The sequence below is a fragment of the Tamandua tetradactyla genome, chromosome 1 (assembly GCF_023851605.1).
Source record: "Tamandua tetradactyla isolate mTamTet1 chromosome 1, mTamTet1.pri, whole genome shotgun sequence".
Classification (NCBI taxonomy): Eukaryota; Metazoa; Chordata; class Mammalia; order Pilosa; family Myrmecophagidae; genus Tamandua; species Tamandua tetradactyla.
Genome location: NC_135327.1, coordinates 117,955,272 through 118,027,360, shown reverse-complemented (window position 1 = coordinate 118,027,360; position 72,089 = coordinate 117,955,272). Strand labels below are relative to the sequence as shown.

Below are 72,089 nucleotides of genomic sequence, written 5' to 3'. Positions count from 1 at the left end.
AAGGAGCTGGCTAGTCAGCTTTCCATAATGGTAGCACTCAAAATTAACTTTACAATGAAATGTCAATGCAGAATTGAATGAACTCCTTTGATTCTCAGTCCTGCCCTCTCATCAGAAACAGCACGTGGGCAGCTTCATAAACCATCCTCACCCTTGATCCCTAACCAAGTAAATCTGCTTCTATGGGTCTTTGAGAGCCCTAGATGGTTGATCACATCTTTCAAAAGCCCCTTTGAGGATTCTGATGACCAGCCAAGGCTGAGCATCACTGACTTATTCTGTTTTCAAATTACTCAAAATTATGCAGAGCATCTGATGCAGAACTGAATACAGACTTGCACTAAGGAGGTTGTGCCCTCTGCTGTTCTCAAGCTTTGTTCTGCTCCACCTTTTGTTCTCCTTGTGTGGATATATTCAAGAAGACTAACATTACCTCATCCCTGTGGGGGCTGCACAGAGCTTCAAAGGGGTGGAGCCTCTGCTGCGCTAGTCAGAATCTACATCAGACCAGAAGCTGGAGGGAAAGGTAGGAGCTGTGGGGAGGAGAGAACCAAAGGAGTAGAGCTCTATCTATGGGCCTGGCAGTCAGGAAAGAAATGTGACTGAAAAACAGAAGCATTTCCCCAGAGAACAGAGTCCTACACTGGCTTCAGAGTTTGCCTGCTTTGCTGCACTGTAAATAATGAGTTTCTGCTTTTATGTCTCTTTCAGAGGAAATTTTTACAAAGAATTGTTTTTATTTTCCTCTGCACTTTATTCCTTATCCCTGCTCTGTGACTATACATTATTTGGAATATTATTTCTCCTCTTATTCTCAGATCCAGTAGAACAGGGTACCTGGCACAAACTTGTTGCTCCACAGATTTGTATTGAATTAATGAATGGTGCGATGGTAGACTGCTTTCCACACCCAAAGTAACACAGACCTCAGAAAGCTTTTCCATTTTGTTCCCAGGAAGAACGCATCCCTCCTTCCTCTGTAAGCAGTGCTTGGAACTTGACTTGTGTCAATCTAACCAGTCTGTGAGTGCCTCAGGTAAAGGGGTTGTTTTATCCACCAGCCCCTGGCACAGCTCTAGTAATAAGGAGGCTCTCAAATATTTGCTACATCCAAGCCAATTTTTTATCTCAATATTACTTAAATGGTGTCTGGTTTCTTCACCACTTGGAATGAAATCAACATTAGAAAGGGAAAAGTTATAAGGCAGGGCCCAGGTTAAACAATTCCTTGATGATGTAACTACAGATAACTCAGGAGAATTGAATCCAGGTCTCCAGCATGGCAGGCAGGAACTCTGCCTTCTGAGCCATCGTGGCCCACCCTCTAGGGGTTTCTATAGCTGCCGGCCAAGTGGACAAAATCAGCTCAAAGGATGCTTCAAATCACAGAGATTGAAGCATAAGTATATATGAGGCATTTGGGAGCATGGCACTGAGGAAAAGCAAGGGACCTGTGCAAATTCCCTCCAGATCAATCTTACTTCATTTAAACCTCACCTTAAGTTTGAAATGTTCATTTTATTCCTATTGAAGAATGAAAAATGAGTCTCAGAGCTTCTATTTATTCAGAGTCAGTTACCAAAATTTGAATACAAATCTGTGTGAATCCACAACCCTCTCTCTCTAATCTCCACCCAGAGCTTCTCTCATGGGAGACTGTCCAATACAAGACTGTGTCCTGGTGACGCTGCTTGAAGAACTGGTGGCTTTTTAGGATGGAAAATAGTTTTATCCTTCTTTTTATCATAGGGTATAATAGAAGACAGAGGTGCATAACATGACATGACATTACAGTATTGCTAAATATCTGACTCCTTAATTCACTTAGTGGAGCCTATTAAAAGAGCCACAGGCATTTAAAAATTGTTTTATTTGCATTGTTAAGAATGAAGAATAAAATTCTTCTCTTCTTTACACAGGCCTAGGGACAACTATCCCACCCAAACCATACATTAAAAGTTTCCCTCTCCTTTCCAAACAAGCATACAAAACCAAATTAGGCATAGCCTTGAACTCAGACTCCATACCCCTGAAAATGCTTGAGATAAGAAAGTTACTTATTGATCTAGTTGGTTCTCAATGTTTACGTTATGAGAATTCCTTTCCTACCAGTGTAAAATTGTCACTCCGTATGATAATAGTTGTTGCTTTTTTAGATCTAAGGTTTGAGAAAATACATGATAAAAAGTCAAAATGAATTCAGTCAAGTTTTGAGATGAGTTTGATTTTCTGCCTCTCAGCAACATCTGTATCCACCTGAAAAAATCACTCGTAGATGTGTGAGAAACAGCTGACTGCAAAGAAGTCTAGGCCAATTGTCAAGGACTTTGGGTGGCATACAAAGGAGACTAATGTTTATTTTGTGGGCAAAAGGAGTCAAGAAAAGTTCTGAAGCAAAGTGGCAGAATCAGGTTGATTATTTCTTCAAAATATAATTTTGGTAGCAATTTAGAGAGCCAAATGGGATGTGGAAGAACAGCCACAGGAGGTCAGGGAGGAGGGAGGAAATGATGCCAGAAGCCATGGTGATGCAGAGATACCTCTCTTTCCACCACTGAAGGACTTGGTGAATACCCAGAATGGACAGCACAGGAGACAGAGTGCTCAATGATGTTCCTAGACGCGGAAACTATTGGAGCATAGAACCTTTAAAAGAATAATAAATAACAGAGGAGACATGTAATGTTGGATTTTTTATTTTTGGTGGGAATGGGGGTTGGAGTGGTGGAATGGTTGGTGAGATTGACAATACTGAGTATGGATTTACATGATTCAGTTTGAAATTATAAAGGTACATCCAGGTAGTATCCCTTAGGTATGCCATTGGGTATTTAGGTCTGATAATCAAGAGATCTGAGCTGGAGCTTCAGTCAGCAGTAAACTATCATTGGACACCAGCTTAGAAGTCAGACAAGTCATACAGGCTTGCGGTCAATCTACTTACTAAATGTCTCAAGCAAAATCCTGAACTTTACAGAACTCTCATTTCCTCATTTGAAAACTGGGATAATTAATACTTACATGAAGAGTTCTTTTATGTTTTTTTTTAACAAAATATTACAGGGTTTGGGATTTTATTATTAAATATTACATATATAATATATATTACATATTAGGAAAAGGGCATGTGTTAGTTGCTCAACAAATTGCAGGTGCTATTACCACGTAGATTGCAAGCCACCAGAGTATTGGTATCATCCCTCAGGACAGTGGAATTTAGCATCAGCCACAGGAGAGGCAGGCAAATGATGCTGAGAAAGCAAGAGGAAAATCAAGAGAAGATGGTGACCTGGCAAGCAGGAGATAGGTCACTGTTCTAGTTTGCTAGCTGCCGGAATGCAATATACCAGAAATGGAACGGCTTTTAAAAGGGAGAATTTAATGAGTTGCAAGTTTACAGTTCTAAGGCCGAGAAAATGTCCCAATTAAAACAAGTCTATAGAAATGTCCAATCAAAGGCATCCAGGGAAAAGATACCTTGGTTCAAGAACACTGATGAAATTCAGGGTTTCTCTCTCAAGTGAGACGGCACATGGCGAACACAGTCAGGGCTTCTCTCTTGGCTGGAGGGCACATGGCGAGCACAGCATCATCTGCTAGCTTTCTCTCTTGGCTTCCTATTTCATGAAGCTCCCCGGAGGGCGTTTTCCTTCTTCATCTCCAAAGGTCACTGGCTGGTGGACTCTCTGTTTCGTGGTGCTGCAGCATTCTGAATCTCTCATTCTCCAAAATGTTTCCTCTTCTATAGGACTTCAGAAACTAATCAAGACCCACTCAAGTGGATGGAGACATGTCATCCCCTAATTCAGTTTAACAACCACTCTTGACTAAATCACATCAACCAGGGAGATGATCTCATTACAGTTTCAAATGTACAGTATTGAATAGGGATTATTCTACCTTTATGAAATGGGATATATATTAAAACAGGGCTTTTCTTAGGGGGCATACTTCCTTTCAAACCAGCACAGTCACCATTGTCATAACCTGAGAAAATACTCAGGACGATGGGGACTAGGCATTACATAAGGATAACAGCAACCCGGGGACAATGTCCAGTTACTACCAGAGCCCAGAAAGGCTAATTATCAAATCATTACATAGTTACAAGAAAGAAAAAGTAATCTGGATTTAAAATAAAGAGCATAATGAACAGTATTGACGTGGCTAAAAGAAAAATGACGGCTGAACTAGAAATGTACAAGTAATCCTCTTTCCCTCACCTACCAAAACCAGTTCATCAACAATTGCTGTTGACTCTCCTTCCAAAACCAATTCCAAACCTAGACCTTTCTGTGGTGGTTTTGTACGGAGGTAATTTAGCTAAGTTGACGCTACATTTCCCAGTATTCCCTTCCAGTTGTGATTTTAGTTATAATTGGCAATAAAGGAAATGTGCATGACATTTAGAACAAGGAAGTGAAACAGGAACCTCTAAAGTCTAAAGGTACCAGGCCCTGGCACAGTTCCCTCATGTGGCCACTGATCTGCTGGCTCACCGTATGGTGTGGGCAGCAGCTGAGTCAAAGGCTCTTTCGGCTGTACCAGATCTCCTCCAGCTTCTGCATTTCGGGCCAGGTGCTTGTAGCTCTTAGAGGACAGTCACTGTCAAAATCACCATTGGAGGCATTAAGAGACAGATGAGATTCCAGTTGTCACAACTCTCTGCTTCTTAATATTCAGCTTTTCTTCCTAACTCCTGAACCGACTTACCTCGTGACCTTAGGCCTACTTCCAGGCCTAGAGGCAATAGTTTTCCATAGAATTCTTCATGGCCTCCCACAACTGTGTAAGTTCTAAACCCTATAATGAATCCCTTATCTCATATCATATCATGGTTATTTCTCTGATTGAACCTATTATAGAAATTGGTACCAGATACAGTTCTATGGGATCAAAACCTTAAGAATAGTTCTCTAGATTAGTTGCAGGCTGTCTGGAATTGGTTCTATGGCATAATAGAGAACCCATAGAACAAGAGACGTTTACTAACGTCATGGCACTCAAAAGAGTTATCTGAATTATCACTTGTAGACATTTGTAACCAAGTGCCTAAAGAACACAAGGCAAGGATTTGGATGAAATAATTGCTACCAAGGAACATTTTAGTGAAAATAGGGAAGTACCATGGGATTAAGTGGTTATTTATAAGTGCACTGGAAAATTGAGGAAAGAAAATAATGAGTTTAAGGATTTAAGACTACTCTGAAAAATAAGGACCTACTGTACCACAGGGCCAAGATTTCTAAAAACTAAACATGAAGTATAATCCTGAGAGGTTCGAATAACACAAATTGAATCCCAACTTTTAAGGGTCTCATATTAAAATTAAGACATATATTGGGAAGGAATGGAACCTTAAAATTTGGATAAGAACATATGAGAAGATGCCAATAAAGCTGGAACCTTGAACCCCTAGATTCCACTGTGCCTCCTTTGCCAGTAGAAGTAGCCTTTCCATCCCTGCTTGAGAGGTTAGTCTCCCCTTGCCTAAAGAATCTGTAATGGCTTTCCCTGTGGCAGGTGCTTTGCAGGGACAGCTGATTTTCCTCTGAAGCTGCCTCCAAACCTATTACAACTTCTAGATTAAGAACTAGGTTCAAGTCCCCATTAGGCCTTTTAGGTAATGTATAGAGTGTGACTCATAAGGAGGTTAATATACACTCAAAGAATTACAATATTTTGTCAATTTATATTTAAAGAAACCTGGGTTATATATAGCTATGAATCCTAAGGTGTGTTGAATTAGGGTAGAAGAAATATAATGTGAGATTTGGTGGAACTACTTGATTTGGGTGCACTAAGAAGAGATTCTACAACCAGTATGTTAGCACAAAGTTCTGAGAATGGCTCTAAGAGTTTGGCTGGTTGGTTATTGAAACCTTAACTGAGGGATAGTTTACACTAAATGAAATTGAAATTCTAGAACTTTCTGGGTAAACTAAGGAAGGGACTCAAAGACTTGGGAGATGAAAAGGCTGAAGTGGATATACTATGCAAGACCTGTTTAGCCATCCTCCAACTATGTCCCCCAAAAGGGTCCAAAGGACATACGTTTCACCAAAGCTTTGAGAAATTCATTGGGAGCAACAGCATCCACGAAGAGCTCTGTGATTGCTACTGTTAAAGGTAGAAATGAGAGCAAAAAAGTGCCATCAAACTGGATTCTCTGAATTTAAGGGAAATGTTAGGATCTTGGGGTGGCTGGAACCACATGGTGCATTTAATTACAAAGACAAAGATGGGTGGTGGCAATGGTGATTCAGGGGCAGAATTCTTGCCTGTCATGCCAGAGACCCAGGTTCAATTTCTGGTACCTGCCCATGCAAAAGGAAAAATAAAACCCTTGGAAAAGACAAAGATGCAGTTACTATAATGGGGAGCAGAGACAAAGCAGTAGTCAGAATAGCCTGCTCTATAGACGCCTTTCGTATCCAATAGTTGATCATGATGTCCCTAGAACTGAAAGAAATGTGCACCCTGCTAATGTGCACCCTGCTAAAAGCATTTTAGTGAATAGAAGTCATACCTGAATCAGCACAGTAGAGAAGTATGGCCCCTCAGACACAGCCAGTTCATAGATTCAAAGCCCCTTGAAACAGGGGACACAGTGGCTCTTTGAAGAATTTCCTGCTAGGTAACCAAAAATTCATACTGTAAGTCTTCCTCCCAGCCCTCCTTGAATGGTTCTCAAATGGGGGCAATTTTACTCCCAAGGGGATATTTGGCAATGTCCGGAGACATTTTTGATTGCCACCACTGGGAGTTTGCTACTAGTATCTAGCGGATAGAAGTAAGAGATGCTGTTAAATATACTAACATGCACAGAATAACCCCCTACAACAAAGAATTATGCTGCCCAAAATATCAAGAGTGACATGAGTATAACTGCAATGCACAGGGACAGTATTCAGGTACTCCTAGAGCTCTGAAATTTTAATGATCAAAATCATTACCTAATTGTAAGAGAAAGAGAAGTTAATTTGATTTAAAAATAAGAGCATAATTAACCATATTAACAAACTAAAAGAACATTTTGTTTAAACTAAACATATCAAATAATCCTCTTTCTTTCATTTACAAAATCCAATCTATCAACATCTGCTACCCAAAATCAATCCCAAATCCAACCCCTTCTCTTCCCTCCTACCTCTCTTCTGCTGCCCATGTCATTGAAGCCATCAGTCTCCCTCCCCTGGGTTACCAGCCACTTTCATGTCTTCTTTACTTCCTCTCTTTAGGAAGAAGCAATTTCTACATACACTGCTGCCAGGTGGACTCCTTAAAATGTAGATTACTCACAGAGCTCCTAAGCATCACAGAGAGTGCAGATGAAGATGAGGGCCACGTGCATGGGGTGAGATTGGATTTTTTCCTACCATGAAGGAAAGTGCAGAAGTAAGAGGGCGGAAAATACTATCCTTTTCTGCTGTGCCTGATGGAGCATGGCTGGGAGGTCTCCCTAATACCACCCCTCTCCCTAGTCCACCCCCATCCCTCTTCCACACACTTCCCAAATTGGTATATAATTTTAAAGTAGTCCTGAATGGCCCTGACCGTCTTATAGTTGTTTTTTAAAAGCTTTCTATTTTGAAATAATTTCAAAGATATATGCCAGTTATAAAATAATACAAAACCAATACAGAGAACTCCCATATATCCCTGTTGGGGACTGAATCATGCCCCCCATAAAAGATACGTGTGAGTCTAACTCCACATTACTTTGGGTCTGAACCCATTTGTAAATAGGACCTTTGAAGGTGCTATTATTTGTGTAGGTGTGGATTCATTTTCTATTTAGATGAGGCCAAATTCCATCAGGTCAGTCTTAATATGGCTGAAGGCCTTATAAAGAGAGGAAATTCAGACAGACGCAGATCTAGAGCAGCATCTAGTTTAGGTCAGGAGGTGCCGTGTGATGGAGGCAGAGATGCCAGCCAGGAACTCCGAGGATTCTGGCCAGCCAGCGCCAGAATGCTTCAGACTCTGGGAGAAAGCATGCTGATTAATGTGAGTATTGACTGGTACCAACAGCTCTCTGGAGGTGCTGGTGATAATCTGTTTCTTCCTGGATGCTGGTTACCAAAGCTTGTGAAAGTTCGTCGAACTTTACATTCATGGTATGATAGGTTTACTTCAATAAGAAGTTAAGTGAAATATAGTTACACATGCCTGAGCCCGAAGCCCAGAAGACTTGGTGATCAACATGACGTTGATAACAAAAATCTGTACAAACAAGAACAAGGACTGGAAGCTCCATTTCTTGAAAAATATCTGTAATTTAGTGGAAACATTAAAATGGCAGGGTAATGGAATTGTTTTCTTTTCCCTTCATCATTGTTGATTATATTCTTACACTGTTATTTTTGTACAATTATTAAAATCCTATGTGTATGGTATGTGAATAAAACTGTTTTGTTTTGTTTTTGTTTTTGTTTTAAAAAGCCCTGTGAACTACACTTCTCTGTGCTCTCATTTTTGTTATTGTTCATTTTCTGGAAAGAACATTTGCTTGTAGGTCTGGAATGTGACAAGAGGGACAGAAGCCATGAAGAAGTGAGAAAATAAACATGATCCCCATGGCATCCTCCGGCTTCCCTCTGTCCTGTGCTACTGTGATTAGTTTGAACCCATAGCCAAGCGTCCTCCTCCAACCAAGTGAGATGGGCACTTCCCAGGAGGCAGCGGCCACAGTTCCAGGGCTCTGTCCATTACCAGAGCAAGGTAAGGACCTGAGGAACAGGCAAGGAAGAAGCAGCTGAAGCTGCCAGCCGTGTGCTGCTCTCTTCTGGCTTTCCCTCTGTCCTCTCAGGCTCTCTGTCTGGCAATTTGAATGCAAACTAGACATTTCATCATTCTTGCAAAGTCCTGTAGATATGGGTGTGGATTCTGAGGTTGCTGGAAAGATTCTAGGTTAGACTAAACGCTGGGAGTCAGGGAGGAGATAGAAGAGAAGGGGATGAGGTGTCAACACTCTATTTGTGAGCCAGGAGAGAAATGCCAGTCTGAATAATGGAGATATTGGCTATTGGAGTGTTTCTCAGAGAGACAGAAAGCCCCTATTTTTAGCCATTTAGTGGTTGCCTGGACTTTTCCTCTGTAAAGAAAGAGGCTTCTACACTTGTTTACATCTCTTTTCCCAGAAAATATCAACTATTGCCATTCTTATTCCCTTCTGCTTCTAATTTCCTCCCACTCCCCTAATTAGAAACCACAATTGTTTTCAAATGTGAACTCCTACAGTCTTAAATTAGAAGTTTTTGACTTCACAAATTGAATCTTTTCAATTAATGAATGGTGAGGTAAATTAGAAGAACAGGAATAGTAAATGCTCTCATAACTATAGCAGATTTTGTGAAGCCTTCTTTTTCATCCCCAGGCAAAATGAATTGCTCCTTCCTCTGTGTTCCTGCTGCACTTGGCATATCCTGGATGCCTTACACAATGCTTAGTGATGTGAAATCGCTCTAGTCCACTGGTTCTCAAAGTGTGAACCTTGGAGCATCTCCTAGGAACTTAGACATGCCAGGTCCACTGAATTAGAAACTCTGGCCATGGGACCCAGTGTTATGAATATTTTTTTCTTTATTAGAGCAGTTGTGGATTTACAAAACAATCACGATTCCCATATACCACCCCACCACCAACACCTTGCACTGGTGTGGAATATTTGTTACAATTGATGACAGCATGTTTTTATAATTGTACTGTTAACTAAAGTCTGTGTTATAACTTGGGATCACTATGTAGTGTAGTTCCAAGGATTTTTTTCTAGTTACATTCTGTTACCGTATATACAATCTAACATTTCCCATTTTAATCATAGTCAGATTAACATTTCAGTGTTAACTGTATTCACAGTGTTGTGCTACCATCACCATCATCCACTACCAAAACATTTCCATCTTTCCAAATAGGAACCCTGTACATTTTAAGCTTTAACTTCCTATTCCCTATTCCCTATCCCCACCCTGTCCCCTGGTAACCTAAATTCTAGCCCCTGACTCTTATGAGTTTACTTATTCTAATTGTTTCAAATCAGTGTGATTCATGCAATATTTGTCCTCCTGTGTCTAGTTTATTTCACTCAACATGTCTTCAAGGTTCATCTTTGTCGTTGCATGTATCAGGACTTCATTCCTTTTTATGGCTGAATAATATTCCCTTGTATATAAATACCACATTTTATTCATCAGTTGAGGGACACGTGGTTGCTTCCACCTTTTGGCAATTATAAATAATGCCACTATAAACATTAGTATTCAAATATCTGTTTGAGTCCCCTCTTTCAGTTCTTTTGAGTATATACCTAGAAGTTTGATTGCTGGGTCATATGGTAGTTCTGCACTTCACTTTCTGAGGAACCACCAAGCTGTCTTCCACAGCACACCATTTTACATTGGTACCAGCAATGAATGAGTGTTCCTATTTCTCCACCTCCTCTTCAAAACTTGTTAGTTTCTGTTTTATCGATACTAGTCACTCTAATGGGTGTGAAATGGTATCTTACTGTGGTTTTGATTGGCATTCCCTAATAGCTAGTGCTTTTGAGCATCTTTTCATGTGTTTTCTGGCAATTTGCATACCTTCTTTGGAGAGGTATTTATTCAAGTCTTTTGCCCAATTTTTACTTGGGTTGTTTGTCTTTTTTGTTGTTAAATTGAAGGAGTTCTTTATATATTCTGGATTTTAAACTTTTATCCAATACGTGGTTTCCAAATGTTTTTTCCCAAGTGTAGGTTGTCATTTCACATTCATGGTTAAGTCCTTTGAGACACAGAGTTTTAAATTTGGATGGGGTCCCATTTATCTGTTTTTTCCTTTTCTTTTTTTGTCACCTGTGCTTTGGGGCATAAAGTCTAAGAAACCATTGCCTAATACAAGACCCTGAAGATGCTTTCCTACATTTTCCTCTAGGAATTTGATAATTCTAGCTCTTATCTTTAGGTTTTGATCCATTTTGAGTTGGTTTTTGTATATAGTGTGAGATAGGAATCCTCCTTTTAATTGCAAATGGATATTCCAGTTTTCCCAGCATCGTTTGTTGAAAAGATTATTTTTTTCCCAGTTGAGTGGTTTTTACCTCCTTGTCAAAAATTGGTTGGCCATAAATTCTGAGTTCTCAATTTAATTCAATTGGTTTATATATCTGTCCTTGTGCCAGTACCATGCTGTGTTGATTATTCTGGATTTGTAATAAGTTTTAAGATCTGGAAGTGTGAGTCCTCCAATTTAATTTTTCTTTTTCAAGATGACTTTTAGCTATTTAGAGCTTCTTACCCTTCCAAATACATTTGATTATTAGCATTTATATTTCTGCAAAGTAGGCTTGTGGAATTTTTATTAGGATTGCATTGAGTCTGTAAATCAATTTGGGTAGAATTGTAGAATTGTTAATGATAGCCTTATCCATGAACATGGAATGCCCTTCCATTTATTTAAGTCTTCTTCGATTTCGTTTAGCAATGGTTTATAGTTTTCTGTGTACAAGTGCTTTACATCCTTGATTACATTTATCCCTAGATACCTGATTCTTTTAGTTGCTATTGTGAATGGAATTCCTTTCTTGACTTCTTCTTCTGATTGCTCATTGCTTGTATGTAGACACACTACTGATTTGGGAGTGTTGATCTCATTCTCCACCACTTTGCTGAATTCATGCTTTAGCTCTAAGATCTTTGTTGTGGATTTTTCAGGATTTTCTGTATATAGGATCATATAATCTGCAAGTAGGGAAAGCTTTACTTCTTCCTTTCCAATTTGGATGCTGTGCTGCTTTGAAACTGTTATGTACCACAGAAAAGCCATGTTCCTTTAAGCCAATCTCGTGGGAGCAGATTTAGTGTTGGTGGAATCTTTTGATTAAGTTGTTTCCATGGAAATGTAACCCATCCAATTATTAGTGAGACCTTTTGATTAGATTATTCCCACAGAGATGTGACCCCACCTATTCAAGGTGGGTCTTAATTAGTTTACTGGCATCCTTAAAAGAGCTCAGAGCCAAGACAGAGAGCAGATACAGATGTTTGGAGATCAAGAAAGAAATAGCTCAGATGCTAAGCAAGGACTCACAGAAATACCCAGAACCTGAAGAGAAGAAATCTCCAGTCCTGGGAGATGCTAAGCTAAGAAATGAAACCCAGAGTTTTGTCCCAGAGAAGCTAAGTAAGGACCCACAGATGCTTAGAGAGACAACCACTGGAAGTAGAAGCTGGAAGCAATGAAACAGGGACCAGCAGACACCAGCCATGTGCCTTCCCATGTGACAGAGAAACCCCAGAATTGATCAGCCTTTCTAGAGTGAAGGTATACTCTTGTTGATGCCTTAATTTGGACATTTTTATGGCTTTAGAACTGTAAAATTATAACTTAATAAATCTCCTTTGAAAAGCCAGTCAATTTCTGATATATTGCATTCTGGCAGCTTTAGCAAACTGAAACAGATGTCTTTTATTTCTTCTTCTTGCCTAATATTCTGGCAAGAAATTCCAGTACACTGTTGAATAATAGTGGTGACAGTGGGCATCCCTGTCTTATTCCTGATCTTAAAGGAAAAGCTTCAGTCTTACCCCATTAAGTAGGATGTTAGCTGTGGTCTTTTCATAAATGTCCTTTATCATTTGAGGAAATTTCCTCTATTCCTAGTGTTCTAAAAATTTTCATCAAGAAGGAGTGTTGGATTTTGTCAAATGTCTTTTCTGCATCAGTTGAGATGATCATATGGAGGGTTTATTCCCTTCTTTTTTTTAAATGTAATGTATTATATTAATTTATTTTCTTATGTTGAGCCAACCTTGCATATCAGGGATAAATATAGCATGATCATGGTGTCTAATTCTTTTGTTATGAAGATGGATTTGGTTTGCTAGTATATTGCTGAGGGTTTTGCTTCTAAATTTACAAGAGATATTGGTCTGTAGTTTTCTTGTGATATCTTTGTCTGGCTTTGGTATGAGGGTAATGTTGGATGTATGTACCCTAGAAAAGCCATGTATTAATAAAAATCCCATTTTGTAAAGGTAGAATAATCTCTATTCAATACTGTATGTAACTAGATCATCTTCCTGGAGATGTAACCCAATCAAGAGTCATTGTTAAACTGGATTAGGAGAGATGTGTCTCCACCCATTTGGCTGGGTCTTGATTGGTTTACTGGAGTCCTATGAAAGAGGAAACATTTTGTAGAATGAGAGATTCAGAGAGAGCAGAGAAGAATGATGTAGCCACGAGGAGCAGAGAGCCCACAAGCCAGTGACCTTTGGAGATGAAGAAGGAAAACTCTTCCCGGGGAGTTTCATGAAACAGGAAGCCTGGAGAGAAAGCTAGCAGATGATGCCTTGCTCACCATGTGACCTTCCAGCTGAGAGAGAAACTGTGACTGTGTTCACCATGTGCTTTCTCACTTGAGGGAGAAACCCTGAATGAACTTCATCAGCCTTCCTGAACCAAAGTATCTTTACCTGGATGCCTTTGATTGGACATTTCTATAGACTTGTTGTAATTGGGACATTTTCTCGGCCTTAGAACTATAAACTAGCAACTTATTAAATTCCTCTTTTTAAAAGTCATTCCATTTCTGGTATATTGCATTTCAGCAGCTAGCAAACAAGAACAGCCTCATAGAATGAATTAGGAAATGTTTCCACCTCTTCAATTTTTTGGAAGCATTTGAGCAGAATTAAAGTTAGATCATTTTGGAATGTGAAGCCATCTACTCCTAGGCTTTCTCTGTTGAGAGGTTTTTAATTACTGATTCAATCTCTTTACTAGTAATTGGTTTGTTTCAATCTTCTGTTTCTTCTTGAGTCAATATAGATAGTTTATGTGTTTCTAAAAATTTGCCCATCTCATCTAGGTTATCTAATTTAATACTGTATAGTTGTTCATAGTATCCTCTTATAGTTCTTTTTCTTTCAGCAGGGTAGGTAGCAATGTCTCCCTGTTCATTTTTTATTTTAATTATTTGTACAAGTGATATGAATTTTAACAAGCCATTCAGGTGACCCTGATGCAGGCCAGAATGTTTCTCAAACTGTAGTACTATGAGTTTCTTTAGGTAAAGGACACCTCTGAAGTATGAACTTCAGGACTTGGAAATCATCAATATGGGAAGATAGAGGGAAAGTAAAAGACAAATACAGACTGGGTTGTTTGTTGTATCATGAAATCAAATGAGAAATATAAAGAGAGGAAGTATTTCAAGTTTATTAATGTTTGTTTGTGAAGACTGCAGAAGGTAAGAAGCAGGTGATAATAAGTTTAGTTTCATTCCTACCTTCAAATGCTTGAGGTACATGCATGTGTTGTCTATTAAGTGGCTTCAAGTATGGCTCTAGAAATGTGGAGGTCTAAGCTAGGGCTACAGAGAGCAGTAATTATAGTGGTTATAACAATAACTGAGGAGCCACTTGCGCTTGGCTTTAAATCCAAGCTCTGCATTTTCTGGGGGCGTCTATCATCACATTTTATGCATTTGTGCTTAGATCTTATAGGAAATAAAAATTGTAGTTACAAATCAACAGATAATGGCACTAGGATTTATATATTTACCTATGTCATTATCATTACCAAGAACTTTATTTCTTCATGGGGCTTCATTTAATTTTCTATTGTCCTTTACTTTCAACCTGCAGAAGTTTCTTTGGCATTTTCTGTATAGCCAGGTTGGTGGTGACAAATGCTCTCAGATTTTCTTGATTGGGAATGACTTAATTCCTCCCTCATTTTTTTTTTTTTAACATGAGCAGGCACCGGGAATCGAACCCAGGTCCTCTGGCATGGCAGACAAGCATTCTTGCCTGCTGAGCCACGGTGGCCCACCCCCTCCCTCATTTTTGAAAGACAGTTTTGCCACATAGGGAATTTGTGGTTGGCAATTTTTTTTTTTGCATTTTATTTATAATTAATGTTGTTGAGAGCTTTTTGATGCATTTAATGGCAATCACAATTGTGGTTTGTGAGGGATCCATGTCATCATATGCCCATTTTGTATTGAGTAGCTTGACTTCATATTTTTCAGTTGTGGAGTGCTTTACATAGTCTTTATATGAGTTCTTTGTCACCTTTAAGTATTGTGAGTGGTTCCTCCCAGTCTGTGGCTTCCCTATTCATTTTTTTGAAGAAACTACAGACAGGTTTTATTTGTTCAAAGTAACCAGTGATATTGATGCAAAAACAGAACAAAAAACCAATACCCCCCAAAACTTAACACCTGCCCCAATAATACTACTTCAAAACAAACATAACAAACTTGATATCCATTAGAATAGTAATTATTCTTCACACTAATAAATAAAAAACCAAGACCCAGATTTTATATATATAAAGCAATACAATAATTACTGAGCTTCATCTTCTGGACAAGAATGCCAAGTTAGTCCTTCCTCATAAAAAGCAACCACAATTTGAGGACACTTCATGTTTGCCTCTTTTACCAGCATCAAGTCTGACTCATCTGAATCTTTCCATTTCATGAGGAGCATTAACTCTCCACTGCTGTCTGAGGCACCAATTATGCGTTCAGGATCAAGACTTCAAGCAAAGTCTCTTGATTTGTCAGCAGCATCTCTTTCCTTCTTTGATTTGCAGTCATCAGTTTCTCTGTCAAATAAAAATTTCCTTTTCGTGCTTTTTCTTTATGAGCTTTTTGAGAAATAAGAAATGCTTCAATTAACTCTGGGTAATCTAACTTTTCTTCTTCAATGTATTGTCAGCATCTGTAAATCTCTTCCACTTCAGGAAGTAATCCACCTTTCCATTTACTACATGTTGATCTAGTGCTTTTTCCACCACAAATTCTTCAGTTTCTGCCTCTTTGACTTTTTGCTCTTTTCATTCTGCTTCTTTCCCATTTTTTTGCAATGTAATTTTGTTGTTGTCCATTTCTAATTACAGCCTTAAAGAGCTAATACTCACTGCTTCCAAGCTGCTCCAGGTCCCGGGTCTGCAAGCATCTCCTTCCCTATTCAGCTTTCTAAACATTTTTTATTGTGAGATATAACATATATACAGAAAAAGCAATAAATTTTAAAGTACATTTTAACAAGTAGTAATAGAACAGAGTTCCAAGTTTCATGTGGGTTATAGTTCCACAATTTCAGGTATTTCCTTCTAGCTGTTCCAAGACACTGCCGAATATAAATGGTGTATGTAATCAATGCATGGATCTGTTTACCCAGAAGAAGGGAGAAGAAATAAAGACCTACCTAGGGTGACCAATGCTGGGAAGGAGCTGAGGAGGAACAGACAATCTGAGGAGAAGGCACACATGAGATAAAGGAAGAAAATCAGAGAAGGTGGCCTGGAAATCAATGGAGGAAAGTGAGTGGGTTAATAGCTGCTCATGTTGTAGCGATTAAGCAGGATAGCAATGAGAAAGTCATTGGTGGCCTAGAAAATAGCCATGTCAATGGAGTTGGGACTAGCAACGTCAAGCAGTCCAGTCCTGAAATGCTGTACATTTAATCATTAAACGGATTGATAATTGGAAGAGAAAAAGAAGAATGTGATCCACCTGAAAAACAGGAAGAACCTAATTAATGGCATTAATACATGTAGCAATAATTTTGCTCAAAGCAAAGACCAAGAGTCATCCATGGGTCCTTTCTTTCCATCATATCTCACATCTAATTCATCAGCTATTTCTGATGGATCTATCACCAAACAAATTAGAATCCATCCACTTCTTTCCTTCACTATTGCCACCCTAGACCAAATTACCCTCATCTTTCTCCTGGGCAACTGCAATAGCTATAACTGATCTTGTTTCCTCTCTTGCCTCTCTAGATCACCCCCCCTTCCCCAGCAGCCCCAGATAGCTTCATAACAATCACAGCAATTAATCACAGCATTCCCTTGCTTTAAACATCCCAATGGCTTCCCATTACACTTGAGAAAAAATCCTAACAACTCTTCTTGCTGGGCAAAGCCCAACTAAGCTAGTCCCTACTTACCCTCTGACCCCACACTGACCAGCACAGTAACCACTAGTCACATGTGACTATCAAGCATCTGAAATTTGGCAAGTGCAAGTGGATTTTTAACTTGATTTATACTAACTTAAATTTAAATAGCTATACCTAGTTGGTGGCTACCATCTTGGAAAGCATGGATAAAGAACACTTTCAGCAATATAAAAAAGTTCTGTAGGACTGCATTGTTGTGACCTCATCTCCCCTTTGCTTACTATACTTTAGAAACACTGCCTGACCTTCTGCTCCTCCAGCAAGTCAAGCTCCTTCTCCCTTGAGGGCCTTTTTGCTGATTGTTCTCTTTACTTAGAGTCTATTGCCATGTGATCTTCATATGCCAAGTTTGATTTTAGCTCTAATGTCACTTCCTCAGAAAGACCTTCCCTTTCCACCAAATTAAAATCTCCCTATGTTATCTTCAAAGCATTGCAACTAGCTGAAATTATTTTCTATATGGATTGTTTTTTTCCTGCCTTCCTACTTCTATATGCTGGTCCTACATACAGAAGGACCCTCTAGTAAAGATGGAGGATTTAAGCTTGGAGAGGCAGACTTTCTACTTCTCTGGGATAAGAAGCAGGAAGGGAGCACAAGTACTTTGCTTGGAAGGGGGAACAATGCATCAAAAGTTCTACCATAAGAGCTCTATTTTCTTTAAGAAATATGAGGCGGAGTGTGAGGCTGCTGGGGAGGAAGTGATATGAAGATCTGGGAAAAGCAGGAAGGCACTGCCAGAAAGGATTTAATTAACTACAATTAATGGGACCACTGATCAACTCTGAGGATTTAGAAGGCATGAAGTCATAAAAGGTGTACAGCACAATCTGTGGTGTGATTTTCCTCCAATTAGAGGGACGGCCCAGAAGTGCTCATCTTATTTAATACTTACAACAACCTGTTAATGTGACCTGTCAGTATTGCCACTTTACAGGTGAGTAAACTAAAAGGCAGAGAGGTTAAGTAAACTATTCTAGGCTATGCAGCTAGTAAATGGAAAAGCTGGAATCTGAGCCCTGACATTCTGAACCAAATCCAGAGCTCTTAATCATACTACCTCCCTCCTTGTTTGAGAGATCGGCATTCTATAAGCGATGTGATGAATGAGTATTTGTTGTAGGCCCCTGAGCTTCCCATTTCCTTCCCAAATGGCAAAACAGCATAAGAAATAGAGTGAAATAGGTAATTTAATAATGTTGACATAAATTTACAAAAATTAAAGCTTTTGAACACAAAAAAACATACATAAATGCAAAAGCACTTACAAAAATATAGACATTAAATCTTCAGAATGGTTGCACATGGGAAATTGAGGAAAAATGGAAATAATTAAATAAAATAAGAGAGGGCCCTCCCATGGACGTATAATGATAATGTCCATCAAACTGAGAAGTAGAATGAACTCAGCACTCTTGTACTTAAGGCCCTAGCACCTGGACTGGGGTGGAGCTGGGACTGCCTAGTCCAGCTCTCTAGATATAAGGAAGGGGACCAGATGCTTCTCTCCTGCCTACAGAGGTGTCCCACAATTTTAACCTCACAGGGCTTTGGGTAGGATGAGAAGGTTTAAATTTATAGGGAAGTGCTTACAATTATTTTACAATTTTTTAAATTTTTACTATTGTTAGCATTTATCACTCAAAAATATGAATACTTATTATGGTTAGGTGAACCTAGAGCAGAACTGGACTTTCAAATCAAAAGTCTGCAAGTAAAAATGTTATATACTTGGTTGTTCTCATCCTTAGCGATGACTCAAAATACACCTCCACATATTAGGAATCCACAGCTCTGCAACGGCCCAGGCAACTAGATAGATAGATGTATGTGGCTGCTTATTACTGCTTTTTGTCTATCTTTTAAACAGCTTTAATAATATGTAATTCATATACAATACAATTCACCCATTTAAAGTGAGCACTTCACTGGTTTTTGTATATTCACAGAGGTATGTAACCATCACTACAGTCTAATTTTAAAACATTTTCATCACCCCTGTGGTGGTTTGGAGCTGTATGTACCCCAGAAAAACATGTTCTTAAACTTGACCCATTCCTGTGGGTGTGAACCAATTGTTGAGTAGGATTTTTTATGGCATTACTTCAGTTAAGGTGTGGCCCACATCAATCAGGATGTATCTTAATCCTCTATCTGGAGTCCTATAAAGGACTGAATGAAATTCAGACATATAGGAGAGGACAAAAATGTAGAGGCCATGTGCATTGCCATGCGACAGAGAAGCCAAGGACCAAACGATTGCTGGCAGCCAGCCCCAGAAAGCCAGCCTTTAGGTAGACAGCATCGCCTTAATGATGTCTTGATTTGGATTTTCTCTTAGCCTCAAATCCATGAGCTAATAAATTCCCAGCGTTTAAGCCAACCTGTTGCATGGAATTTACTTGCATAGCCAAGGAAGCTGAAACAACCCCCAAAAGAAATTGCAAACCCAGTAATAGCCATTTCCTATTTCTCCCTACTCCTAGCCCCCAGCAACCACTAATCCACTTTCTGTCTATATGTATTTAAAATCTATTCTAGATATTGCATATAAGTGGCATAATACAATATGTGGTCTTCTGTAACTGGCTTCTTTTACTTTATAATGTTTTCAGTGTTCACTTATGTTGTAGCATGCATTACTATTTCATTTCCTTTTATGGCAAAATAATAATCTATTGTATGGATATGCCACATTTTGTTTATCCATTCATTAGTTGATGGAGATTTGGGTTGCCTCCACTTTTTGACTGTTATGAATAATGCTGCATTGAACAATTGTGTGCAGGTTTTTGTGTGGCCATATGTTTTCATCTCTCTTTGGTATATACCTAAGAGTGGAATTGCCAGGTCATATGGTTATTCTAAGTTTTTGAGGAACTGGGACAGCTGGATATTTAAAACATCCCTACACATTCTAAAGGGTATGGGGATGAAGAATAACTGATTTATTTTCTTATTATAAATACTGTAAAACTGTATTAATTTGGTTAATGACTAAAAGGCATATAGAAAAAATTATTATACTTGGCTTGTTAAGATGAGATTTTGAGTAAGTTTTGCATTTTTATTTGCATTATTTTGTTTCAATATTTTCTGTGCACTGAATTTAGAAAATATAAGCTAACTAACACATTTTATGGGCACTTATTAATGTGGTTTTGGATGGATAAAAAAAACCTTCTGAGTGGAGACAGCTAGAAAAAAGAGGGATGAAAGGGGAGTCAGGGGGCGGGGGGGGAGGGGGAGATCTAAGGGTCTAGAAGAGAAAGCTACAAGACAGTTGGGTGATGAAGTTACATTCCAACAATACCCTTGGGCCTCTCCACAATTCTTTCTAGCCCCAATTACTGGTTGAGCAGCCTTCCTTGTTCCTGTAGGAGAAGAAAGGGTGTGTGGATTCCACTGGGCCAAGCCTGTCCTCAGTTTACTTGGGAACAGAGAAGTGTAGATTGTTGGGAGTTGCGGGTCTCATACTTTTTTTCCTCTTGCTCCAAGGACCTATTGAAGGAAGGAGACCATAAGACCTTCTGGCAGATTCTCATGTAGATGTATCTCTCGCAATTGTATATATTTTGAGAGTGACATTATTTACCTCTTTAATAGGCTGCATAGCATAGCATATTTAGGAACCCAGGCTTCCTGGGTTCACAACCTGCCTTCACTATGTATTAGCTGTGAAATATTAGGCAAATTACTTAACCTCAGTTTCTCCTTGTAAAAATGATATGACAATAATGAGATTTATGGTTGTGAAAATTAAATTAATTAATACTGTGAAATCCATGGTACAGTTCCATGTACAGTTTAGGTATTCGATAAATGTTCATGTTTATCTTTCTACTACTAACATTCACACATTATGCTTGACACATAATTGATGCTTCATGGTTATTTGCTGAAATGAGATACGTAATAGAAGGGCATAGCTAGACAATAGATGAGTTTATTTTATCACAAAAAAAGCAGAACGGATATGTCTTTCTCATTATTCTCAAGCAAATTAATTCCTTCCTTCTAGTTACCCGTAGTACTCAAAACATCTGGTAGAGCCGTTATCTCAGCACTGAAATATATGGTAGCTGTTCTCAAATTGATGACTCCAACATAGCTACCAGATCTTCTTCACCTTTGTATCCACTGACACCTAGTACAGGAGGCTGTCACTAAGCAGACTTGCAGATATTCAATGTAACATCTTATTGGCACTCAACTGCTGTCCAGACTCACGTTTTCCAGGAAATGGGAAAAACTGTTAGGTAAAAGCCAAGAGCACTGAATTGATGCGCAGTTTATGATTAACTAGTTTTATGATCTTTGATCACATAGCTATCCTGTTTTGTATTTCTCAAAGATATGATGTTGAATCATATAAAAACGATATTTGTGCAGGTCAAAAATGGTTACAAATTGATTATTTCATATGACTCAATCTAAAATTTCTAGTCTTCAAGTTCTACACAATAAATCAGTATTTCTCAAAAGACATGTAGTTAGAGGAAAAAAAAAACGGACATTCCCCATAACACATACATACGAACACTCAACTATTACAAATGAGAAAAGGATGCCAAATGAATCACTTGCAAGTGATACATCAGTATTAGGTGTAGATTGAGGACTCCCACCCACCCCCAAGTCCATGTGAGTACAGAGCCTATTCCCTTCCCACCAAAAACTTCTGCTTTTGCAGAGGAAGCCTGACCTGTAAGGACGGCTAGCCTGGAAAGAATGACTGATGGGTAAGTGGCTAAGAAGAAGACGGATAATAGTTCATATCCTCTAGTTTTATTGCAGAATGCACTACAATTTTATTTCATTTGTACTATTTATTATGAAACATGTCTTCTTAACTTCACCCCCATTCCAACAGTGAATCAAAGTGGTGACATTTGAAATCTCTTAATTATAACAACAAAGTTTCAGAATAAAATCCTCCCATGCATGATGAGAGGCAGCATAGGGTAATGAATAAAAGCGTGATCTGATTTAGAATCCTGACTCTGCCACTTTGTGACTGTGTAACTTTGTACAAGCCTCTCTGCCACCTGCCTCAGTTTCTCACTTCCTGAAAAATTAAGACAATATCAGAAACTACTGTGGAATTTTAAAATATACCTTGCTTTTCTTAAAAGAAAATGTGAAACTAAAAAATTATATTTATCTTTTTCCCCCCCATTCATGGTTAAAAGGGAATTAGCTGAAGATGAAAAAGTGATCTTTTGAATCCATAGATACTTTCTTGGTACAGGTAGTTGCTGTTATTTTGAGCAGATGAGGAAATGGAAACTAAACAAAGATCTGATTAAGTAAAAGCAATATTTTAATAAGAATAACTTTATAAAATTACTCTATATAACTCATGATTAGTTTCTTCTTTTTTTATTTCCTTTTTTTAATTCTAAAAAGAAGAGGACTCTTCTTTGTCAAACTTCACCAACTCATAGGGTATAGCAAAGTTTTTATACTATATTTAAGGTGTAAATGGTATTTTTTCCTTTTACTTTTCTCTCTTTGGTCTATAGAAAGCTATCATGAGAAAACAACTTTGGGTTCTTTGTGATGCCTACTAAGTTTAGTGAGGTCTCCTTTACAAAAGCTAACAAGACCTGAACATAACAGAGATGCGTTTATGTCTTGGCAATAATCAAATGAGTTAATTCATGAAAGGCGATGGGGACAGTGTCGGCACAAGGTAAGTGTTCAGGAAATGTTATTTTACTTTATTATTATTGTTGTTGTTATTGCATCCTAGAGACCTCAAACTATTATTTGCTTCCATAGTATTTATTACAAAATAGAATTGGGTATCAATGACAACATAGTCATATAATTAGTCTCAATACTTAAATCGATTAATAATCTTATGTTTCTTTAAGACAATCTTCTTGGCCAACAGATTCTAACTAGATCGATGGTTTCCAAGTATTAAAAAATAATGATAATAAGGCCCTTTTCTTAAAGCAAAACATTTCACAAAGCACCTGATATAAATTGTACCTTTAACATTCTATAACTGAAAAAAACCTGTAATGATAAAAACTATAAATTCATTAATACTTTGAAAATAATTTGTATTTTATTTTAACATACATTTGAAAATTCACGTTTGAGCCAGATATGGTTATGCTACAGTCAAAGCTTAGAGAATCTATAGATTTGCTGGTGTTTTTATAAACTCCACAGGTTCACAAGAATCCATGGCCAAAAGAGCAATGCATTAGAGAGGTCAGCAATCATTTTCTTGTTAAGGACCTGGGACACATGTCTGTTGTAAAGACTCAGATTTGCCATTGCAGCCACAGACAATGCATGAAAAATATGGGTATGGCTGTGTTCCAAAGGACTTTATGAAAACAGGCACTAGGTTGGATTGGGCTGGAGGGCTATATTTTGAAGACCCTTGATTAGTTTCCAAAACTGTAACATACTTGTCATCAACAACTTTTCAGCTTTTTGTTTCAGTATTTTGAATCCAGAATTTATAGTACTCCCCAACCCCTCACCCTGGCAGGCACTGAAATGTAATACAGAAGTACGGAACTCTAGATTTTTACTTCTATAATCCTTGTCAGCCTTCTCTCATGGTTTTACAAAATTCTCTACATGTGCTAACTGCAGAATGGAAACTTGAAGAAGTTCCAAAAAACTTCAGATACTATGTAAAACTTTGTTACTAGCTTGTTTTGTTACTCTTAAACCAGCTTTTAGCTTCTTTCTGGCTCACATTCCTCCCATATAAAACAAGAGAGCACTATTAACATCATTATAAAACATTGTCTTTTAAATTCATACACCTCTCTATTGTTTGACTTGATACCAGCATGTAATGCAAAAAAGCAACACATTTTTTTCAGCTGTAAAATGTATTTATTGTTTTTTCAGCAATATTCCTTTTCAATTCAATAAAAGGTTGAAAGTTTGTTTTTTGAAACTTCTGGCGAAACATAAAGGAATGAACATGTGCCTTTAATAATGTTTCCTCTCAAAACCTCATTAAAATAAGAATAACGACAAAAGCAAATGTTGGTGAATCTGCGCATCCAGGTAAGGGGCATATTAGAGCTCTTCATATTATTTCTGTATCATGTCTGCAACCCCCCAGCTAGTCTGAAACCATTTCAAAACAAAAAAGTGTGGGGAGAAAAAGATTGGCAAATGCTTATCTGGTCTTTCCACATACAAACAATCCCAAACCCACTGGACAGTTGCAAAGACAACATAAAAGCCATAGAGACTTTCTCAGACCATGCATTCCCCCCCAAAATAAAACGAACAAACAAAAAACATATACAGAATTCCAACACACACCTCCCCACCCATATACCCAGATCCACTAACCTTAAACATTTTTTTAAAAGAATATTTTTTTCAAAGGTTCTTCTGAGTCATATTTGTAGAACCAAATAAGTCATATAAAAGGGATTCACTTATCCATTCCTTTATGCATTTGCTCAACTATCATTTATTAAATATCTAATGGGTGCAGAGACCAATGCTAGTCTGGGTATATAGAATGCATACACCCCAAAACTAAAGCTCATTAATTGAATTCATTGTACAGTGGAAGAGATGAATAGCTAGAATATAAAATAACTAATAAAAGAACAATAAAAAATATGATGGGAATATTAAATTTTTATTGCTCTCATTGCTGCAGGTACTTTTTCCTCCCCCTTTCTCCAAAATGTAACACTTGACTGAAGGTATTTATTAACAGCTTTTGTCAGTCAAAAGTATAAGGTTGCCTGGCACATAGAAGTCACTCCTTGTCCACAACAGCATTAGAATTCTTATTAGTCCAGGGAGGGAGGACATGTCCAAGAGTTGAGAGAACAGAAGACGACAAACCTAAGGAGGAAAGAAGAACCAGAGCTGTAGAACTTCTCTGGAGTCCTGGAACAGGACTGAGGGTGGGGTGGAGAAGGGTTGTTGGGGGTTCTGGGGTAGTAAAAATCCCACTGCTTGCCTTGCACCACCTTAGAATATGACAGACCTCAGATTGGAGAGATCTATCTAGGGTTCTCCTAGGATGATTGGAAACCATTCCAGTTTTTAGGACTCAATTAGGCACAGAAGCCATGAAACCATCTGCCTTGCAGGGAAAATGTGGGCTAGGACAGTACCCATTGTGGCCTTAGCATCAAGGGTTCCTTCCAGAACAAAAGAGCATGTGGGCTTCCCAAGCCTAGCAAAGAGGAAAGACCCACCAAATCACAACTGGGTTTGAACTTTCCACCAGCCCTAGGGTTCAGAAGAAATTTAATTTGGTTCAGAGGAACAAAATAATATAACTTTTAAAAATACACAGCAGGTTTTAAAATAAAGCATATATTTTCTATCCTATAAGAAAAGTAAGAGATAATTTTCATTTTGGGAGGAAGAATAATGAAATAACTGGGTGGGAGTTAGGTGTATAGGGAAGGCTTTATAAATCAGATGACATTTGAGCTAAATCTTGGAGGATAATAATGATAGCTATAATTTATGGAGAATCTAATGTATTTCAGGTAGTTTACACATATTATTTCTAATAATTATACTAATGCCATAAATTAGGCATTTTATCCCCATCCATCAGTTGAGAATCTGTGGCTCAGAAAGGTAAAATTATGTGCCAAACATTCTATAGCTTGGTTATGAAAGTTCAACTAAATGTTTAAGATTCAAACTGAGGACAGAATGACTTCCAGGACAATAGTAGTTAAAACAACAACAAGAAGAAGAAAAAAAATTGGTTGATCATAAAATTTACTTTGGAAGCATTTCTGAAATCCACCTTCTAGGATCTTACAAACCTACTTAATCAGATCTCAAAGAGATGTGTGTGGGTGGGTGTGACTGCGGATCTGGGTATGTGTGTGGTTTTTAAAGCAGCCCCAGTGATTTTCCACGAGCAGCTAGGTTTGGGAAGCACTGCACTGCTACTAAGTCAGTTGTGAAAGGGAGGGACATTCCAGGCAGAAGGAATAGCATGGACAATGGCAGCATCAAGGAGAGTTCTGGCATGTTCTAGAACAAGTCGTATAATTAGAGTTTGGGTTTTCAGAAGTGTCAGAAGTTGAGCATGAATGATGCAATGGGACCAGACTCTAGCTGGCCTAGGGGGCAATGTTGAGAGCACTGGACTTTATTCTGGAGAGCACAGGGGTTTAGCACAGGTTTTTAAGCCAGAAATGGCATGATCGGTGTCATGGTCAGGTTCATGTGTCAACTTGGCCAAGCTGTGGTACCTATTTGTCTTGTTGGGCAAGTGCTGGCCTGTCTGTTTCAATGAGGACATTTCACAGAATTAAATCATGATCATGTCAGCTGCATCCACAGCTGATTCCATTTGTAATGGAATTCCATTTGTAAAAAGCCAAAGGGGAGTGTCTTCTGCAATGAATGATGCTTAATCTAATCACTGGGAGCCTTTTAAGGAGGATTCAGAAGAGATAGACTCTCTTCCTGCTTCGGCTGCCGAACTTCCCATGGAGTTCATCCAGATCTTCCATCGGAATCATCAGCTTCACAGCCTACCCTGTGGATTTTGAATCCTGCATTCCCACAGTCATATGAGACACTTGTATAAATTTTATATTTGCGAGTGTTCCCTGTTGATTCTGTTTCTCTAGAGAACCCTAGCTAATACATCTTGGTACCAGGAGTGGTTCTTAAGAAACAGAATCTTAAAAATGGGTTTTTATGAATGGTTTTCTACTCTGACTGGACTCAAAGGCACTAAAGACTCTGATTCCCATAATCAGAATATCACTCCCAATCCATGGAGTGAGTTGGCAAAAGAGATAGTCAAAATATCACCATCCGATTCTCCTAATGCTTCACTTGTACGAAGCCAGGCTCTGGGGGATAATGTTTTTGACACCTTTACAGAGTTTTGTGGAAATAAGAGGTATAGAGATGTTGGCTGGTTGTTGTTAGATACACTGGCTACATTAAGAAGTGAAAGGGATGAGCTTAAGGCTTCAAACGAGAAGCTTAAGCGCTGTCTAACAGATGTAGAAGTTTCTATGAGTATCCTGAAGGAAAATCTTATTTCCTTTAGCCATAGACTTGAGATCTCTGAAAATCAGACTCAGAATCTTATTGTTAGAGTAGCAACTTTACAACGTAAACTGAAATCTCAATGTTGCATGGTGTCTGCCATTAAAGTGAGGGCATTGATTGGAAAGGAGTGGTACCCTGAAAAATGGGATGGTGACATATGGATTGATAAAGATGTTGGGGGTGAGGTTGAAACCCTAGGTCATGCTGAGTCTTCTCTAGATAACCCTGTAATAGTTTGCCCTGAGGACACAGCCGCCCCATGTCCAGCCTGCCTTGAGGAGTTGGCCACCCAACCTCCTCCTGAAGGGATTAGCCCTAGAGTGATTAATCCTGTTTCACCAGATGAATCTGCAAATGAAGTCCCTGAACCAAATGGCTTGGAAGATATTTCTAATTCTTTTCATGACCCACCCCCACCACCCTCATTTCTTCCAGACGTATAACTAGACTAAAGTCCCAACATTCCCCTAAAGGTGAGATACATGACGGGGTAAGTTCTTTTGGGGTAACTCCAAAAGAACTGTGTGAGTTTTCCAATTTATATAGACAGAAATCAGGGGAATGTGTGTGGCAGTGGATTTTAAGGGTGTGGGATAATGATGGGAAGAATATAAGGCTGGATCAGGCTGAATTTAATGATTTTGGCCCACTAAGCTGATATTCTGCATTCAATGTTATAGCTCAAGGGGTTACAAAAGGTATTAACAGTTTGTTTGGATGGTTGGTTGAAACATGGATCAAAAGGTGGTTGATATTACCTGAGGTTGAAATGCCAGAACTGCCCTGATACAATGTAGATGAGGGGATCCAGAGGCTTAGAGAGATTGGAATATTGGAGTGGGTTTATCATGCAAAGCCTGCTCTTACACCCCAGGAATGTCTGGAGGATGCACCATTTACCAGAACAATGAGAAATAAATTTGTGAGATTAGTGCCATCGTCCCTGAAAATCTCTGTAGTTGCACTTCTCTGTAGGTCAGATATTACTGTAGGAACTGCTGTCACTGAGCTGTAATCCTTAAACACAATGGAGTTGGCAGAAGCCAAGTGGCAGCACTTAATCACCAAAGTCAGGGTAAACGTGACTACTATAATAGACAGCAAACTCAAAGCAGGTGTCAAACTTATACGATTCACAGAGATTTGTGGCATTGGCTAGTAAATCATGGGGTACCTAGAAATACAATAGAGGGGCAGTCTACCAAATTCTTGTTTCAGCTGTACAAACACAAGAGTTCTAGGTCAAGTGAACAGAAGACTAAGCTGAATTACAAAAACACAGAGTCATGGCCCCTTAATCAATTTCCAGACTCGAGACAGTTTACAGACCCTGAGCCCCTTGAATTAAGGGGAGGCCAGTTCCCTTTGTGAGAGAACCATGTTACACTGCCACAAATTTATGCTGTTAATCTTCCTCCAAGCCTTCCCCAAGAAGACCAACGGCCTTTTACCAGGATAACTGTGCGTTGGGGAAAAGGAAATGATCAGGTATCTGGGAGATTATCAGACATGGTTCTGAAGTGACATTAATTCCAAGGGACCCAAAACATCACTCTGGTCCACCAGTCAGAGTGCAGGCTTATGGAGGCCAGGTGATCAATGGAGTTTTAGCTCAGGTCCATCTCGCAGTGGGTCCAGTGGGCCTCCGGACCCATTCTGTAGTTATTTCCCCAGTTCCAGATTGTATAATTGGTATAGACATACTGAGCAACTGGCAGAATCCCCACATTGGCTCTCTAACTCAGGCAATGAGGGCTATTATGGTGGGAAAGACCAAGTGGAAGTCACTAGAACTGCCCCTACTTAGCAAAACAGTAAATCAGAAGCAATACTGGATTCCTGGAGGGATGGCAGAGATTACTGCCACTCTTACAGACTTGAAGGATGCAGGGGTGGTGATTCCCACCACATCTCCATTCAACTCTCCTATTTGGCCTGTGTAGAAAGCAGTTGGGTCTTGGAGAATGACCAACCTATGTGTCATAAGCTCAACCAGGTGGTAACTCCAATTGCAACTGCTATTCCAGATGTGGTATCATTGCTTGAGCAAATCAATACATCCTCTGGTACCTAGTATGCAGCTACTGATCTGACAAATGCTTTTCTCTCAATAGCTGTTAATAAGGACACCAGAAACAGTTTGCTTTCAGTGAGGAAGGTCAGCAATATATTTTCACTGTCCTACCTCAGGAGTATAGCAACTCTCCAGCCCTATGTCATAATCTTGTCTGCAGGGACCTTGATCATTTCTCCCTCCCACAAGACTTCACACTGGTCCATTATATTGATGATATCATGTTGATTGGACCTAGTGAGCAAGCAGTAGCAACTACTCTAGACTTACTGGTAAGGCATCTGCATGTCAGAGGATGGGAGATAAATCCAACAAAAATATAGGGGCCTTCCATCTCAGTGAAATTTCTAGTTGTCCAGTGGTGTGGGGCATGTGGAGATATCCCTTCTAAGGTGAAGGATAAGTTGCTGCATCTGGCCCCTCCTACAACCAAAAAAGAGGCACAATGCTAGTTGGTCTCTCTGGATTTTGGCAACAACATATTCCTCATTTATATGTGCTACTCCAGCCCATTTATCGAGTGACCAGAAAAACTGCTAATTTTGAGTGGGGACCTGAACAAGAGGAAGCTCTGTGACAGGTCCAGACTGCTATACAAGCTGCTCTGCCACTTGGGTCATGTGATCCAGCAGATCCAATGGTGCTAGAAGTGTCAGTGGCTAATAGAGATGCTGTTTGGAGTTTTGGCAGGCCTCTATAGGAGAATCACAATGCAGACCCTTCGAGTTTTGAAGCAAAGCCTTACCATCTGCTGCAGATAACTACTCTCCTTTTGAGAAACAGCTTTTGGCCTGCTACTGGGCCTTAGTAAAGACTGAATGCTTAACCGTGGGTCACCAAGTTACCATGAGACCTGAGTTGCCTATCATGAACTGGGTGTTGTCTGATCCACCAAGCCATAAAGTTGGGTGTGCACAGCAGCACTCTATTGTAAAATGGAAATGGTATATAAGAGATGTGTCCAGACCTTCTCTTTCCCAGACCAGAACTATGGCCTCTTGGGGAGTTTCTTACAGTGAATTGACTGAGAAAGGAAAAACTTGGCCCTGATTTACAGATGGTTCAGCATGACATGCAGGTACTACCCAAAAGTGGGCAGCTGCAGCACTACAACCCTTTTCTGGGGTGTCCTTGAAGGACAGTGGTGAGGGTAAATCCCCCCAGTGGGCAAAACTTAGAGCAGTGCACCTGGTTGTTCATTTTACTTGGAAGGAGAACTGGCCAGAGGTGCATTTGTTTATTGACTCATGGGCTGTTGCTAATGGTTTGGCTGGATGGTCGACTTGGAAAGGCCATAATTGGAAAATTGGTGACAAGGTGATCTGGGGAAGAAGTATGTGGATAGACCTTTCTGAGTGGGCTAAAAACATGGACATATGTGTGTCCCATGTGAATGCTCACCAGAGGGTGACTTCAGCAGAGGGAGGTTTTAATAATCAATTGGATAAGATGATCTGTTCTGTGGATACCAGTCAGCCTCTTTCCCCAGCAACTCCTGCATCATGAGCACAGTGGTCATGGTGGTAGGGATGGAGGTTATGCATGGGCTCAGTAACATGGACTTCCACTCATCCAGGCTGACCTGGCTACAGCCATTGTTGAGTGCCCAATCTGCCAGCAGCAGAGACCCACACTCAGCCCCCGATATGGCACCATTCGCTGAGGTGACCAGCCAGCTACATGGTGGCAGGTTGATTATATCGGACCACTCCCTTCATGGAAGGGACAGTGATTTGTTCTAACTGGAATAGACACATACTCTGGATATGGGTTTGCTTTCCCTGCATGCAATGCTTCTGCCAAAACTACCATCTGTGGGCTTACAGAAGGCCTTATCCATCATCATGGTATTCCACACAACATTGCTTCAGATCAAGGAACACATTTCACAGCAAATGAAGTGTGGGAATGGGCACATGCTCATGGAATTCTCTGGTCTTACCATGTTCCCCATCATCCAGAAGCAGCTGGATTGATACAATGGTGGAATGACCTTTTAAAACCTCAATTATGGTGCTAACTAGGTGGCAATACCTTGAAAGACTGGGGTAATGTTCTCCAGGAAGCTGTATATGCTCTGAATCAGTGTCTGGTGTATGGTGCTGTTTCTCCCATAGTCAGGATCCATGGGTCCAGGAACCAAGGGGTGGAAATGGGAGTGGTACCACTCACTATTACTCCTAGTGATCCACTAGGAAAATTCTTGCTTTCTGTCCCTGCAACCCTGAGCTCTGCTGGTCTACAGGTTTTAGTTCCAAAAGGGGGAGTGCTTCCACCAGGAAAAACAACAATGATTCCACTGAACTGGAATCTAAGACTGCCACCTGGTCACTTTGGGCTACTCATACCCCTGGATCAACAAGCCAAGAAGGGGAATACATTATTGTCTGGGGTGATTGACCCTGAATATCAGGGGGAAATAGGACTGCAACTACACAATGGAGGCAAAGAAACGTTTTCTTGGAATATAGGAGATCCCCTATGGCGTCTTTTAGCCCTGTGATTAAAATCAACGGAAAACTGCAATAACCCAATCCAGGCAGGACTACCAATGGCTCTGAAACTTCAGGAATGAAGGTTTGGGTCACCCCACCAGGCAAAGAACCACGGCCAGCTGAAGTGCTTGCTGAAGGTAAAGGGAACATGGAATGGGTAGTGGAAGAAGGTAGTGATAAATATGGACTTTGAACACATGATCAGTTACAGAAACGAGGACTGTAATGCTGTTTTGTTCATGTTATACTATTTAAGTTGTAAGATATCAAGTTTAAGAATGAATATTACCCAAGGACTTTCACCCTATTCTGGAGAGATTTAATGTGTTTCCAGTTATATGCAGGACAGTTGAGTATTGTTAGACAAAAGAAAAAATGTGTTTTATTGTTTTTTATTTAGAAATTAGGTATGGTTTAAGGTGGTATGTATAGCTGCCAAGTTGACAAGGGGTGGACTGTCATGGTCAGGTTCATGTGTCAACTTGGCCAAGTGGTGGTACCTGTTTGTCTGGTTGGGTAAGTGCTGGCCTGTCTGTTGTGATGAGAACATTTCATAGAATTAAATCGTGATCATGTCAGCTGCATCCACAGCTGATTCCATTTGTAATCAGCCAAAGGGGAGTGTCTTCTGCAATGAGTAATGCTTAATCTGATAACTGGAAGCCTTTTAAGGAGAATTCAGAAGAGACAGGCTCTTCCTGTCTCAGCTGGTGAGCCTCTCCTGTGGAGTTTGTCCAGACCCTCCATTGGAATGGTCAGCTTCACAGCCTGCCTTGCAGATTTTAGACGCTGCGTTCCTGTGGTTACGTGAGACACTTTAATAAATTTTATATTTGTGAGTGCTCCGTGTTGATTTTGTTTTTCTAGAGAACCCTAACTAATACAATCAGTTCTCTTGGTTGGAAGCATGACTCTGATGGCAGAACTGAGAGACTGGTGCAAGGCACCCAGTTGGGAGTTCAGAGGGGAGTCAGAAGCATAGACTTTCTGCCTAATAAATGAGGGAAGTACAAAATGAGTTTGATAAGTCTATCTGGAGACTGGGTAAGGAGGTGACACTGGAAACATTAGTTTCCATCTTAATCAGACCCTCTGACTTGAATTTGCTGCTCACCCAAGCATTCCAATCTGAATTTGACTTCCTATGTACTTTTATTCCTGAGAATATTGATTAAGCATGAGATTTTAGGGGGAAATGAAGAATTCAATATGTACATGTTAGATTTATATGTGCCTGACAAACACCCCAGGTGATGACCAACAGGTGATTGGATATAAAACTTGAGAACATTGTTTTCATCTTTTGATTAAATGAGACTCACTCATGGAGTTTTTTTAAAAAAAACAATGAAGACCTCACCCTGGAAATTCTGATTTCCCAGGTTTTGAAGGGGATCGAACATATGTTTTTGCTTTTATTTTTAAAGCTCCATGGATCAGTGTGATTTGAAGCAAATAATGAAAACAATGGCCCTGGAACTCAAGCCAGACATCTGTCCATGGATATAGTAGGCTGTAGAGTGCATAATGCTTAAGAGCATCCGTTTTGAAATCACAGAAATCTGGGTTTAAATCCTAACTCTACCACTTACTAACTGTGTGATCATGAGAAAAATAATAAACCCTGCAGTGCCTCACCTCATCTGCAAAACGGACATAACTCTTGGATTAAGGTACAGATTTACAAAATATTGGAAGTTAAATGATTGGAACAATTCCTGGCCCTTACTCACTGTCCAGCTAATATGAAGAAGAGAGGATTAACCAAAGGCATCAACATATATAAAGGAAGACTATAATAGACTTCATGGATTATAGAAAAGCTTAGCTAAAGACATAAAATTTGACAGTATAGGTCTGGCAATATCCTAAGTACTTTGAACTACAAACTGAAACACGAACTCTGGTCCTTCTGGAATGCCTTATTATAAATATAGATACATCTGGCAGTTAAAACTTGAGGCCATTAGCCATAAAAGTATACAACTGAATAAGTTTCCTGGCTTGAATTACGTAATTTTTCTATGAGAAAAGAATGCACTGGTCACACATTCTGAACACAAGCATTCTGGTTTCAGTGACATATTATTTATCACTTTAAATTAATAAATTGGAATTTTATTTTACATATCAGTCACTAACAAGTTTGGTTAGCATAAGTCAGGTCTCCAGGGTCTGATCAATACTAGAAAGATCCAGAGGACCCAACTGTAGATTATAATATCTTCCCCCAGATAGCAGCCACCCATGAGATGTTTCTATGGCTGAAAAACTGCCAACCCCTGATCAACGTCCCGCTACCTTGTTTGTCTTTTAAATTGCAATAAGTAGAGGACAAAATGTGACATGTGAAGGAGTGAAAAGGAATTGAAAAGGTAATGATACCTGCTGTAAACAACCGTTTCAAGAAGTTTGGCAGTCAGAGCTGTCTGCCAAACAGACAGGATGGGGAAGGCTTGAGTGTGTGTAGGGCTAACTGTGGAGAGACCCTCATCTCAGATGGAGAGACTAACAAACACAGTAAACTTCCCGAAGGATGGCAGCGTGGAAGAAGGAGTCAGAAATGGTCTTTGTGTCCAGGCCAGTGAGGGACTCCTGCTTCTCTGGGATTTGAAACAAAAATTGAAGGTTGGACACTGTAGAGGTACATCCTAGAAGAGAAGAGATCAACAGCATCTGAGGATTCATGAATTTCATTTTTTTCAATAAAATGGGTTATTGACTACAGGCAAATCAAGAGATCACCGTATTTCTTTAAGGAATGAAAAGAAACAGGAAGCCATAACTCACACAGGCATAATGAAGGTAGGTACCTAGCAAGTGGTAACTATGACTGTTAATTAATATTTTGATACTCCCCTTCTGCTGGCTTCACACATTGAATCATGTGAGGTATGACTTTGCAGCATCTAAGGTAGCCCTCAATGACCTTTACCCTAATCCTCCTTGAACCAAACAAATGGGGAAATAACGGAAATGATATAAACTTAATGAAAATAAACATTAGTTCATGAAATTTCCAAGATTTTATGCCTCATCTCTTCTGTGTGAAGAGGATGACATCAGTTCTATTTAAGATAAGTGCAGAAAACACTTGAACTCACAAAGGTTTACAGATTGTATCTTTTTTCCAAATACAAATTCTCTGATTATAAGATGTACATAGATAAGGTCAGAAAGGCAGATAGGAAAAAACAGCAGTTCCATTCGTGGTGAGTATCTGGGCAATTTAAAAAAATAAATAACATTGTTGTTTGTGGACACATACATTTATAAAACACTTTTATGTAAGTTCTCATTGATTTTTGTCTCCTTCCAATACACACGTCATGAGGAAGTTTGAGAGCGAAGGGGAGCAGGCTACGAGAGTGGTGGTAGTCCCCCGCTGGCCTCTTCCACTCTCTGTCCCAGCCCATACCCAGGTATCTTTTGCAGGTAGGTGTGAGGATACATCATGGCAAAACAGGCTTCCTCCTGACCAGGACCCCAGTAACCTTTACACAGGAAGAACCTACTCAAGACTCTTATCTTCAGATCCTTCCTGCACTGATACCCGAGTAGAATCTGCTGAGAGCCGGAGCCTACCACAAACTCTGGCTTAGACAGGCAGGGGAGAGTGGGCAGGGGTGGGTTTGTAGAAAGAGTTGTGCAGACAGTGGGCTGAAGCAGTTTCTGGGTACCAGAGGAGGGGAAACAAGACTATTACTGAAATGGAAGTTACTGACAAACTAGATAGTACTAGGGATTTTGTACTAAATTAGAAGAATTTTATACAGTGTCTACATCTCTTTAATCAGGAGCCAAGTCCCTTCAGGTGGCTGCAAGTCATGCAGGTTTTCTTGCTCCTGTCAGATGGTCAAGGGAGATTTGGCCACGGGAAAACCATTAGTGACAGAGTAGTCAGGCCAGGGAATTACCACCCAGGAGGCATCATGCAATTGAGGACACCAGAAATAATCAACCCTTACTTTTTTGAATCAAATAGGTAATTGTTGCATTCATTTCATTCTAACTCCACCCTAGTGTGAGGCCTGGAGGGATAATTATTACAGCTTATTTATTCCAAATACAGACTCTGTGCAGAAGCAGCTCAGCTTAGTCCATGTTTTATTTTGATGATTTAATGTGCCTTCTGCCTCCCTGGGCCTGTTTGGCTTCTGTGTAATTGCTTAGTTGCCTTAAGTCAGCCTGGTAAATATCACTGCCCAACCAGACTATATTTCTGTCATGTTGATTTTGAGCATTCTGTGTCCCTTTACCTTTCAGTAGCTTCATGCTTCTACCTAAACCATCCCCTTCTCATCTGCCTCTTTGGACACTTTTTTCCCTCTGCTTCAGTCTTGCTGGATGATTATATAAACAAGTTATAATTTCTTGTATAAAGTGTTGCTAAATAAGTACTGCTACAGTTCAGCTCATAATCCTTCCCAGCGGGGGCTGAGGAAGTCCTGCTGAGAAGCTGTGCAGTAATCTGGGAAAGAGATAATGAGCCTGTGGACAAGGAGGTGGCAGAGAAATGAGAGAAAGTGAAGAGGCCAAAGAGTTCACATGGATATTGTTGAATAAATTTATTGAGGGGAGAGACAAAACATATTTAAGAGATTAGGGATCACTATTCAAGAAAGAAGAAGTGACATAACCAAAATAATCACCAGAGCAACGTGAACAAAATAGATATTTTCACCTAATTCTAGGCAACATCTCTGAAAATGAGTGAAAACAAACACAATTTCACATAAAAGAAATCTGGCCCATGTTAACTACCTTAAAGAATTTCATCTGGTCTATGACACCACCAGACCCCATATAAGATACTCTCCTGCTCTTGTGCACAGGATCCCAAACCACGTGGCCTCCCCTGCTAAGACATCTAATGCTTTGCCTCTTTCTTGCATGCCCTACAGTTTCCAAACACTCTACCAATTCTTCCTTTCTCATCCTCACTTGTTCATCATGAATTTCTCTTAGATAAACATAATTGAACTTCTCTTAGATAAACATCTTAGAACATTATTATCACAATAGCTTATTTTTTAGTTTACCATGTGCTAAGCAGAGCACCAAGCACTTTATAGAACTTTCCTTATTTAATAATCATGACAAGGAGTTACTATCCTTATTAACACAATATTTTGAACCTACTAAAATGGATATGCTTTTTTTAAAACTTTTTTTTGTGTCTGGTTTATTTCACTTAGCATTATGTCCTCAAGGTTCATCCATGTCATATGCTTCAGGAGCTCATTTTATCTTAATTGCTACTTAATATTCCATCATATTTATATGCTATATCTTGTTTATCCATTCATCTGTTGATAGGCACTTGCATTGTTTCCATCTTTTGGCAACTGTGAATAATGTTTGCTATGAACTCAGTGTATTCATTTGTTAAGCTACTGGAATGCAATATACCAGAAACGGAATGGCTTGTAAAAAGGGAATTTAATAAGTCAAAAGTTTCAGTTCTAATGCCATGAAAGTTTCTAAATTAAGTCACCAACAAGAGGTTACCTTCACCCAAGAAAGGCTAATGCCATTCAGAACACCTCTGTCAGCAGGGAAGTCACGTGGTTGGCATCTGCTGGTTCCTTGCTGCCGGGCTCCGTAGCTTTCAGCCTCTGCTTCCTGTGAGGGTTCCTCACTGGGTGTCTGTAAGTCTTCACTTAGCTGTTCCAGGACAAAATTCTGGGTTTCATCATTTAGTTTAACATCTGCCAGGGTTGGAGATTTCTTCTCTCCAGGTTCTGGCTATTTCTCTGAGTCCTTGCTTAGCACCTGGACAATTTCAGTCTCAATCCCCAAACATCTACATCAGCTGTCAGCTCTGAGCTCTGTTCAAAATGTTTCCTCTTTTAAAGAACTCCAGTAAACTGATCAAGATCCACCTGGAATGTGTGGAACCACAACTCCATCTAATCAAAAAGTCACACCCACAATTGTGCATGCCACAACTCTGTGAAGATAATCTAATCAAAAGTTTCCAATTTACAATATTCAATCCGGATTGAAAGAAACGGCTACTCCCACAAGATTGGACCAGGATTAAAACATGGCTTTTCTGGGGTACATAATATTTTCAAACCAGCATAATCCAGTGCAAATGTCTGTTTGTGTTATTGCTTTCAGCTCTTCTGGGTATATACCAAGTAGTGGGATTGCCAGGTCGTAGGACAACTCAATATTTAGTTTTCTAAGAAACTGCCAAACTGTCTTCCACAGTGGTTGTACCATTATAAATTCCCAGCAGCAGTGAATAAGTGTTCCAATTTGTTCACATCCTCTCCAACATTTGTAGTTTCCTGTTTGTTTAATAGCAACCGTTCTTATAGGTATGAGGAGATATCTCAATTATAGACTTATTTTGCATTTCTCTTATAGGTAATGAAGATGAGCATCTCTTAATGTTCTTTTTAGTCATTTTTATTTCCTCTTTGGAAAAATGTCTATTCATATCTTTAGTCCATTTTATAATTGGGTTGCTCTTTCTGTTGTTGTTGAGTTATATGGATTCATTATATATACAGGACATCAAATCTTTATTTGATACGTGGTTTCCAAATTTTCTCCCACTGGGTTGGTTGCTTCTTCACCTTTTTGCCAAAGTCCTCTGAAGCACAGAAGCATTTGATTTTGAGGAGTTCTGACTTATTTATTTTTCTTTCATTGCTTGTGCTTTGGGCGTAAATTTTAAAAAGCTACCTCCTATTACTAGGTCTTAAAGATATTTCCTATAATTTCTTTTTTAAAACAGTTTTTACTATAAAATATAACATATAGATAAAAAAAGCAATACATTTCAAAGTACTTTGTAGAACAGATTTCAGAGCTTGGTAAGGGTATGAGTTATCATTCCACAATTTCAGGTTTTTCCTTCTGCTGCTCCAAGATACTGGAGACTAAAAGAAATATCAAGGTAATGATTCAGCAGTCATATTCATTTGTTAAATCCTATCTTCACTGCTAACACTCCTTCTTCTCCTTTCATCCTTCTCCCAATTTTCAGGGGTATTTGGGCTGTGCTCATTCTAACTTCTTCATGCTGGAAAGAGGTGTCAACAATATGGGATAGGGGGTTGGAACTAGTTGATGTTCTTGAAGAGGTTGGCCCCTCTGGGTTTCAAGACTTATCTGGCCTAGGAACCCATCTGGAGTTTACAGGTTTCTGGACAGTAATTTCAGTGCATGAAACTTTTGTAGAATCTCAGCTAGAGCCCCAGGTGTTCTTTAGGATTAACAGGAATGGTGTTGGTAGGGGGTTGGCAAAGTGTGGTAAATAGCGATATCTAGCTAATGCTTGTATAAGAGTACCCTCCAGAATAGCATCTCAACTCTGAACTTTCTTAGCCACTGATACCTTATTTTGTTACATTTCTTTTCTCCCTTTTGGTCAGGAAGATGTTGTCTATCCCAAGGTGCCAGGACCAGGCTTGTCCCTAGGAGTCATGTCCCACGTTGTCAGGGAGACTTTCACTCCTGGATGTCATATCCCATGTAGGGGTATGGTATTAATTTTCCTTGCAGAGTTGAACTTAGAGAGAGAGAGAGGCCACATCTGAGCAACAAAAGAGGTTTTCTGGAAGTAATTCTTAGGCATAACTATTGGTGGGCTTAGGTTCCCCACTATAGAAATAAGCTTCATAAAAGCAAGCCTCAAGATCAAGGGCTTGGCCTATTGATTTGAGAGTCCCTAATACTTGAGAGAGTATCAGGGGGTTCCCCAGTGGGAAAGCATATTTTTTCTCCAGTCTCTCAAGGGATTTTGCCAATACTTTTTTTTTTTTTTTTTTAAGAATACAAAGTGTGATTCTTTACTAAATTATATCAGGTAATTCACATGAACAGAATGAAAGTCATGGGGAATTATAACTATGAGTAGGATTTTCATCATTTGTAATTTCAGTCCTCCATTCTGGAGTAAATAATTTTGTAATTTGTTTGGCAGAATGATGCACATTCTTTTCACAGAGAGATATGCTACTGGCGTAGTCACACAGACTTCTTACCTAAACAGTTATGCTAAGAAAACCCCCGAATAAAATTGCTGTCTCAAATATTCTTGGGTGAAATAAATAACCAAACTTCCAGTATATTCATTGAGAAGAAAAAAAAACTAATTCAGATTCAAGAGCTTTACCTTGTGCTATAAATATCAATATAATATTTTATGACTTTAAAGAAGTTTCTATTCTGCTTCTCACAGCCAATTAATCCGGGGAATGACTGATTTCACCTCGATTCACACAAAGAAACAGAACTCATTAAAGAGTTTTGCATCAACGATTTTCTCCCTCAAATCCATTTGAGTTTGCTAAGGAATCTCCCATAGAGGCTCGCCACAGACCAGTCACTTCTCATCTGCTCCAAAATAAAATTCAGAGATTGAAGTTCCTATTTATATCACCTAATCTATTAAGGAAATTGCAGGGTAGGTAGATTTTTAAACTTGTCTAGAGATGGAAGAAAATTCTGGACCAGAAAGCAGTCCCAGAATTTTACATACTTACATTTTAATAGAAGTGAAAAAGTTATAAATGCTTATTTTTTAAAAAAATATAGCAACAAACAAACACAAACATCTTAACTTATGATCATTCTGTTCTACATATATAATCAATAATTCACAATATCATCACATAGTTGAATATTCATCATCATGATAATTTCTTAGAACATTTGCATCAATTCAGAAAAAGAAATAAAAAGACAACAGAAAAAAATTCATTCATATCACACCCCTCACCCTCATCGATCACCAGCATTTCAATCTAAATTTATTTGAACATTTGTTTCCCCTATTATTTCTTTTTATTCCATATGTTTTACTCATCTGTTGATAAGGTAGATAAAATGAGCATCAGACACAAGGTTTTCCCAATCACACAGTCACATTGTGAAAGCTATATCATTATGCAATCATCTTCAAGAAACATGGCTACTGAAACACAGCCATGTTTCAGTAACTCTCCATTACATCTTGACTAACAAGGTGATATCCATTTAGTGTGCAAGAATAACCTCCAGGATAACCCCTCAATTCTGCTTGGAATCTCTTAGCCATTTACACTTTATTTTGTCTTCTTTCACTCCTACCCTCTTTGGTCAAGAAGGTTTTCTCAATCCCCTGATGCTGAGTCCCAGCTCACTCTAGAATTTCCATCCCACATTGCCAGGAAGGTCCACACCCCTGGGAGTCATGCCCCATGTAGACAGGGTGAGGGCAGTGAGTTTACTTGTTGTGTTGGCTGAAGAGAGAGGCCACATCTGAGCAACAAAAGAGGTTCTCCTGGGGGTAACTCTTAGGCCTAATTTTAAGTAGACTTGACCTATCCTTTGTGGGATTAAGTTTCATATGAGCAAACCCCAAGATTGGGGGCTTAGCCTATTGATTTGGTTGTCCCCACTGCCCATGAGAGTATCAAAAATTCAACTTGTGGAAGTTGAAATTTCCCCTTTTTTCACCATTCCCCAAAGGGGACTTTGCCAATACTTTTTAATCTCCACATTCTCAATTCAATTCCATTGGCCAGTGTTTCTATCTTTGTGCCAGTAACATGCTGTTTTGACCACTACAGCCTTATAATAAACTTTAAAATGAGGAAATGTTAGTCTCCCACTTCATTCTTCTTTTTTAGGATATTTTTAGCTATTTGAGATCTATATCCCTTCCAAATAAATTTGATAACTAGCCTTTCCAAGTCTTCAAAGTAGGTTGTTGGACTTTTGATTAGTAGTGCATTGAATCTGTAGATCAATTTAAGTAGAATTGACATCTTAATGACATTTAACATTCTACCCATGAACATGGAATGTTTTTCCACCCACTTAGAAATTCTTTGATACCTTTTAGCAAAGTTATGTAGTTTTCCATGTACAGGTCCTTTACATCTTTGGTTATGTTTATATAGATACTTGATTCTTTTAGTTGCTACTTTGAATGGAATTTTTTACTTAATTGTCTACTCAGTTAGGTCATTACTTATATATAGAAACATTACTGATCTTTGCATATTATTCTTTTTTTTTTTAATATTTTTTTTATTAATTAAAAAAAGAATTAACAAAACAATTAGAAATCATTCCAATCTACATGTACAATCAGTAATTCTTAATAACATCACATAGTTGCATATTCATCATTTCTTAGTACATTTGCATCGATTTAGAAAAAGAAATAAAAAGACAACAGAATAAGAATTAAAACAATAATAGAAAGAAAAAAAACAAAAAAAACAAAAACAAAAAACCTATACCTCACATGCAGCTTCATTCAGTGTTTTAACATAATTGCATTACAATTGGGTAGTATTGTGCTGTCCATTTCTGAGTTTTTATATCCAGTCCCGTTGTACAGTCTGTATCCCTTCATCTCCAATTATCCCTTCTCTTTTTTTTTTTTTTTAATTAACGGAAAAAAAGAAATTAACCCAACATTTAGAGATCATACCATTCTACACATGCAATCATTAATTCTTAACATCATCACATAGATGCATGATCATCATTTCTTAGTACATTTGCATTGGTTTAGAAGAACTAGCAACATAACCGAAAAAGATATAGAATGTTAATATAGAGAAAAAAGTAAAAGTAATAATAGTAAAATCAAAACAAAACAACACAAAACAAAACAAAAACCTATAGCTCAGATGCAGCTTCATTCAGTGTTTTAACATGATTACTTTACAATTAGGTATTATTGTGCTGTCCATTTTTGAGTTTTTGTATCTAGTCCTGTTGCACAGTCTGTATCCCTTCAGCTTCAATTACCCATTGTCTTACCCTGTTTCTAACTCCTGCTGAACTCTGTTACCAATGACATATTTCAAGTTTATTCTCGAATGTCCGTTCACATCAGTGGGACCATACAGTATTTGTCCTTTAGTTTTTGGCTGGATTCACTCAGCATAATATTCTCTAGGTCCATCCATGTTATTACATGGTTCATAAGTTTATCTTGTCTTAAAGCTGCATAATATTCCATCGTATGTATATACCACAGTTTGTTTAGCCACTCTTCTGTTGATGGAGATTTTGGCTGTTTCCATCTCTTTGCAATTGTAAATAATGCTGCTATAAACATTGGTGTGCAAATGTCCGTTTGTGTCTTTGCCCTTAAGTCCTTTGAGTAGATACCTAGCAATGGTATTGCTGGGTCGTATGGCAATTCTATATTCAGCTTTTTGAGGAACCGCCAAACTGCCTTCCACAGTGGTTGCACCCTTTGACATTCCCACCAACAGTGGATAAGTGTGCCTCTTTCTCCGCATCCTCTCCAGCACTTGTCATTTTCTGTTTTGTTGATAATGGCCATTCTGGTGGGTGTGAGATGATATCTCATTGTGGTTTTGATTTGCATTTCTCTAATGGCCAGGGACATTGAGCATCTCTTCATGTGCCTCTTGGCCATCCGTATTTCCTCTTCTGAGAGGTGTCTGTTCAAGTCTTTTTCCCATTTTGTAATTGGGTTGGCTGTCTTTTTGTTGTTGAGATGAACAATCTCTTTATAAATTCTGGATACTAGACCTTTATCTGATATGTCATTTCCAAATATTGTCTCCCATTGTGAAGGCTGTCTTTCTACTTGCATATTATTCTTGTATCCTGTCATTTTGCTGAATTTGTTTATTAGCTCAAGAAATTTTGTTGTAGATTTCTCAGGATTTTCCAAGTATAGTATCATGTCATCTGCAAATAATGAAAGTTTTACTCTTCCTTTACTGTTTATTACATTTTCCTGCTTGATTACTCTAGCTAGAACTTCTAGTACAATGTTGAATAATAATGGTGACAGAGGTCATCCTTGTCTCTTTCCTGATCTTAGAGGGAAACCTTTCAGTCTCTCACCATTGAGTATGACACTGGCTATGGTTTTTCATAAATGTCCTTTAACATATTTAGGAAATTTCCTTCGATTACTATCTTTTGAAGTATTTTTATCAGAAAAAGATGCTAAATTTTGTCAGATGCTTTTTCAGCATTAATCAAGATGACCATGTGATTTTTCCCTTTTGATTTGTTAATGTATTGTGTTACATTGGTTGATTTTCTTGTGTTAAACCATCCTTGCATTACTGCTATAAACCTCACTTGATTGTGGTGTATAATTTTTTTCATGTGTCATCGAATTAAATTTGCTAGTATTTTATTGAGGATTTTTACATCTATATTCATTAGGGAGATGGGTTGCAATTTTCCTTTCTGGTAGCATCCTTATCCAGTTTTGGTATTAGAGTGATTCTAGCTTCCTAAAATGAGTTAGATATTGTTACTTTTTCCACAATTTTTTGGAATGATTTGAGTAGGATTGGTGATAGTTCTTTTGGGAATATTTGATAAAATTCCCCTGTGAAACCATCTGGCCCTGGGCTTTTATTTGTAGGAAGATTTTTGATGACTAACTGAATCTCTTTACTTGTGATTGGTTTGTTGAGATCTTCTCTTTCTTCTCAAGTCAGTGTAGGTTGTTTGTGTGTTTCTAGGAATTTGTCCATTTCATCTAAGTTGTCTAGTTTGTTGGTGTACAGTTGTTCATAGTATCCTCTTATGATTTGTTTTATTTCTTCAGGATCCACAGTAGCAACCTCCTTCTCATTTCAGATTTTGTTTACTTGCATCCTCTGTCTTTTTTTTTTTTTTTTTTTTTTGTCAGCCTAGCTAGAGGTCCATTGAGTTTATTGATTTTCTCAAGGAACCAATGTTTGGTTTTACTGATTCTTTCTATTGCTTTTTGTCCTCTAAGTTGTTTATTTCTGCTTTAATCTTTGTTATTTCTCTTCTTCTATTTGCTTTGGGGTTACTTTGCTGTTCTTTGAGTTTTGCTCATTATTGTTTTTTATTGTAGGCATTTAGAGCAATAAATTTCCCTCTCAGCACTGTCTCTGTGCATCCTGTAAGTTCTGATATGTTGTATTCTTATTATCAGTCATCTTCAGATATTTACCAATATCTCTAGCAATTTCTTCTTTGACCCAGTGATTATTTAAGAGTGTATTGTGTAATCTCCATATATTTCTGAAAGTTCTGGCTCTTTGGTAGTTATTGTTTCCAGCTTCATTCCATTGTGGTCAGGGAAAGTGCTTTGAATAATTTCAGTCTTTTTAAATTTATAAAGACCTGCTTTGTGCCCCTGGATATGATCTGTCCTGGAGAATATTCCATGAGCACTAGAGAAGATCTGTATGTTTCTGTTAGGTCTAATTCATTTATCAGATTGTTTAAATTCTCTATTTCCTTGTTGATCCTCTGTCTGGTTGTTCTAGCTGCAGAGAGTGGTGTATTGAAGTCTCCCACTATTATTGTTGAATGTGTATTGCTTCCTTCAGTTTTGTCATTGTTTGCCCCATGTACTTTGGAACTCCTTGATTAGGAGCATACACATTTATGATTGCTACTTCTTCTTAGTGAATTGTCCCTTTTATTAATATGTATATGTTTGTTATGACACCTTTACATTAAAAACCTGTTTTGCCTGATATGTGTAGGAGTGTAGCTACTCCTGCTTTCTTTTGATTACAGCTTGCAAGGAAGATCATTTTCCTTCTTTTACTTACAATTTCTTTGTCTAAGATGAGTCTCTTGTAAGCAGTATATAGATGGATCATATGTCATAATCCATTCTGCCAATCTGTATCTTTTAAAAGATACACTGGCTGCCAGTGATCAGAGACTCCTATATCATATGGCAAGGCACATATGGCATCTGCTGGTCTCTCCCTTCTCTTTTAGGTTTCATAGTTCTCAGCTTCTTTCTTCCATGGCTTTCTCTCTTCTCTCTAAATTCATTTCATTTATAAAGAACTCCAGTAAGAGGATTAGGATCCATCCTGAACGATGAACTAGATGGCAGTTTGGCAGTTCCTCAGGAAACTGAATATAGAACTGTCATATGATCTGGCAATCCCATTACTAGGTATATACTCAGAAGAACTGAAAGGAGGGATAAGAATAAACATTTGCACACTGATGTATAGCGGCATTATTCACGATTGTCACTGGATGGAAACACCCCAAGTGTCCATCAATGAATGAGTGGATAAACTGTCGTACATATATATGATGGCATACTATGCATCTGTAAGAAGGAATGAAGTCTTGATGCATGCAACCACATGAATCAACCTTGAGATGTCATGTTGAGCAAAATACGCCAGACGCCAAATGACAAATATTGTATGTTCTCACTAATATAACCAGTTATAATGACCAAACTCTGTGTATTAAAGTCTAGAGTATAGGTTACCAGGAGATATAAGGAAGACAGACACTAACTGGGTGGATGATGCTTAACTTGTAAAGAATTATAGCATGGTTAATTGTAAATGCTTAGAAATGGAGAGCACAATACTATGTGATGGTAGCACAATTCTGCAAGTGTAACTGACAATGCTGAGTGTGGATATGGTTGAAAGGAAGGCTAGGGGCATGTATGTAACTAGGAAGAAATCTAGAAGATAAAACATGGGACTGTATAACATGGAGAAACCTATAGTGGACAATGACTGTGGCTAATTGCACAAATATAAGAAAGTTCTTACATGAATTAGAACAAATGTACATGATTATTACAAGGTGGTAATAATAGTGTGGTATAGGGAAAAATTGCAATTAATGCAAACTAAGAACTATAGTTAGCAGTGACACTATAATATTCTTTCCTCAGTTGTAATAGAGACACTACACCAAAGCTAAGCATCGATAATAGGAGGTATAAGGGGTATGGGATTTTTTTCAGATAAATGAGAATGTCCTCATATTTATTGTGGTAGTGAATGCATAACTATGTGATTACACCAAGAGCCATTGATTGTATATCTAGGATGGAATGTATGATGTGTGAATACAAATGTTTTTGTAAAAAGAATTTAAAGAGCATGAGGTATATAACCTATTCTCAAATGTTTAGAAAATAGATAGATGGATAGATATGTGAATGGATGGATGGATAGACAGATAGACAGACAGACAGGGTGGTATTGCAAATGAGGCAAAATGTTAAAATTGGTAGATATGGGTATCTGGGTCAGGGTATGTTGGAGATCTCTGTATGGGTTTTGCATTATTTTTGTACCTGTCCTGGAAGTTTTAAATTATTTCAAAATAGAAAGTTTATTAAAAAAATTCCAATAGGTGTTACAGATCTTCTGAATGTAAACAGGAAGACAGCAAAAATATACATGGAAGACAAAGAAGACAACTTTGAATGGAAATAAAGAAATTTAAAATTAAAACTTCACTTTGAAATGAAATAACATAGTGGAGAGTACAAAGAGAGAGTGCAAATGGTGTGAGACAGGTAAGTGGGGAGCGGGTTATATTAAGTATGGTTTTACCATGCAAAGACATTGGGCTGTACCTTATAAAGAATGAAGAATTTCTTTTAACTGCTATATTTAAAATGTCTGTAGGTGATGGGGCTTTAAGTAATTCTGTTATTCTTCCTTTTTATATTTTTAAGGTTTTCATTATTGGAAACAAATGAAACTGTTAAAGTCCAGTCAAACAGAGCACTTAAGGTCAGAAGGAGGATATAGATGTCTTTTATTAGTTTCATATTGGGTTTTCTGTTTCTTTGATTAGTATATGTATTAGTTTGTTAATGCTACCAGAACTGCTATATACCAGAAATGAGGTGGCTTTTATATAAGAAATTTATTGTTACAAGTTTACAGTTCTAAGGCCATAAAAATGTCCAAACTAAGGCATCCAGAAAAAGATACCTTGACTCAAGAAAGGGCCAATGATGTTCAGGTTTCTCTGGCAGCTGGGAAAGCACATGGCAATGTCTGCTAGCTTTCTCTCCCAGCTTCTTGTTTCAAAAAGCTTCCTTGGGGGCATTTTCTTTCTGCATCTCCAAACACCTCCATCTGTGTCAGCTCTGAAGCTATTACCAAATGGTTCACTCTTAACCACATCCATAATGGTTCACACTTACTGGTTACTCCAGCAAGGACCCACCTTGAATGGTTGGAGACACATCTCCATGGAAACCACCTAATCAAACCCATAACCAGGTGGGTCACATCTTCATGGAAACAACTTAATCAAAAATATACCAACCAACATTATTGAATCAACATTAAAGAACCTGGCTTTCTTGGGGTACACACAGTTTCAAACCAGCACAGTGGGTGTTTTCTTTTCTTCCACAACTACCTGGGAGATGTGGATGTGATCTTGACTTGGAACTACAGTATATGGTTGGTTTAATTAGCCCTTCTTGCCCAGTCAAGAGGGAAGTGTAACTGAAATCCAGCCTGTTCGGAGGCCATGCCCCATGCCCAGGTGTGGACCTTAGTCTACCTGGAGCAAAGGAGTCCAACGCAAAGGAACTGCATAGTCTAGAAGGAGTACTGCCTGATCCCAAAACAATCTATCCATGCCAGATGGCTCCAGAATTGCATGGAAAGCCCACCACCCCTTCTTCATGTAAAAAATGCAACTGGAATTGCTTTTTGTTAGGAAAGAAGAGAGAGGTGACCACAGGAAAAAGCCTCAGGAAAATGATGCCTGAGAAAACTGCAAAAAATAATAACAATAATGATAAGAAAACTGAATATAGCAGATAAAGTGAAACAACAGATTTAATTTCAGGCTTACATTTGTTTTAGCAAATGAAACAGAAAGCCATTTGAGTAGACACAACCACAAAGAGGTTTACTGAAAAGAAAGAGAATTTCACAGAATCCAAAGCACAACTTGGTCTCATGCAAACTGGAAAACTGGAATGAGATATGAGGAAATTTTCCCATTCTCTCCAGAGTTGCATTTCTCTCTTCTGCTCACCTCTGCAAATCTACCCCACTCTTCTGCTTCTCTTAGAAGACAGTCTTTCTCCTACTCAGTGCACGTGGCCAAAAATTGCTCCTCAATCTCAATTCTATAGGACCATTCTGTTCAAGCACCCACAATGTGTGTAGATTTGGTTCAAATGTCCAAGGGAAGAAAGCGAAAATCTCTTTTTTTGCTCATTTACCTACTCAAAATTAACACATATACTATTTGCAAAAAAGAGCATACTCACCAGAATAACAAAGGTCTATATTGAGCTCTACAAATTAGCCTGCAGTTCGTTCCAATTGAGTCACGAAGTAAGGAACAATCAAGACAAGATATAAAAAAATGTTATTTAAGTCTCCCCACAGAGTGATACATTTTTGATGATGATCAATAGTGGAATAACTATGCTTCAGGCACCCTGCTATAAAATGGACTGAGAGGACCAGAAGTCGTTTATGAAAGAGGAAATAAACATGCTTTTTATATGTTTAGTTTGCTAGGAAACTAAAGTTTAACACTTAGGGTGATGGGCTATTCCCCTCTATAGCTCAAGATGGGACCATATCTGTGAGTTAATATTTAGCTAAAGAACACACTCACCATTGGAGAGGACTTTGAACTGTCCTGGAGTCTGGATACTGTATTTAGCTAAAATTGTGCAAAGAACCTTGTCAGTAAAAGTACTGAATCTAATAAATTTTCATTTTAAAAGGTGGGGAAAATAAGTCATTGAGTTACCAGGTGGGATTCTGGACTTATCAAGAATGAAATCCCAAACTTTGCAATTGTTAAGGGTTGCCAGGCTAACAACTCTTCTGAAGGAAGGTAAGTGGAGGACCAGCCAACTAGGAAGTCTAAGGCAGGGCAGGGCTTTTTTTTTTTTTTAACAGTACCAAACTTGATCATAATTGTATAAGCTTCATGCCCCTTCATAGCTTTCCTGTAATTCACTTTATACTTCGCTCAAATGAGAATAATAAGACAAACCAACAGAAGAATTGTTGTCTTCATTCATTAGTTAAAAAAAAAATGTCCTAAGTACAGCCAGGGGAAAAAGACAGTGAAATCAGAATGAAGGCTGATGTCTTAGGGTTAAAACTGGACTCAAAGAACTTTATCCAAATCTGGCATAGATTTATCCCACATTTTATTAAAAATGTTTTAAATTTATGCATCCATTTCCCTACCTAGGTTATGGATGCTTAAAGGCATAGAATACATCCCAAGTTAATCTTTGCATCCCTAGCAACTGGTGGTATATCTAGCAAAAAGCCACATGACACATATTTGATGAATGAATGTGGTTCTATTTTTGACAAAGTGATGATAAAAGAATCTTTTAGATAGAAAAAAAAAATCATTCTAAGCCATTACCTTAGAGACATAAAGAATTTGGTGGTCTGTCCATGTGTTCCTGTTCCTTTAATTAGAGGAGGCTTACCCAAGTATCCTACTACATCAGGCTTATAGGATCCATTTGCAGAGAAAAATCATCCCAGGAAACTTCCTTGGCATTTTCCACACTTATACCAGACCCACTGTTTCATATGCCATCCTCCAGTTCTCTAGACTTAGGGCTTGGTACCTCTGACTTTGACACATGCTTTGGGCTCCTTCCATTTTAATGACTAACAGAAATTCCCCTCTGGTACACTAATCCTCTCTTTCCCACCTGGCTCTTGTCCCTGCTTGTGCCCCAGTGATTATGGTTTTATTAGGCTCCCTAAATACCACCGTAATAGTCAAATAATCCTTCAGAGTGCTAATGAATGAACATACAATGAAGTGAATAGAGATACCTGTCATTATTTGGGTAAGCGGCACTCCTCCATGGTTCTCTGCCTTGGTTGTATATGGGAATCATCTGGTGAACATAAAAATACTGCTGCCTGGTTCCTACCCCCTTGTTTTCTGAGGTAATTGATCTTGCGGTGGCCTGAGCCCCAATACTTTTTAAAGGCTTCCAGGTGATTGTTATGTATCAAATTTTCAAAGCACATCTTTAGGTTGAAAACCAAACTGGTGCATTTTTTTCATATTGCAGAAAATAGACATTATCAAATAAAAATGCAACAATTTCTTAGCTTTGTTTCTATTATCTTGCCTAAGTATACCACAACATCTCTATTAAGTATTACTAGATGAATACTTGGAAGTGAAATGAGAGATATTGGCTAGAGATATGTTGGGGGGATAGGTTTGAGACTTATTAAAACAAAAAGCCAAAAATCAAAATGTTAACACCATGAGGATAGTTTTCTGTCTAAAATGAGAACTAGGGGTGAAAGCTGTCCCCACTTCCTACCTTAGCTGAAAGCTGAAAGCTGAAATTTGGTTGTCCCCTGAGGATGTGGGCCAGTGTACCCCATTCCAAGAATCAAGAACGGTTGGCATTCTCTGACTGGCCCCTCCCACTTGCAGGTACTTTGCCCAGACATTGGGCAATTTTTTGAAAATTGACTATTTTCAAATTTTTGAAAATTGACTATTTTCAGGGATTTTTATTTTCACAGATATGGGGTTTAGCTTTTAAGTGAAGTGGGGGAAATGCCAGCCTTGGAGTCCGGCTGATGCCCAAGGCATGCAGAGGGAACCACGAGGAAGGCAGGGTTCCTTCCTCAGCTGTTTCTCTTTAAATGGTTGACCCAGAAGTTCCCCTTCCAGATGCAACTGCTGATGAATAAATGCTGACTCACTTCTGTTTCTAAGGCTCAAGAGATAAGGGCCCAGCTTGGGTTCTGGCACATTCAATATTAATTCCTGTGTGCTGCTGTTCCTCTCCTGAACCAAAGGGTCAGCTCATGCCTGGTGCCAAAGCAAAGAGTAACAGCCTCTGCTTTCAATTTTTAGGATAAAGGGGGATTATTAAACTGAACAGGATGGTTAATAATGCCGTGAAAACATGGACGCACCTTTAGCATCCATATTTAAACATGCAGTTTAACTAAGCTTCACAGAGTGTAGTTATCTTCTTTCATTAAGCCCATTATTAAGGTTCTCTTCAGACATTTCTCTGAATCCTCCACTTGAATAATCCTGGTCTAAGGCCTGGCTCAGGACAGAGCCCGGTGAAGAGTGATCGCTAACTGTCCACCTTGCATTGTCCCTAACAGGAGATTCTAAATGGATTTTGCCAGGACCTAGTTCTTATAGCCCCTGCAGAGTATACAGTCATTTAAAAAGACACTTGGCTATCCTCCATGGATGCATATGGACAGGCACTGTGCTTGCCTCTCCACTTGCTAGTGCAAGGAAGAGAGATTTTGGTTGGAGCCACAACTTCGACAAAATCAAAGATGAGCAAAAGGAAGCAGGTAGCCAATGTGTAGACAGAGAAGGCCAACATCTTTTCTATTTACTGGGCTATATCACAGAAGAGAAAGAGAAAGCTCACAGCAGGATTTGCATTGAGGAAGGGGAGGGTTAGCCGTAAACAGCAGACTCTTCCATTATCTTGAACAGCCAGCCCCAGTTTGCCTCATATGTATGTGGAGATGGTGATGAACTGGTCTCCTTGGCAACAGATGTGCTTGCTCAGCAGGGCCACCAGGCAGGCATCTGCTGGTCTGGAATGAGTACTATTGCTATTGCTCTCTCTTCTTAATGTCCATGACATCCAGATACACCTCCTCTCCTCTTCATTGCTATCATCTACTGACCCTCAGGTTACTATCTTGTCATTGAGTAAAATCCCCTCCACCCCTACATAGGAGAGATTTCAATCTCTATGCAGAGAGCCAGTAAACAATTTTGCTTCATAGTTCCTGAATTTCCTTTGCTGCATTTCATGTCAGTCCTCTAATCCAAGGAGCCTGTCCTGCATCTTATATCCTAGAAATGCCCCAACTCAGAAATCCTTGTCTATTCTCAGATTATTACCTCCAGTCCTTTCTGCTCTCCCCATCTTCATACTTATTATATCTGTTCACAATAATCCCTAATTCTTTGACCCGTTCATTCTTTATAGTCAATCGGGCCTTTCTTCTTTCACTCCCCAGCCCAGGCCTCTTTGTCCTAAATTACTCTCTCACCAGAAGAAGAATCAAAACCAAGGATTGATGCTGCAATCTGCCTTCTCTGATTCTAAACTCTGATGTTGCTGATGCAATTACACCATGGTACAAACTGAATCCATGATCAATTAATTTGTGGTTTCTGACTTCACCTGAGCCCTGGGCATTGTTTACCAATCTTTCTACTAGTCTTTGATTGCTTCTCCACCCCATTGTCTCAATGGCTCTTAGTTAACTATCTTGCCTCCTTTATCTACAAAAAGGTCACCATGGCACTACCAATGCCCTACCTCATACCACCCATGCACCCTCCAAGCTTGTTTGCCTCCTCTGCCCCAGCATCAGCACACAAGGTCTTCCTCTTCTCACCACCTTCAGAGACCTTGCCACATCTCCCTCCTGCTCCTTTGGAAAATGGCTTCATCAGTCTTTAAACAATTTTCCTTTAACTTCAACCTCTTCCTCTCAGTGGGCCCCTTCCCTAGTGTCTCCAGACCTGCTCAGTTTCCTCTCAACATGACATTCTATCCCTTGACCCAGCATGCCATATCCCATCTAGGATTTGATAAACTTCAGCCCACGGCTGCCTATCTTTGTTAATAAAGTTTTCTTGGAACACAGGCTTACTGTATTGTCTGTGGCTGTTTTCAGGCTATAGCAGCAGAGTTGACTAGTTGAGACAGAGACCATATGGCTTGCAAAGCTGAAAATCTTTACTCTTTTCAGAAAAAGTTGCTGACCCCTCTACATTCACCATCCACTTCCTTTTCTCCTGGCCACTGCTTAACCCATGAGAGTTGCAACCTTACTTCTGTGCTTTATCACCTTCTTAACCTTCCCTTATTAAGGTTAGTCAGGTCACCACTCATAATCTCCTGATTCAGCAGTAGGAGAAGTTTTCTTGACCATCAGAAAACCTCTCTGCCATATTTGATACTTGTTGATCAAACCTTCTTGGAGCTCTAATTCAAATCCCGCAGGCAGGTCACGTAAATTAATAAGGAATGCCCATGATTTTAACATACACTAGGCATTTGGAGAATTGGAGAGCATGTGCCCCACATAAAAAAGGCAGTTCCTCCACTGTTAGGAGGTATTGCATTCTCTATATAGCCAGATTTTCCAACGTTTCAAGGGAAGCCTGAAATTCAGATTTTATGTGACATCTCTCAACTTTTAAATATTGACAACTATTTAAAACTATTAAAAGCATCGATGAGCCAAACAAAATGAGACTTTTCACCAATTTGGCCTAAAGCCTGCCTGTCTGCAGTCTTTGATCTGTGGATAACTGCCTGAGATTCTGCAAGTGAACTTCCCTGATTCTCTTTGGGAATGTATGATTTTGGCTGCTGGAAGTCCTTTGTGAGCTACTCTCTCTACCCACATGGGTCTATGGGTCTTTTCTTGCTACATAATCTCTCTGGATGACAGGCTAAACCTCTGTCTCACTCTCTAACCAATACCCCTACTTCAGAACCTGCTTCCAATTCCTACGGGATGACTCAAACTGGAAATAGACACTTCAAAAGCCATACCAGCCCTTCACCTGCCCCTGTCTCCCTACCCTTTGCTAAGCATATGCCTACCTGTAGTTTAAGACTCAGCTTTCCTCCCAAAAAAGCCTTCCTCCTCTTCATCTTTCAGCTAGGTACCTCTCCTGTGTTCCCATATTATCTTGGCTACTATACTTGCTACAATGTAGTATAATTACCTGTTTCTGTGTCTGTCTATCCCCCTAGTGTGTGATCCCTCAGCAGGCAGGAACTTTGCATTGTTTGCCTTTGTATTCTCAGCTGCCAGCATAGTGCTAGCATATGGGAGGTTCCTAAAAAATGAATGGCAAATTGATAAACAAATAAGCAAACAAAAGAAGGATGCACTAAAAATTGTCAACTTTTCTACATCTATGGAAGATATTTACTAGTATTATTTTTATTTTACAGTTTCCTTCATGTATGATTAGTATTATTTTAGTATTTTTCAGAAAAAAATATTATTTTTCCCTTAATTGCGATTTGCAAAAACATTTACTTGCATACTAAAGTGAAATTTTATCGTGCCCAACCATAAAAATAATATAATTGAATAATGGAAATTAAATAATATTAATATATTGCTAAGCAAAACATAATACAGTGCGGGCAACAGTGGCTCAGTGGCAGGATTCTCACCCACCATGCTGGAGACCCGGGTTTGATTCCTGGAGCCTGCCCATGCAAAAAAAAAGCATAATGGAAACACATCTCTCCTATTAAATATGAGATTTACTGGGAGAATTTCCTACCATAAAGGAAGGAAAAAGTAATTTTTGACCTTAAAATCTTGTCAACGCCATGAACAATGAAAGTGGAAATTTTTCTCAAGCAAATATAGAAGACAATGAACCCAGCTTTCTGGAGAAAATTCTCATCACCTATTTGCTTTTTTAGTATACTTTTTAAAATCTGTGAGCTGTATCTTTTGGGGAAGGTGGAATAGGGGCGAAGTAAGACTTGAATTAACATTAGTTTTATTTTGACCTATGGCTAGGTGGTGTTTTCTGGTAACCCCATTTAGGACTTACAGATAAAATAAGGAGATAGGACTTCTCAGAAGATGGCAGAGCAGGGCGGACAGAAGTCACCCCTGCTCTGTGGGATAGTATAAGGAATGGGGAGAAAATGACCAGGACTATAGTCCCAGGGGGTGAGTGATTGAGAAGGGTCCTCTTTTGGGAAGGAGAATGGTGGGGGGGGGGGGGTTGGGACAGGGACAGCAGGTGGATTGCATTGGCAGGGACCTCCCCTGGGGGTAGGCGGTGGAACACAGGGAGGTGCACATGAGAGGGAGCTAACCTCTCCACTCCAGCCCACCCCTGCTGCTGGCTGGGGAAACCTCCCTGAGCAGAGATCTACAGCCGGCAGCACCCACAAGGACTCCAGACCAGGCCGGCTGACATGAAGAGCCATGTCCCTAGGTGCTGGGAGTTGTCACTTGGTTGGGTACCGGAAATACCCATCCCATCAGGCAAGGTACTGATTGGTTCCTCAGTCCTGCACACTGGGACCCGCTGTCACAGCCTGAGGGCCTCCCTGCTGGGGACGCCATCTTTCCAGGTGGTCCCTGCAGGTGGGAGCCTGAGGGGAGGAGGCGCCTTGGGAACACCACCTGCTGGAAGGATGCAGTAAGTGCAACAGGCAGACTCCCTATCCCCCTAGGTTTTTCATTTTCCCTCTTTTTATTAATATATCTTTTATATATTTATATATATATATTCTTTTCTATTATTTTTATTTATATTTTTACATTTTCACTGATTTATTTTTATTATTCTATTTTATTTTATTGTATTCGTTTACTTTTTCTTTAACTTTTTTTTTCCTTCTATGGGCACCAGTCTGAATTCATCCCCAATATACCTTGAGGTGTCTCTTTCTGACTCTGGGGCCTACTACTGGTGAGTTGCTTTTTTTGTTGGTGGTATTTTTATATATTTTTAAATTATTATTTATTATTTAATTTTTTCTTTTTGTGGGGTCACACAGGTCTGGAATCAAGCCTGGGTCTTCCATGTGGCATGTGGGCACTCTGTCCCTGAAGTATCCATGCACCCCAACCTAGCTTTAATAGACCCTTAACTAAAATTATACTTCCTACATGGGATCAAACTTCAGTTTGGTGGGAAATTACTGACAAGCCAAGTGCAAAAGGAAACCCTCAACCAAATAAATACAAAACTTTAGGCAAGTGAAGGAAACCGACTTGCAAAATAACCTTATTAAAATAATCAAATGTCCTGAACACAACAGAAAATCATAAAGAACATGAAGAGCCAAGCAGAAATGGCCCAGCCAAATGACCAAATCAAAACATCAGAGGGGACACAGAATATGGAACTACTCAAGGATATTTATAAAGAAATGAAGGATATCAGGAAGACACCAGAAGAACATAAAGAAGAATTTGAAAGATTATATAGAAAAATGGCAGATTTTACAGAGATAAAAGATATAGTAGATCAAATTAAAAATACACTAGAGACACATAATAGTAGATTCAAAGAAGCAGAAGGAAGAATAAGTAAGTTAGAAGACGGAACACTTGAACTAGAATGCACAAAAGAAAAAATGGCAAGAAAGATGGATGAAAAAAGAGCTGGATCTTAAAGGTATGATGGACAACAAGCGGTGCACAAATATAACAATCAATGGCATCCCAGAAGGAAAAGAGAAGAGTAAGGGGCTGGGAAAGTTAGTTGAAGATGGGATTGGGAAAAACTTCCCAAACTTTATGCATGAATAAGTACACAAATTAAAGAGGCTCAACAAACTCCAAAGAGAATAAATCCAATAAGGCCTACTCCAAGACATATACTGATAAAATTTTCAAATGTTGAAGAGAAACAGAAAGTCCTGAAAGCTCCATGAGAAAAGCAATCTACTTGATACAAGGGAAAATGCATAAGATGAGTTTGGACTACTCAACGGGCACCAGGGAGGCAAGAAGGCAGTGGTATGATATTTTTAGATCCCGAATGAGAAAGGCTACCAGCCAAGAATTCTTTAACCAGCCAAGCTGCCCTTCAAAATTGAGGGAGAGATTAAAATCTTCAAAGAACTAGTCAACAAGGGACCTGCCCCATGAGAAATACTAAAGGGAATCCTATCAGCTAAAAAAAACACAAGAGAGGAAGATCTGAAGGAAGGCACAGAATTGAAGAATACCAGTAATGGTAATTAAAAGGATAAAAAGAGAAAGAAGGAAAAGAATATATATCTGACAAATAAAAACTTAAAGATAGTAGATTCAAGAACTGCTTTTACAGTAATAACTTTGAATTTTAATGGACTAAACTCAACAATTAAAAGATACAGATTGGCAGAATGAATAAAAATATATAATCTGTCTATATGCTGTTTACAAGAAATGCATCTTAGACCCAAGTACACAATTAGATTGAAAGTGAAAGGATGGAAAAAAGATGTTCTATGCAAGCTGTAACCAAAAGAAAGCAGGAGCAGCTATACTAATGTGTTGGTTTGAAAGGATGTATGGACCCTAGAAAAGCCATGTTTTAATCAAAATCCCATTTTGTAAAGACAGAATAATCCCTATTCAATACTGTTAAGTTTGGATCTGTAATTAGATCATCTCCCTGGAGATGTAACCCAATCAAGAGTGGTTGTTAAGCTGGATTAGGGGAGATGTGTTTCCACCCATTTGGGTGGGTCTTGATTAGTTTCTGAAGTCCTATAAAAGAGGAAACATTTTGGAAAATGAGAGAGATCCGGAGAGAGCAGAGAATGCTGCAGCACCACGAAGCAGAGTCCACGAGCCAGCGACCTTTGGACATGAAGAAGGAAAATGCCTTCCGGGGAGCTTCATGAAACCAGAAGCCAGGAGAGAAAGCTAGCAGATGACACTGTGTTCGTAGTATACCCTTCCAGCTGAGAGAGAAGCCCTGACTGTGTTCGCCATGTGCCTTCTCACTTGAGAGAGAAACCCTGAACTTCGGACTTCTTGAATCAAGGTATCTTTCCCTGGATGCCTTAGATTGGTCATTTCTATAGACTTGTTTTAATTGGGACATTTTCTCAGCCTTAGAACTGTACACTAGCAACCTATTAAATTCCTTTTTTTAAAAGCCATTCTGTTTCTGTTATATTGCATCTGCCAGCTAGCAAACTAGAACAACTAATGTCAGATAAAATACACTTCAAATGTAAAGACAGCATAAGAGACAAAGAAGGACACCATATTAATAAAAGGGATAATTCACCAAGAAGAAATAACAATCATAAATATTTACGCTCCTAATCAAAGAGATCCAAAGTACATGAAGCAAACATAGGTAAAACTGAAGGAAGCAATAGATGTTTCAACAATAATAGTGGGAGAATTCAATACACCATTCTCTTCCACAGATAGAACAACCAGACAGAGGATCAACAAGGAAATAGATAACTTAATTTGATAAATGAATTAGATCTAACAGATATATCTAGATCATTTCACCCCAGAATATTAGGATATACCTTCTTCTCCAGTGCACATGGAATGTTCTCCAGGATAGATCATATGCTGGGACACAAACTGAGCCTTTACAAATTTAATAAGATTGAAATTATCTAAAGCACTTTCTCTGACCACAACAGAATGAATCTGGAAATCAATAATCACCAAAAAAAACAGAGCTTCTGCAAATCTATGGAGATTTAACAACATTCCCTTACATATTCAGTGGCTCAAAGAAGAAATTGCTAGAGAAATCAGTAAACCTCTGGGGACAAATGATAATGAGAATGCAACATATCAGAAGTTGTGGATGCTAAGAGGGAAATTTCATGCCCTCAATGCCTATATTAAAAAACAAGAATGAAAAAAAAAATGAGGAAAAATCAAGGACTTAACTGCTCACTTGGAGAATTTAGAGAGTGAAAAGCAAACTAATCCCAAAACAAATAAAAGAAGAGAAGTAACAAAGATAAAAGCAGAAATAAACAAACTGGAGAACAATATAGTAATAGAAAGAATCAACAAAACCAAAAATTGGTTCTTTGAAAAACTCATTAAAATTGATGGACCCCTAGCTAGACTAATAAAGAAAAAAAGAGTAAGGATGTAATTAAAGAAAATCAGAAATCAGAGGAGGGTCATTACTGTGGATCCTGAAGAAATTTTAAAAATCATAAGAGAATACTATGAATGACTATATGCCAAGAAACTAGACAACTTACATGAAATGGACAGATTTCCAGAAACATGAACTACCTATACTGACTTGAGAAAAAATAGGAGATCTCAACAAAACAATTACAAGTAAAGAGATTCAATCAGTCATTGAAAATTTTCCCACAAAGAAAAGCCCAGGGCCAGATAGCTTTACAGGGGAATTTTATCAAACATTCCCAAAAGAACTAACACTAATCCTCCTCAAACTCTTCCAAGAAATTGAGGAAAACAGGAATGCTACCTAACTCATTTTATGAAGGTAGCATCACTCGAATACCAAAACTGGATAAAGATACTACAAGAAGGAAAACTACAGACCAATCTCCCTAATGAACACAGATGCAAAAATTCTCAACAAAATACTAGCAGATCAAATCCAATGACACATTAAAAGAATTATACACCACAACCAAGTGGGGTCTATATCAGGAATGCAAGTGTGGCTCAACACAATAAAATCAATCAATGTAATGCAGCACATTAACAAAATGAAAGGAAAAAATCACATGATCATATCACTTGATGCTGAAAAAGCATTCGACAAAATTTATCACCCTTTCCTGACAAAAAACACTTCAAAAGATAGGAATCAAAGGAACCTTCTCAGTATCATAAAGGCTACACATGAAAGCCCATTGTCAGCATCATAGTCAATGGTGAGAGAGTGAAATCATTCCCCTTAAGATTGGGAATGAGATAAGGATGGCTTATCTATTATTCAATATTGTATTAGAAGCCCTAGCTGGAGTGATTAGACAGAAGAAGGAAATAAAATGAGCATCCAAATAGGAAAGGAAGAAGTAGAACTTTCATTATTTGCAGATGACATGATCTTATACTTAGGAAACCCAGAAAAATCTACAACAAAGCTACTTGAGCAAATAAACAATTTCAGCAAAGTGTCAGGATACGAGATTAATGTACAAAAATCAGTAATGTTTTTATACACAAACAATGACCTATCTGAAGAGACAATAAAAGAAACTTCCATTCAAAACAGTTACCAGAAGAATCAGGTATCTAGAAGTAAGCCTAACCAAGGATGTCAAGGACTTGTACACAGAAAATTACAAAACATTGCTAAAGGAAATTTAAAAATGGCCTAAATAGATGGAAGAACATTCATGCTCATGGATAGGAAGGTTGAATATCACTAAGATGTCAATTCTACCAAAATTAATCTACATATTCAGTGCAGTACCGATCAAAATCCCAATAATCTACTTGGAAGACTTAGAAAAGCTAGTTATCAAATTTATTAGAAAAGGAAAAAAAAACCTGAATAGCTAAAGATATCCTAAAAATGAAGAGCAAAGTGGCAGAACTATTACTTCTTGACTTTAAAGCTTACTATAAAGCCACTTTGGCCAAAACAGCATGGTACTGGCACAAAATCAGATGAGTTGCCAATGGAATCTAATCGAGAATGCAGACATAGACTACCAAATCTATGGACAACTGATCTTAGATTAGACCCTGAAATCCACTAAACTGGAGCTGAATAGTTTTTCAATAAACAGACATGAGACAATTGGGTCTCAATAACCAAAAGAATGAAAGAGGAATTCTATCTTACACTCTATACAAAAATTAACTCAAAATGGATCAAAGACCTAAATATAAAAACCAGTACCATAAAATTCTAGAAGAAAATGCAGGAAAACATCTTCAAAACCTAGTAATAGGAAGTAGCTCCTAAAACCTTACACCTAAAACACAAGTAGTGAAAGAAAAAATAGATAAATGGGAAACCCCTTAAGATCAAGCTCTTCTGTGCCTCAAAAGACTTTGTCAAAAAGGTTAAGAGGCAGTCAGCTCAATGGGAGAAAATATTTGGAAACCACATATTGGATAAAGGCTTAATATCCTGTGTACATAAAGAAATTATACAGCTCAACAACAAAAGAACTAACAACCCAATTATAAAATGGGCAGAGGAAATGAATAGGCACTTTTCTGAAGAGCAAATACAGATGACTAAAAAGCACATGAAGACATGCTCATTTCATTAGCCATAAAGGTAATGCAGATCAAAATGACCATGAGATATCACCTCACACTTATAAGAATGGCTGCAATTAAACAAACAGAGGCAGGCCACGGAGGCTCAGCAGGCAGAGTTCTCGCCTGCCATGCTAGAAACCCAGGTTCATTTCCCGGTGCCTGCCCATGCTAAAAAAAAAAAGCAATTATATAAACAAACAGAAAACTACAAATGTTGGAGAGGATGCAGAGAAATTGGAACACTTACTCATTGTTGGTGGGAGTGTGTATACGTACGTGTACATGTACGTATACACATACGTCTAAGCTATCCCTTAGAAAATGAACTACTGAGTCATCTATGATGCAGCAAGAATTGAAAGCAGTGACACAAGCAGACATTTGCACAGCGATGTTCATAGCGACACTATTCACTAATGTCAAAAGATAGAAGCAATCGAAATGCCCATCAATAGAGAAGTGGATAAACAAAATGTGCTATATACATATGATGGAATATTATGCAGCAGTAAGAGGAAATGAGGTCCCAAAGCATATGACAATGTGGATGAACCTTGAGGACATAATGCTGAGTGAAACAAGTCAAACACAAAAGAATAGATACTGCATAATTACGCTAATTTGACTCTGGTAAAGAGCAATGAAAATTGTCTAAAATTGGGAGTGCTGCTGATTGTACAACCAAGTGAGGATACTGTTTAAGACATGGTTTATTTGAGACATTAGCCATGATGTCCAATAGATTGAGGAAGCCAGACTGTGCAATGATTGAGAAGCAGAATGGTGAACTATGATACATTTATATCATGTGATATGGTGCAGCTATAAAAAGAAAGGATGTCAAGAGGCATGCAACAAAGTGAATAAAACTTGGGGATGTTACATTGTGCAAAATAACCCAGAAACAAAGGAACAAATACACTAAGGTCTCGTTCAGAAAATATCTATAAGAAAATTGGAGCCGAGATTGTAAGCCCTTCTAGCAGCCACACGTCATCTGAAGTTGTAAATGCATTCCTGGATGCTGAGACGCTGAGCAATATGTATGTCAGCTGGTATTTGCCCTAGGACTTTGAGTAACTCCGTGATACCTGGGACCCAGACTGCTGCAGCCATGAAGGTGAGCATAGCTGCGTATAAAAACAGTTAAAGCAACCAAAAGGGAGATCGGGCCTCAACTAGAGTTAAAAACCAAGCCAATCTGGCTGGGACTAAGGTAAATCAGAATTTTTTTTGGTAAAAGATGGTAATGTATGTACTCTAGATCTTCACCTACTGTATGTATGAGACCAAAGGCAGAAAGGTTTATACAGAACCTAAATTTTCTGTGACACATAATCTAAATCAACCTGTCTGGATAGCTCATTTGAACAATCCAGATTCCTGGGATCCAGAGTGGGAACGAGGCCTTGTAGTTCCGTGTAGCTTTGTGTAACGCCAGGACACATCTCAGACCGTGGTGGGCTGGTAATTGGGAGGTGCTGGTGGAGTCCCTTCCAAAGGAAAATTATGTGTATATATGGAACTATGGAGCTTTCCCATCTGGAAAGCCCTGGATACCTCCCTCAACCATGACCAACTCTCAGAAAAATGGGCCAGGCCCTTGATTTTGAGGCTTGCCCTTATGAAACTTCTTTCTGTGGGGGAGAAGATAAGATTGCCCATGACCTGGGAGTTCTTTCTAGGTAGCCTCTTGGTTGCCCAGATGTGGTCTCTCTCTTTCAAGGGAAAGTCATTGCCCTCCTCCCCTGTGGGGGACATGACATTCGGGGTGAATGTCTCCCTGGTGGTGTCGGGCATGGCTCCAGGGATGAGTCTGGTTCTGGCACCATGGGATCAATGTTGCCTTGCAGACCCAGGGGAAGAAAAGAGGTATTAAAAGTTGCCTAATAAAATAAGGCATCAGTGGCCAAGAGAGGTCAAGTGGAGTCAGGAGGCTACTCTGGAGGCAACTCTTAAGCAAGCTTCAATTAGGCAGTGCTGATTACCATGGCTTGCTAAACCCCAGCCAATATCACTCTTGTTGACTTTCAACATGTAGAAGTCAACCTGAGACTTTATAAATCTTTCATTTATAAGCACTAGGTTTGCTTCCCTGGAACCTGTAATTCCAAGAGGATTCCTAGGGTCCTGAAACCTAGAGGGACCAGCATCTCCAAGATTATCAATGAATTACATCCCCTTATCCTTTAGTGTCAACACCCTTTCTCAACATGGAAGTCAGAATGGGATCCCTATAGATTGGGAGACAGATCAGGAGAGAAGGAGGAAGTATAACAGAGAGAATAGGATTTAACAAACAAGTACGAGTGAATCACTATAATATTCCATCTAGCCTCCAGTGTTGAGGAGAAGCTAGAAGGAAAATTCTGAGGTGGTGGAATAATAGTCTATGACAAACTCTGGGATCTGGTTTGTAACTATTTCTTGCAGTGTGCTTTGAAAATTATTGCTTTTTTCTTTCTCTGTTTTGTATATAGTTATATTTTACAATAATAAAATGTAAAAATAAAAAACAAAACATGGAGATAAAGTTCGTTATTGATCAATAGGTGGCAGCATTGCTTTGGGACAAACACTACACTGACCCTGTACAGTGTATTATTTTTTGGACTTCTAGATCTATGTCTTTTATTCCTAAACTCTAGACTTCAGAGTGTCCAATGCAAATGACAATAACATGAACAAAGTATGAACACGGAATTTGAGGGAAAACTGCTAAATTGCTAGAAAGTTAAACAGTGCTTATTCATTCAACAACTTTTTATTGGATGCCTGCTATATGGGTCCTGAAGATAAAGGGAGGACAAGACAAAAAGTCCCTATCCTCAGGGAATTTATATGATAGAAAAAATTTCAAATATTGGAAGAATAAGAGTGGAAACTATTTAGACCCTACACCTTCAACCAAAGACCTCAGAATATAAATATCTGGATTGGGGGTATAAGCTAACCTGTGAGTAAACAGAAATGTTTTTATTCTGAGTGAACAAAATAAAGATCCAAGGATTCTTATACTCAGTCCTAAGATGGGGCAGGTGGAGAAATAGGAACCTGGGGTTTTACAGTGAAATGTGAAGAAAAGATCTCCAAGTGTCTGGAAAGTCTTCCCCCTTTTAAGGTCACATCTCAAGCACTGGTGGTTCTACATTTTCTTCACAATTGGCCCCAGAACCTGGCCTACTTTCTTTGCATTTCAGAAGCTGTCTTGACTCTCATGTCCTCACTTAAGATTTTCTCCCTACCTCAGCAGGGCTGGAGCAAATGTGATCTCACCAATCTCCCACCAGGATCCCTTTGGTATTCCAAAGATAAGCACATATGGCAAGGTTTGGAAACCTCTTAGTTACACCAATTAAGGCCATTTACTAGGCCTCAATTAGTCCATTTAGTAAGGCCAAATTCTAGAAATAAAATATTACTTGTGAATGATCATTACCACTTACAGAGTCCTGAGAATGTACAAAACAGTTTTGTTTTGTACATTCCAATTAAGTCACTTCTCAAACCTTCAGAAACACCCTCAACAGCATCCAGTATATCTCAGACCCCCGTCCTCTTCCCCTCCCATAGGATTCTCAGTACTTTTTTACCCCGTGACCTTTGTTCTCCCCCATCACCACCTATGCCCTTCAGGGTCTCTCCTAGACCTTGGAAGGCACTTGAGGTCCTTCAGATACTCACAGTGAAACATCTTGTAAGACAAACAAATTTATCTCTTTGAGAACCTCTTGGAGCAGAACATTACAATGCTAACAGTTTTGGTCTCTCTTTTCAGTCTTACTGATGACTCCCAGAAGGGACAGAAAAAGTGGGAAGTCCCACCCATATTACTATATAGGAAGTGACAAAAAATAACATGGGTAAATTACAAAGGTTTCACAGAATTCTCAGGTCCTGATCCCTAATCTACAGCTTCTAACTTGTGTCTGTGGTGGTAATTAAGAGACCCTACTGTCTCTCCTCCATTTTTGAGGAGAAAAGGGCTCACCATTATCCCCCTTCATTCAGATCTTTGCCTTTGAAAGAAAATGCATGCTAATTTCCCTCTCCCCAAGAAGGCCTCTTTCTCATGAAATAAACCTAGAGTGAGGTTTAAGGCAGAAAAAAAGGCTCCAAGTCTCAAGTGGGAAATATGCTTCTCTGAGGACATCCAGGCTGGGTTGTATCCAATCCATTAGTCAAAAGAATCTATTCTGAACATGTGTTCTTTTAAGTTTCTTTTTCAATTGAGTGTTGGGATAGGCATGAAGTTAGAGATTCCAATTTGTTGATGCTCCCTTAATTGTTTAAATGTATGCACACCCATGTAAATTTTGCACTAAGATGTCGAATACTTCCAGCACTTCAGAAAGTTCCCTGTGCTCTCCTAATCTTTGAAATTAGTAAAATATTGTATTTCTTAAATAGGTGTTCTAAAACAAAGGCAAACAAAAAATCCAGAAAGCAGAAGGTTTGGGGAGAGGGATTGCCCTACTTTTCCCCATTGCGCTGAGTCTCCAGTAGCCTTGAATGGACAGAGGAAAGGAACTCTGTGGTTCTGTTCAACCCAGAAGTCACTCCCCTTCTGAGAATGTCTCTCCCATCCATAGCCGAAACCTCTAGGAAACATCTTGGTAGTCTGTAATACCCAACTTATCTGCATATAGTTGATCAGAAACAAAATGTCTCAGTCTTGCTATGCGGTTGTAACTACTTTTTTTTTTTCTGCATGGGCAGACACAGGGAATCAAACCCAGTCTCCAATGTGGTGGGTGAGAATTCTGCCACTGAGCCACTGCTACACCGCTCTGTAACCACATTTTGTATACATGGGAGCTATGGGGGTGTTATATTCTATCATAAGGACAGAAACAAGGGTAAAACAATGAGATGGACACATATACCAGAGAGTAAGAAAAATATATCTCTATATAATGATTCAGTAATCATAATCATTTTTTAATTCTTAATTTCTCAGTTATAGTTTTCCAGTCCTGGTCCTAGTCCTTTCTGGTGGCCCAACTGCTAGCTCCTTCCTGTGGCCCTTAAATTCTTAAAATAAATTTTCTTATCTTTTCTTAGGCCATTTCAAATTGGTTTCGGTTACTTGCAATCATAAGCTTACTTAAAATGAACTCATGTATTCTTTCATTCTCTGCTTTTGCATAATAGTTAAGAGCTTAAGCTTTGGAGTATAAGAAATTAAGATTCAATTTCCAACCATATATATATGATGAGATATATATATCAAAAAAATGCATACATACTTTCACCAAAAGACATATACTAGAATTCTCAAATCTGTTCTCAACAGTAGAACAGATTGTGGTATATTTGCACAATGGAATTCCATACAGCCAAAAGAAATCATCACAAACACGTACAACAAAATAGACGTAGTTCATAAACATACCTTTAAGGGAAAGAAGCCACATACAAAGAGTACACGCAGTATGATTTCACTTTTATAAAGTTCAGAATGAACCTATACTTCAGCAGTCTAGTTACTCTTGGGTGAAGGGGTGACCGGAAAGGGGGTCTCTGGAGGTGCTGGCACTGTTCTGATTCCTGGTTACACAAGAATGTTCAGTTTGTGAAATTTCAACCATACACTCACATTTAAGTACTTTTCTTATGTAAATTATATTTCAAAGTTTTAAAAACCTAAATTATGGCCAAGTATAAGTAATAAAATCACCTCTACTTGGAATGACAGCGCAACTGGATGTAGGAAATCATATGGCAATTAGGCCCTCAAAGCAGGGCAAATCTTCCTAAGAAAATTGGCATTCTAGAAAAAGGAACGCATAAGCAATAGAAGGGTGGTTGGGAAGCGTAAGGGACATTTGGAAAAGGGCAAAATTGACCAAAGAATAAGGTTGGTATAAGAAAGAAGCAAGAGAAAAGCCTCCAAACCAGACTGAGGGAGTCTAAAGAATTTGGTCTTTAGTCATTGGGCAATAAGGAACTAGGGATATTTTTTTTTTTTTTTTTTTTTTTTTTAGAGAGAGGGAGGAAAGGAAGGAAAGAAGGGAGGAAGAAAGGGAAACATTTTTTAAACATTTTCTTGTTTTATTATATTTTGTTTGTTTGTTTGTTTTTTACATGGGCTGGGGCCGGGAATCGAACCGGGGTCCTCCGGCACGGCAGGCAAGCACTCTTGCCCGCTGAGCCACCGCGGCCCGCCCAAGGAACTAGGGATATTTTTTAAGTGAGGAGCACAAATGATCAGATCTACACTTTGGGAAATCAGTGTGCGCGAGGCAGTGAAGGAAGGAGGCCAGGGGTGGGTGGGGGGAGCATACAAGTAGCGCACTGTGTGATCCGGCCCTGTCCACCCACCTCTTCAACTGGAACTCACAGCAGCTGCAGGCCAGAGACACCCAATTGCTTGTCCTTGACTAAACCAAGCCCCCCTGCCTTAGCACCTGGGGCAGGCTCAGCCCCCCTGGGAGCCCCTTTCTCTTTTCCTTTGCTAGGTTTGTGCTGAAAAAAGAGCATCTTGCCTTCCAGAAATCCTCTAGGGAGCTTTGCCATAAAATAAAGCAGAGTAAAAAGGTAATAGCTTGCCTTCAGGATCCTCAGGACCCAACCAAATAAGGAAACATAAAATGCTAACAGTGTCTATTGTGAACTTTTATTCAAATTCTGAATGAAAACAAATCTATTATTGATTTTGTAACATATTAGCATGAGAGACAGTTTCATTCAGCACTTTCTCAGCACACCCAGGCCTCAAATCACTTTCAGTAGCTTAACTAGGCAGCTTGTAGTTATCAGAAAATAACTTCTGGCCCAATTTTGTTTCAGTGCGCTCACTTCATGGTGTGCTTTCCCCATCTCATACAGGCAGTCAGACAGCTGTACCCTGGCTAACGACAAGAAATTAGAAATTGTGTATTGTATCATTTGACTTATTGTTACAGGCTCAAGTTGCTAAAAGCATGACAAAAATTGATAGGGGCAAAAGATCATTATCTGGAAGTTTTCCAAGTTTCAAAAGGAAACAGGAAAACTCAAGTAATCCAGATCCTCTATTCCTTCTAAACAGAACACATCATCATGTATTGTTAAAGTACGGTCCTCTACAAGTGTAAATATTGGTCAAGGTGGTATACTTGCAGAGCAGTGGTAAATGAGAGGCACTAATATTCTCATGGGTTTTCAGTGCCATAGCCAGTCCCAGGAAAGAGGAAGAACAGAAGCTAGCTGACACCTCTTAGGAGGGACAGTGGAGACTTGGCTGGGTGAGCTGACCAGAGTTGCTAAATAAAGGGACAAGAAGTGAGCTGTTCATTTGGAATACCAGAGGACAGAAGCCTTTATTGGAAGATCAGTATTAAAAACGTAAACATACCGATGCTCAGCTCCTATCCTCAGATTCTGATTTGAATGGTCTAGGAAAGGGATGAGCTATGGAGATTTTTTCCCTAGGAAGCAAAGTTTGACAACCATACTGCAACAAGTAAAAGGCAGAGGAGTTAAACCTGTGGGGTGAGTTGGGTTTGTAATACCTCCCTGATGAGAACTCATCCTCTCTCATCCCACCTCACTCCAACCCTCCGCATTCTACCTAATCTCACCTCATCTCACCCCACCCACACTCATCCTCAACCTCTAGCTAGTTTTGATGCCATCCAGTGATCAAGTCCAGTCCCAAGAAGACCCAGTCTTTCCTCTCTCTAACCCTCAACACTCACTCCACACAATCTCTCTTTCTCTCTCTCTCAATCAATAAATCATCAAGTTCTGCATCTTAGTAACTCTTACACACGTCCTCACCATTCTATCTCCATAGTTGCTATCTTATTCTGGTTACCTGTTTATTCAATAAATAATGATGGTATGCCTCCTACTCTGTGCAGGATAGAATACACTGTATTGATGAGTGAAACAGACATAGCCTCTGCCCTTTCAGGCTTACTGCCTACTGGGAGAGAATGACCACAGAAAGTTAAATGATCAAATAAGCTTATAATAGTTTCTTATAAATATAAATATAAGTACTGAGAAAAAATGAACAGGGTGCAATGAGAAAGAATAAGAGGATAGAGAAAGGATTCTGATTAAGTAGGGAGGTCAGGAAAGACTTCTAGGAGCATCACATAATTTCTTTCTAAAACTCTCAGTATCATAAATAATCTCAATCTCTAATCCCATCCAAACCATCCCCTCCAAACCACCAGGGTGATTTTTGTAACAAGTTGACTCCTCAGATGAGCTCACAAGCCCTTCTTGATGCAGTTCCAACCCATCAACCCAGGCTCACACACCCCTGAGACTCTAGTCACTTCAAGCCACTGGCAATTGCTGCACCAAGTACACAATTGCGTTGCTGAATGCCCTTTCTATGTTCTCCATCTGGTTTATTCCTATTTAGCTTTCAGAATAAATCTTATGCCACCCCTCCTGAGAAGCTTCACTGGACCTCCCCAGTGTGTGGAGGCTGTTGTTTTTCTGGGGTCCCAAAGAGCTCCATGGTTACGCTAAGTGCAGCCCTTGCCACTCTGTGATATACCTAAAGCTCTCCTGGTCTGGTCCCACGCTGACTCAGAGTATCTTCAGGACAGGGACTATATCTTGTTGACCTCTCAGTTTCCCATGCCTGGCACACTGCTTGGCACGTTAGCACACAGCAAATTGGAATGGATGCCCCTGGCTTCCTAGCTGGCTCTGTTAGGTATTAAAGGTGTGCAGAGCAACTGACTGTCCTGCTTTGCTCATAATGCTCATAAGTACAGGTTATGACTCGTCTTAAAGGTATATGTATGTAAGCATTATTCCTTCCTCCATAGTTTCAGTGTCATGAGTGCAATATTATGCAAAACAGACTATTCATTGTTCAGCATTCAGCTATTCATTGTTCAGCATTCAAAAATCTGTTTTGTTTTCTTTTGGTTCAAAAAACAAAACAAAACGAAACAATTCTCTTGCTTAAAACAGGACCCATTGCTTTAATTCTGCACTATACATTCCATGCCTTTATTATATCCTCAAGTTTTTCCAAGCTCTTCAGACTGAATAATTCAATTCACTGTAGCCATTTTCCAAACAATTTCCACCTATAATCATCAATTTTCCTGCTCCAATTTGGGCCGCTTACTCTTTCGGTGGCTGCTCAGCATCTCCTGGACTTATTCCTCGCTTCCCTTGGTTGGATTGACTGCTTTGGGTGGCCCCCACCTTCCTCTTAGATTACTCTCTCTTATTGCTGAAATCCATCCTCAATTGACAGTTTAACTGAGAAAAGCAATCCGGATTTAAAATTACATCTCCAAACTTTGGAAACCTTGCTCTATATTTTTCTTAACATCTAGTGATGCTGAGAGAAGTCTGATATAGTGTTATGGTAAGCCTAATTTACCCTTTGTAAATCTTCTATCTCAATTTTTCAGGTAACTTGTATTTGTATGTATACTTGCTGAATAAAAGGGAGGGTGTATTTTGCAGTGGCAAGCAGAATAATGGTCCCCTGCAAAGATGTCCTTGCCCTAATCCCTGTAACTTGTGAATTTATCTTTCATGACAAAAGAAATTTTGTAGACATGATAAAGTTATGGACCATAAATGGGGAGATTATCCTGGGTTAGCCAGTGGGCCCAGGCTAATCACATGAATCCTTAAAAGTGGAGAACCTTTCCCTGGCTGTGACAGAAAGTTGAGAAGGAAGTAGAAGGAGGAGAAATATGAAGCATGGGTGGGACACAACCTACCACTGTTGGCTTTGAAGATGGTCCCACAAGCCAGCGAACACAGATGGTCCCTAGAACCTGGGAACAGCTCTTAGCTGAAAGCAAGAAAACGAGGACTTAGGTCCTACGACTGCAAAGAAATGAATTCTGCCAACAACCCAAATAAACAGGAAACAGATTCTCCCTAGAGCCTCCCAAAAGGAACACTGCCCTGATGACACCTTGAGATCCAAATCTAATGAGATCCAAATCAGATTTCTGACCTACAGGACTGTAAGATAATGAAATATATTGATTTTGTTTTTAATTTGTGTTGTTTTAGGTCACTTAATTTATGGTAATTTGCTATAGCAGCAATAGAAAACTATATATATATATTTTTTTATAAATTCTGCTTGTGTTTCTTCCAAAAAAGTTGAACTTATTGTTACTTACATCATAGTTGATGACAAAATTCATTCTCAAAAACTTCACCGACATGGGATATTTTTAATATCTTATTTTTTCCAAGTTTATACTGAAAAATATCTCATTTATTTTCATTTGCATTCCTTTAATTTTTAACAAAGTTGAGCATCTTTTATAATTTATTAAACATTTTCTTTGTAACTGCACCATCTCTTTTTATCCCTAGACTTCTAAAAATTTACTGTTAAATCTATGTATATATATATAAAAATGTATCTAGTAGGTATTTGTTAGACACTTTCTATTTAATGATCTGTATTTTCTTCTGCTCTGGAAATTGTGTTGCATAATAAACCATGCAGCAGAGTCAGCTGTCAACTCAATAAAATATACCCTACTTCTTAGTAAGAGTACCCTATCCAGAAATAAACCCATACATTTACAGTCAGCTGATTTTCTGCAAGAGTGCCAAGTACATTAAATGGAGAAAGAACAGTTTTTTCAACAAATGGTGCTAGAAAAACTGGCTGTCCACATGCAAAAAAAAAGATGAATCCCTACCTCATACAATATGCAAAAATTAACTCAAAATGGATCAATGAACTAATTATAAGAGCTAAAACCATAATATTCTTAGAAGATAACATAGGAAAATAGCTTCGTGACCTTGGATGAGACAATTATTTCTTAAAGATAACACCAAACAATAAAAGTAAACAATATAAGGAAAAATATATTGATTAAACTTCATCAAAATTTAAAACTTTCACGCAGCAAAGGACATTGTCAAGAAAATGAAAAGATAACCTACAAGATGGGAGAAAATTGTTGCTAATCAGATATATAGCAAGGGTTTAATATCAAGAATATATAAAGAATTCCTATAATGCAATAAAAAAGACAAATGACTGAATTAA

The 72,089-nt window shown here is 38.8% G+C and overlaps 1 long non-coding RNA gene and 1 pseudogene across 3 annotated transcripts; both read right to left on the bottom strand.

Moving 5' to 3' along the window:
* Positions 1–15,338: 15,338 nt before the first annotated feature.
* LOC143686135 (chromobox protein homolog 3 pseudogene) lies at positions 15,339–15,882 on the bottom strand (annotated as a pseudogene).
* An 8,709-nt stretch (positions 15,883–24,591) lies between these two features.
* On the bottom strand, positions 24,592–66,640 carry LOC143686122 (uncharacterized). 3 transcript variants are annotated; one of them, XR_013176920.1, is made up of 4 exons: positions 66,486–66,640; positions 54,087–54,200; positions 33,969–34,234; positions 24,592–24,815 (listed from the first exon to the last, which is right to left on the bottom strand). It is a non-coding gene; the product is annotated as an uncharacterized LOC143686122 (long non-coding RNA). The 3 variants fall into 3 exon arrangements; XR_013176921.1 differs by lacking the exon at positions 33,969–34,234; XR_013176919.1 differs by lacking the exon at positions 24,592–24,815 and having other exon boundaries at positions 33,705–34,234.
* Between the last annotated feature and the right edge of the window lie 5,449 nt (positions 66,641–72,089).